General features: G+C 42.7%; 2 protein-coding genes across 7 annotated transcripts; both read left to right on the plus strand.

Moving 5' to 3' along the window:
* The first annotated feature begins 16,849 nt into the window (after positions 1-16,849).
* SRSF1 (serine and arginine rich splicing factor 1) lies at positions 16,850-20,888 on the plus strand. Of its 2 annotated transcripts, XR_013961191.1 has the most exons (6): positions 16,850-17,179; positions 17,598-17,782; positions 18,143-18,315; positions 18,515-18,701; positions 19,080-19,198; positions 20,115-20,888. XR_013961191.1 is itself a non-coding variant. In XM_080679928.1 (5 exons), exons 1-5 carry the CDS (start codon positions 16,986-16,988, stop codon positions 19,100-19,102), a joined length of 762 nt encoding a protein of 253 aa, XP_080536054.1. In that variant the 5' UTR covers positions 16,850-16,985; the 3' UTR covers positions 19,103-19,251. The 2 variants fall into 2 exon arrangements, 1 of the variants encoding a protein (XP_080536054.1); XM_080679928.1 differs by lacking the exon at positions 20,115-20,888 and having other exon boundaries at positions 19,080-19,251.
* A 15,424-nt stretch (positions 20,889-36,312) lies between these two features.
* VEZF1 (vascular endothelial zinc finger 1) lies at positions 36,313-53,067 on the plus strand. Of its 5 annotated transcripts, none has more exons than XM_080681045.1 (7): positions 36,881-37,064; positions 41,787-42,481; positions 43,235-43,298; positions 44,361-44,562; positions 46,070-46,210; positions 47,303-47,422; positions 49,698-50,832. In XM_080681045.1, exons 1-6 carry the CDS (start codon positions 37,032-37,034, stop codon positions 47,311-47,313), a joined length of 1,146 nt encoding a protein of 381 aa, XP_080537171.1. In that variant the 5' UTR covers positions 36,881-37,031; the 3' UTR covers positions 47,314-47,422; positions 49,698-50,832. The 5 variants fall into 5 exon arrangements, with proteins under 5 accessions (XP_080537173.1, XP_080537170.1, XP_080537171.1 ...); XM_080681046.1 differs by having other exon boundaries at positions 44,379-44,562; XM_080681047.1 differs by lacking the exons at positions 36,881-37,064; positions 47,303-47,422 and adding an exon at positions 36,313-36,507 and having other exon boundaries at positions 44,379-44,562; positions 49,698-53,067.
* The last annotated feature ends 18,184 nt before the right edge of the window (positions 53,068-71,251 follow it).

Here is a 71,251-nt window from a genome sequence, read left to right on the forward strand (position 1 = left end):
CATTATTGAACGGCAGAAAATGAATTTTCACAGTGCCCAAGAAAGGACCTCAGAGAGAAGCAGCCAAGGACACGAAGCTGTCCAAAACCTCACTCCTCTCCACAGGCTCAAAGAGGCCTGGCTTTTTTATTCTACTCAAGAGATTGCTGGGAGGACTAGGAGCTCACTGAAGGCAAGAATAAAGTTCTGCCTCCACACCCCTCTGCTGTATTGAACACAGTAGGAGCTAAGTAAGCAGTGACAGAACTGGGTGGACCAGGCTTGGAGGAGAAGGAGCAGGAAGGGGAGGGGGGAGCTGGAGCCCAGAGCTCCCCATGCCTTCAGGGGGGTAGGGAAGTTCTAATGAAAAGCCTGCCAGACCTCTAACCAGAGCTAAACCGCCAGTGCGGCTATGATTGCTCATTGTTTGGTTATAATTAGCAGCGTGTTCTGTGGCAAAGCCACAGCCTGCAGCAAGCAGGAGCGGGATTAGAGGAGGGCTGCCACCCTCGTAGCCACCAGCCCCCAGCCTGAGCTCCAAACCCTAGGCTTCCTGACCCTGCCTGTCCTGTGCTCCCAGGCAAGGTCCTTGGCTAGCCAACCTTTATCATTGATACTGAGCTAACACCAAACCCTGTTCTTAGGTTCTTAGGTCGAAGAAGAGCTGCTTACTGTGTTTGCATGAGAGCATGCACTGAAAAATAGGGCACACCTGGGTGTGAGACCAAATTCTGTCTGCAATGTACAAGCTGTGTGACCTCAGGCAAGTTATTTATCCTTCTGAGCCTCAGGTTCCTCATCTATAAAATAGAGACAGTAATAATAGTACTCATCTTCCTTATGGGCATGATGAGACTTGAAAGGGATAGTCCAGAGTGCCTGGTGAGCTGCTGGCCGAGTGCCTGGTGAGCTGCTGGCACTCAGTGCGGCCTGGCTGCTGCTGTGGAGATGATGGGAAGTAGGCTTCTACTCAAGCCCTTTCCTCTCTCCTTCTGCACTGTTAGTCCTCACCCTCACAGGTGCTCAGCTGCCTGCTGTTCTTTTCCCCTTCCCTGTGCAACCAGCTCCAGGGGAGGGTCTGCCTGAGCAGTTTCAGTCTCAGTGTGAACATGTGCAACTGTGTGGCCTCTCCTAAGACAGCAGTCTTGGACTTTTATTTATACTGTGACCTGCAGGCAAAAAATACATTTTACATAGTGACCCAAGGCACACATACATATAGGCAGATAAAACAAAAACAGGAGTTCCACAAATCAGTACTTATCCAGATCAAGTGTGATGTATTCTGATATGTTCTGTCCTCATCTCTCTTCTATATTTATATCCATATCTATCTACATACTTTTGAAAATTTTTAAAAATATATTGATTGATTGATCTTAGAGAGAAAGAGAAAGAGAAAGAGAGAGACATCGACTTGTTGTTCCACTTATTTATGCATTCATTGGTTGACTCCTGTATGTGCCCTGACCGGGGGACGAGCTTGCACCTTTGGCATATCAGGATGATGCGCCAACCAACTGAGCTGCTGGGCCAGGGCTATAGTTTTGGTTTTGCCAGAGGTCAGAACCCACTCAATTGATTTCATGACCCAACAGTAGGTTGAGACCTTCAGTGTGAAAAACAGTGCCCCAAGAGGAAGAGGCCAGTTAACTCTCCTCTCTCATTATAGAGGAAAAGGCTCTATTCCCTATTAAAGGGATTTTTATCAAAGAGCTGGTGGGAGAAAGACAGTTTAAAGGATGGAACCACATAGCCTTGTTTGAGGCTTAAAGACGAAAACAAGTCTGAATCTCTGTCCATCATGCGGGTGGATTTTTGTCTGTTTGTGGGGGCTTCAGAATCAAGCTTCAAAAAATAGGTCAGTCCTAGCTGGTTTGGCTCAGTGGATAGAGTGTCAGCCATGGACTGAAGGGTCCTGGGTTCGATTCTGGTCAAGGGCACATGCCCAGGTTGTGGGCTTGATCCCCAGTAGGGAGCCTGCAGGAGGCAGCCCAATCAATGATTCTCTCTCATCATTGTTTCTAACTCTCTCTCCCTCTCCCTTCCTCTCTGAAATTAATAAAAATATATTTAAAAAACAAAAAACAGCCGAAACCGGTTTGGCTCAGTGGATAGAGCGTCAGCCTGCGGACTGAAGGGTCCTGGGTTCGATTCCGGTCAAGGGCATGTACCTTGGTTGCGGGCACATCCCCAGTAGGAGGTGTGCAGGAGGCAGCTGATCGATGTTTCCCTCTCATCGATGTTTCTAGCTCTCTATCCCTCTCCCTTCCTCTCTGTAAAATATCAATAAAATGAATTAAAAAAAAATAAAATATAAAAAAATAAAAAACAAAAAACAAAACAGGTCACCTATCTTTTGCTCCTACAACAACCCACAAGCTAATTGTTCCTTAGCTGGGATTCCAGCAAATCTTCCAAATACCACTATGCCTAGGTGCCAGGGAAGGGCAAGATTTATGTAGACTCAGCTGGACAGGAAATACTCTAAGCTAGAATTGTACTTATTTCCACAATAAAATCAGGACATGTGGCCTCACAAGTACTTATGAGGACAATAGGGTAAGATTTGAAACTGGAATTGTCCTGGAAAGTCCCCAATTTGGGATCACAAGGTTACCATGAGAAGGGGAGAGTTTGATGCCAAGAGAGTCAGAAGGAGGGAGAAATCCTCTTTCCCATGCACCCAGGTCTTGCCTTCTGATTTGAGGAAAGAAGCCTTGGGTTTCCAGAATCTTCTGGAATACCAAAGAAACTTCTTCTAATATCCATTAGGGTGTTCAGTTATTAAATACACTAGAGGCCCAGTGCACAAATTTGTGCAAGGGTTGGGTCCGGCCAGCCCTCCCTGATCGGGGTTGGGGAGGGGGCTGATTTGGGGTGGGGCAGCTGGGGGGAGGGCCCACGGGCTATTGGCCAGCCGGCCTTGCCCCCTGGTTGAACTCCCAGTCAAGGGGACAATTTGCATATTAGCCTTTTATTATATAGGATTAGTGGACTGATAGGACTGGATCCTTATTGTTAAGAGCAGTAGAGAGAGTAAAGAGACATGGATGCTTCCAAAGTATTTCATAATTTTGCCTATAGTTGCTCAGGCTCCCAACTTCTTCCTCACCCTGCCTTGTTCCAGACGCCCCCACCCCCCACTCCCCACCACATCCCCACAGTACCCTCAGCCAACTCTGCTGTTAACAACTTTGACTTTGGCCAAAGGTGGCTGTTCTTGAAGAACTAGAGGCCCAATGCACAAAATTTGTGTACTCAAGGGGGTGTCCCTCAGCCCGGCCTGCACCCTCTCGCAGTCTGGGAGCTCTTGGGAGATATCTGACTGACGGCTTAGGCCCGCTCCGGGGCCTAAGTCATCAGTCAGACATCCGTAGCGCTGCTGTGGAGGCAGGAGAGGCTCCCACCATTGCTGCTATGCTGCACTCGCCAGCCGTGAGCCCGGCTTCTGGCTGAGCGGTGCGCCCCCTGTGGGAGCGCACTGACCACCAGTGGGCAGCTCCTGCATTGAACATCTGTTCCCTGGTTGTCAGTGTGCATCATAGCAACCGGTGGGTCTGCCATTCAGGCTATTTGCATATTACCATTTTATTATATAGGCTAAAGAAGGACTGGACTAGGCTGAATTTTCACACTTGGCTCTTTTTTTGTGTGGATCAATTCCATGCAGGTGTGGGATATATAATAGTTTCCTTGTCATTTGAGGGCTCAGGTGATGGGGTTCCTCTCTTCTACACTACAACCCAGGTTTCTGAAGCTTGAGTAGGACAACAGTCCTATGGAAGGGTCTAAGGACATCCTCCTCAAATGTCCTCTATCACACAATGTCTTCTTCTTCCAGCCCTAGTTATACACACTGCCTACATCTACATTTCTCAGTAGGACACATAGCCAATGGAAATGGTCATCTCCAGGCCTGAGTCTTCTGTGAGCCCTCAGAAAGGAGGCTGATTCCAACATACGTACAGTCATGGGCTTGCTTTGGACACTAAGGGAGAAAGCCAAGTGAGACAAAGAAAAACCTCCTCTGAGACCTTCCTCTTACAGATTCTGAGGAGAGAAGGTGAAGGGGACATGGGATCACTTCTCAAGACCTCCTTCAATCCCTATTGCTATTAAACAAGCCCAGCTCAGCTCAGCCCATGACGTTCAGCTGACCCCCAACCTCAATGCCAGAAAGGAAAACTCAAAGTACCTTTAATCACTTCCCCAGTTACCTCATTCTAAGCTCTTACCTCACCCTTCCTTGGCCGTATACCTTCTGAAAACAGTGCCTTTGATTAAAACTCCCAACTGCTGTTGCTTTGTGCCATCTGCTTCCTTTGCTTACTTGTTTCCTATGTCTATGTTTCTGGGAGTCTAATTGTGATTAAATTATAGAGTATACTAATAGGGGGGTAAGAACCCAGCTAATGGCTCACTGTTCCACTAGTCAACAATTGGAGTAATCACCAAGCTAAAGGCTCCCATGCGTTAGCTAGAGCTTGCTGGGTTTCCTGGCCTATGCTTCCTCCACACCCCTGTCTGAGCGAGTGAATATAATTCACGGGGCACATTAAAAAACCAGAAGCAAGAGAAGATGAAAACAACATTATCGAAAGAATAAGGGGCACAGCAAGAAAACTCAGGAATAAGAATCTGAGTCACAGTAAAAGTAGAAGCAAAGAGAGCTGGTTTCACTATTTCAAAAAATATATTGGAAAATAAAACTAAGTAATTACATAATGTATTGAAGGGACTTTTACTTGGGTTTTCTGGGATGTGATGAAGTTGGGGCAGTACTGGTCCTTCATTCACTGTCTCCAGATTGCCTGATAAAGAGCACATGTGAAATAAACAGGAGGCTCTGCAGACAGAGCAAGTCCACACCACAGACGTTCCAAACAGACACAGGCCTTCAGCACCACAATTCCATCCAATGAATTGCACTCCTGTTGGGATAGAAGAAAACCAACGTGATGTGGGCCTTGACCTCAAGGTCTACACAATTCAAGATGGGAGACTGAAATCAAGTCTATAAGTACCTATTCCTGACACTTGTGACCCACTTCTCTATTTAGAAAGCATTTCACAGGATCTTGGCTGTGAGGAACATAGGGATTATTATTCTACAGATATGGAAAGCAAGTCTCAGAGAAGTAACTTGCTCAAGGTCACGTACGGCCCACGTTTCTGAATTCCTTTGGCTCTTGTCTCTTCCTGCAGGAAGTCCCCACAATGTCTCAGTCTGCTCTTGAAAAAGTCTGCCCCCTGCCACTGCTCCACCACCTCACACTACATCCTGGAGATGCTAGAAAGCAGGGAGGAGCAGCAACTCCCCTCTGGAGTTAGAGTGCTACACAGGGTTGCCTCAAAGCCTTATAGAATTTGATTGAAACACTGTCTCCCTCTCTCCCCCCTCTTTAATTAGAGCCCCCCTCTCACTGGAATCCAGATTTGGATCTAGAAGATGTGGGGGCTGGGAAATAAATCCAGTATCTTATGCTTCAAAAATAGAAGTAAATGTCATATTAATGCTCAGGATTCAAATAGAAGCTGGAGGGAGATGTCTGGAACCAACATATTGGTTCACGAGGTGTCTTAAATAAAATGAAATCAAATATTGACATAGAAGTTCCAGCTGAATCACAATAAATACCAAATGTCAAAGTGAAGCGCTAGACCAGGATTTGCAAAGTAAGTGGCAAAGAATATTTAAGGTACAGAAGAGATGAAGGTAAGATTTTAGATGAGAAAACATTGGAGAATGCTGTGCTAGGAGTTCCATTCCACCCCTACCTCAGGTTGTCAAGCCTGAGAAATCACAATGGCAAGAGGCACGGCAGAATAGAGGTTTACACTTGGGAAGTAACTATACTCAGAGTTGTTGAGACAAAGTTGAGAGCCATGAGGTTTGGCCTGGAATAGCCAAGAAGGGCAAAAAGATATCTCAGCCAAGAGAAGCTGGAGGTGTGAGGTATGGAGGTATGGAGGAAGAAGTAGTTGATGAGCCAGAATAATGCAGGTGAAAGGTCCCCAGTAACAGAGGTGTTCTGGACCAAGCATGTGTTCCCCACCCCCAAGTTCGTATGTTGAAATCTTACCCCCCAATGTGATGGTATTAGCAGGTGGGACCTTTGGAAGGTGATTAGGTCATAAGGGTGGAGCCCTCATGAATAGGGTTAGTGTCCTCATAAGAGACCAGAGAGCTTGCTGGCTGTCTTTCTGCCCTGTGAAGATACAATGAGACTCGTCAGTAGTCTGCAACCCAGAAGAGAGTTCTCATCAAAATCCGTCCATGCTGGCACCCTGATCTCAGAACTGTGATAAATTCCTGCTGACTATCAACCACCCAGTCTGTGTTACTTTGTTATAACTGCCTGAACTGATTATGATGGGGGTGGTGTATAAAGTACCCATGAAAGGGTCAGCTTTAAAAACCTGCCCAGTTCTGAGAACATCAATGCCAAATCCCCACGTCAGGACCAATTAAGTGGGAATGTTCCTCCTTCTTCCCACTCCCAAATCAAAAGCAACAGAAACCACCATTAAAAAGATGGGAGAGGAGGGACAGAAATGTTGCCTACTAAGCGATCAGCCTGAGTGGAGGGAGGGGGAAAAGCATTAATTTTACATCACATTTGGAATGTAATGGAAACACATTGTAATTGTTGTGTTGTGTCTGATTCAGCATTAGGAGGTAAAATATAAAATCCTAGGACTTGTAGCACACATCTTCCCCAATAGTGTCCTCACTGGCCTCCCTGCCTTGCTCCTTCCCCAAGTATGAATCTCCTGGACTCCCAGTTGTTACCTTTGGGCTCTATCTAATCTTGGGCAGTGCCTTTCTTCCAACAACCTTTTTTTGTTCTCTAGCTATGCTGCTCTGTTTACTGGCATTCCTGAAGATGCTTTGCACTTTCCTCCTTACCTGTTCACACCCTCCCCCAGTCTTAGCCAGGTGGGGCAGAGCTGTGAGCAGTGGCCTGAAACTCTTCAGATCAGTGACCTTCAGGAAGCTGCCTCACTCTCTTGGCCTCTTTCCTTCTGTCATACAATTATTAGACTGGATGATTTTGAAATTTTTTTCCAGCTCAAAGTTCAGTGATTCTCACATTAACCCTGCTTTTAAGCAAACCTCTGTCTCTCAGGTAATTCCTAGGGCCAAGTGATGTAAATTTGATGACATATTACGACATCTCTTCTGTTACCCTTTACATACATTTTCTCTCCTTTGGCCCTAGTCAGAGATAGGATTGCTTGGCTTCTATGAGCATCTCTACCAGTAAAAGAAACTTTATCCTTTTTTTTTTCTTAGTATCTTCTGAGTCCCAGAATGTGTGTTTTTATGGCAACAACTTGACTTGAGGCCCTGCTTCAAATGATTCAAGTATTTTAAAGGTGCTGCTGTCCAAGCTTTAACTGGATACAAAAGGCTCTGGGTTCATCTGGGGCCACAGGAACAAATTTCTAAAGGAGAGTAAGGGCAAAGGGCTAGTTGCAATGATATTTTCAAAACCCAAACCAAACTGAAATTTCATCACTTAGGAGAGGCTGCAGACTCCTGCATTCCAAGAACTTGGCCAAGAGATGTTAGGATTACCCGCTTATCTGCTACTGGGTGACTGTTTTGGTCTCACTCTGGTATGGAGGGTCACAGTGTCTATCCTCCTTCCCAGTCATAAGCCTACCTGAGAACCCCATTCAGATGAACATAGGATCATCAGAGTGGACATCAATCCTCAGTTTGCATTAAAGACTGGGCATCTATGGGTACCAACCCTAAACAGCTGTTTTACTAACTGGTTGACCTTGAGCTAGACTCTTAATCTCTCTGTGCCTCTGTTTATTATTTCTAAAATGGGAGGTAACAATAGGGTTGTCATGAGGATTAAATAAAATTATGCACTGGAAGCTTTGAGCACTATACTTGGTTCTAGTGATTCACTTTATGAATAACCATACACAAAGGTTCATGGTCACCTAGCTTTAGCCTCTGGAGAGTGGGGTTGGGTACTGAGAGGATACAGAGAAAGAACATAGAGACACAGGTTCTAATCCTTGCTCTCATCTCCTTGCTTTCAACATGAGTTCCAAACATCTCCCTCCAGCACCATTGGAAGATTAGAATAATCAATCAAAACCAATGCATCAAAATTACTGTTTACAGAAAAAAAAAAAACAATACCATGAGAAAGATTTCATCATTACAGTTTTAATGATGTGGAAAGTAAAGTTCAAAAAGCTTACCACTAGGATACTACTGGTCTCTAAAGTTGGATGTATGCACTAGGTGGTATGTGATACTATCTATATATCTATACACCTATATCTATATCTATATATCTATATCTAATTTATATCTACATCTACACATTCCTCACCCGAGAATATGTTTTTAGAGAGGAAGAGAGAGAGAAACATCCATAGATAAGTGCCCTGACCAGGAACCAAACCCGAAACCTTGTGGTGTATGGGATGATGCTCCAATCAACTTAGCCACCCGACCAGGGTGCTATATATTTTTAAATCAAATATCTTATTATGTATACAATGTAACAGTCTAGAAGTCATGTACCTTTTAAAAATGTACATATGTGAGGGGTTTGTGCTCAAATGTTTTCTTAATAATATGAATGGTTGGGAAAGTTTGCCGGCTACTGTGATAGACCAAGGGCAAATTTTCCTGGGCAGGTGTCATGTTTCTTTAACTCTGTACCCTTGATGTCCAGCCTAGGGCCTGGCATAGTGCGAGTACTCAATAAATGTTCTGAATGAGAATGAGTACACAAACAGATGAATTGATGAGTAAAAGGACATTAATTTAGATGTCCACCATAATATAACTAATAAGTGGAACTGTCCGGATTCAAATTCAGATCTGTTTAACTCCAAAGTCTGTACTTTTCCAATAGGCTGCTGCTCGGCACACCAAACAGATTAGCAAGGGGAACCTGAGATGTTTTCCCAACTAGTTGATTATTAAAAACACACACACAGATAAGCCCCAAGCAACAGAGAAAAGCATTACATTAATTAGGAGGTTTATAGCATCCTGTCAGCTTTTCCACACGGGAAACATTCTTCAGAAACATAGAAAGACAAAAGGGCTAACCCATTTCCTCCAGCTATATGTTTGGGTAGCACTAAAGGCTGTGTGGCCAGGGACACTTTTGTTTCCCAACTCTTTTTCAGCATAGGCCATATCTTCCCCCTCAAAAGAACCCCAAAACAATTTAATTTAGGGAAGAACTTCAACATTCTTTTCCACTAAGTTATTTATCCATAATATTAAGTTAGTCACAAGACAGACTAACTTGAGTTTCACTTCTTATCCCTTCCTCCAAAGAAGAATATAACAGAACAACATTTGAACCTTAAATGTTGAAAATCCAAGGACATTAGGTGATCAGAGCCTGAATAGGAACCACTGTTAATTAAGAACCTCCATGTGCAGGCCTCTCTACTATCAGTTGATTTCCACATGTTACTTCATTTAATCTCCACAACTCCAAAAGTACTCTTATCCACATTTTAAGAATGAAGAAACAGAAGCTTACGCAGGTTAAGGAAGTTGTGTAAGATCATACAGCTAGTATAAGGGATTTAAACCAAAACCCATTTTGTTCAAAACCCATCTTTCCACTGCACCAGATTTCTGGATTCCGGAATAATATGTATAGTGCCTCTGCTGATGCATGGTCGCTAATATGTAATATAAACAAACCTTTGTTTCTTTATTAAGCCACTGAGATTTGGGAGGCTGTTTATTATTACAGCCTTGCCTAAGAAAAGTTGGTTAGTATAGGTATTTTTTAAAAAACATATTTTTATTGATTTTAGAGAGGGAGGGAGGAGAGATAGAAACATCAATGATGACAGAGAATCATTGATGGGCTGCCTCCTGCACGCCCCACACTGGGGATCAAGCCCACAACCCAGGCATGTTCTCTGACTGGGAATCAAACGGTGACCACCTACGTGGTTCATAGGTCAACGCTTAACCACTGAACCATGCCGGCCGGGCAGTATAGGTATTTTTAACTATTTGCTGTTTATAGTGGTGTAAACTTTGGAAACCACTTTAATAATTTGGTGTGGTGCAAAATATACTTAGAGCCTCTACTACTTTATGCCATCTCAAAACAAGTACTTACTTTTATTTAAGGCAAAGCCTCAAAAATTAATGAAACACTGTAGGGAAGATTGAATCTGTTAGGTCATGGCTTTGGCATTCAAATAGTTGAATACAAATTGTTGCATAAACATCTAGAAAAATGTATTTTTCTTAAGTGCAATTAGAGAATTTTAAGAGCACATTGTCAGATGGGAAATTAACTAAAGCCCCGATATTCTAATGCATATTTGTAAACTAAGAACTTATAAGAAACTCCAGAATTGTGACTTGATAAAACATTATTAACAGAAATGTCCATATTTTTAAAAAAACCTGGATTTAGCCGGCTGGTGTGGCTCAGTGGTTGAGCATGGATCTAGGAACGAGAAGGTCACAATTTGATTCCCTGTCAGGGTACATGCCTGGGTTGCAGGCTCCATCCCCAGTAGGGGGCATGCAGGAGGCAGCCAACCCATGATTCTCTCTCATCATGGATGTTTCTATCTCTCTCTCCCTCGCAGTTCCTCTCCAAAATCAATAAAAATCTATATAAAAAAATAAAAAACATGGATTTAGGTGAAGCTAGGAAAACACATTTTAAGTTGGTAAGCAGTTACTGCATCTATTAAGTTGGGAGATCTAAATAATCCTTTAGACTGTTATTAGGTTAGGGGCTCTCTAGTTGCACAAATTTAAAGCAACACTCATTGGGGACTCCTTCCCCCTCCCCACGTGGGAGTCTGTGCTGTGAGATTCTTTTCTCCTCCCCACATGGGAGTCTGTACTTGTTCTTCAATAAATTTCCACCTTTACTATACAAATAAATAAATAAATAAATAAATAAATAAATAAATAAATAAATAAAGCAACACTCATTTACTCATCTTGGGAAAAATTATTTTAAAAGCACTTTTTTTTTGTTTTGAAAAAGAGAGATAAGAGAGAAACATCCCATATTTGGGGACTGAACCCACAACCTGGGTATGTGCCCTGACCTGGAATCGAACCTGCAACCCTTCAATGTATAGGACGATGCTCCAACCAATTGAGCCACACCAGCCAGAAGACTTTTGAGGAATGAACCCCTTAGTGGGAATTTTAAGCCTGATGACAAACCCAGATGGGAGATTTGAGTGTCATTAGTGAGAACCAGAAAAATGTGTCCTTGGGTGAGAAAGGCAGGGATGAATATGAGGCATTTTTCTAAATGCAGAAATTTTAGACTGAGAAGCTGAATATACTACTTGGGCATATAAATTATTGTTTTTGGTGAAGACATGCTCTACCACCACAAAATTATGGGGCATTATGTATAGACAGAAATATTTCTTATCTCTGTACAGATGTAGATGCTTTGCAGGAATGTGTATGTTTTTATTTAAGCTGTGGCTTGCACTGTATCAGAAACAATGATCCAGAAGACCATATGAAGGATATTCAGACTTGGTTTTCATCACTTACTAGAGGAACTGAAATTAGAAAAGGAAAAATGTCCTGGACCATGTTTGACTGGCAAGATTCAACATTATGTATGTACTGAGAATGCCCTACATGTGGTGTTAATAGTGAACAATCCAAACTTTGGAAAATATATTGATGTTGGCCCATGTTGACCTGAGGCACAGGGAGAGGTTGTATTCCTGCATAAAAGAGAGGAAATTCCTATAAAGGCAAACATTCTCATTCTCAATCAACTTATATGAAGATAGATCCCAACGAGCCAAGGGAAATAGTTTTCTCTCCCCTGGAGTCTGGATTCTACAAAGAGTAGACACTCACTTAGAAAAACTGCAGTCAGACAAGGAAATATCCCATGGGCATGGGCCTAGATTGTTGACTATACTGCTCACCACATATAGTAGCCCTCGTGGGGCCTGCATGGTGGAACCAGCACCAGTCTGAAAACTGGTGGGATTCCAAAACTGTAGAACACAATCTGCAAATTTTGGAAATGTCATCTGCAAATTCCACAGTGAGTAGACATTAGTAGATATTTACTTAGAACAAAACCTGCATGGATTCTTTGCATGCAACATCATTTCAATGCCAGAATGATTACAGAAACTCCCACCCTTGCACTGAGCATTTTGAGGCAACTAAACTAAAAAAAAAAAAGCAACCAATCGCAGCAGAGCAACAGCTTCTGTTCTAGGCTTGTTAGACCAGCAAAGGAGTTTGTTTCCACCAGGTCTTTGTACCTTATCACTAAACTGTAGCAATGGCCGATGAAGCATGTAGAAGCAACATATCACTTGAAAATGTGTATTACTTATGTTTACAACTTCTTAACAATGTAAGATCTTACCCATGACAAAAACACATACGAGAGAGAGAACATGACAAAACTGAATTTTTTATTTAGGTTTAAGCAAAAATTACAAAAGCAGGCTATTTTCTTCTCAGACTGGCAAACTTTTTCTGTAAGGGCCAGATAAGTCAATACAGGGTGGGGCAAACAGGTTTAGTTGTGAGTACGCATAATACAAGGGTTTATTCTTGTACTGTTAATTATTGTATTACTTTCCATACAAACAACTGTACTAGTAAACCCACTTTTGCCCCACCCTGTATTTTAGGCTTGTGGGCATGTAGTCTGTGTTGCAAGCAAATTTAGAAAAGTAATTCTAAGAGTTTTCAGCTAATCTGGGGTATCTTCTAAAATAATAAAGAGAAAAAATAATCACACTCGCAAAATTTCAAATTAAAAATTTTATTGAAATTATTTCTAACACAATTGGCAGCAGTGTTAACATATAACTAGTAGTAATAATAAAATAGCTAACATTTATATAGGACTCAGACCTTAAGATTAAATTGCCAAAACAGGTAGCATTTTTAGCAAATAAAGCATATCTGCCATATTTTTAATATAATTCCTTAAAGAGCCATTACTCAATCAAATTAGGAAATGTACAATATGGAGCTTCAATTTCTAAGAGAAAGAACTGAGCAGCAAGAGGGAGAGAGGGAATAACAATTAGGAAGATGAAGACATGGTGAAAATATATCTCTTCCTAATAGATGATTTCAAGAGCTGTTTTCTGGCAAAATCATATCCTATTGTCATCAATAATGGAACAATAAAGATGGAAAGCATTAGCTAAAAACAAAACAAGGGGAATCAAAGAGTGAGGGAGGCCAGTCCTAAAATAAGATTACCAAAAATATTATTATTAAATGACATCTTTGAGTTTGAAAAATGGCCATCCTGATTATACTGTGAAATGAAAAACAATTCTTGTACCATTCTGTCTATCCACTGACAGCATGATGAAGTTTCCAAAGAAACAACATCCTGTTCATCTAACATCCCACCTTTTAAAAAAGCAGTCAGTAAATTATCAATAATATTTGTTTGAAGAGAGAATTTACTGGTAATAAAGGGAATAAAACAGAAATCTGTCCTCAACATAGTTTACTAGGGAAGATGAGACAAATATAGATTAAATGAAAAGATATATACTATTTCTTCCTTTTTCAGAGGATATCTACAAAACAAATGAAACAATGGAAGAGAGCAGTGATTTTCTTCCTTTTTTTTTTTAAAAAAATATTTTATTGATATTTTTGCAGAGAGGAAGGGAGAGGGATAGAAAGCTAGAAACATCGATGAGAGAGAAACGTCGATCAGCTGCCTCCTGCACACCCTCCACTGGGGATATGCCCGCAGCCAAGGTACATGCCCTTGACCGGAATCGAACCCGGGACCCTTCAGTCCACAGGCCGACGCTCTATCCATTGAGCCAAACCGGTTTTGGCAAGAGAGCAGTAATTTTCAACCTTTTCATATCATGGCACACAAAAACTAATTACTAAGTTTCTGTGTCACACCAAAAAATGTATTATATTTTTTGCCTGACAAAAAAATAGGTATAATTTTGATTCATTCACACTTGATGATATTGTTGTACTGGCTGCTGTGATTTCTTTATTTGACAATCAAAGGGAAAAGAGGTCAGTGCCCCTGACTAAGTAGTTAGGTACTGCATGTTTTAAAAATTGTTGCAGCACACCGGTTGAAAATCACTCGGATTGAAAATTTCTGGAATAGAGATATGCAAGTGAACTGTTCCTGGAGATAACTCCTATACACAGTACAATAAAATATTCCTAATCTTTGTAAGTGTCTCTTTACCTAGTAAATGTAAGTTATCTCCAGGGAAGACAGTGAAGACGCACGAATATTAAAAACAATATTTCCAGGTTAGGGGAGCTGTATTTCAGTGCAAATTACTTTAGAGCACCCCCAACCCCAATAATGCCTTTAGAGGAATGGTACTAGAGAGTGATTTTGCTGATTGTGGAGATATTTTTCCCCCACACATTTTAAAAAAGTTCTGAGTTATGATTTGCATACTATACAATTCACTCACTGTAAGTCTACACAATTCAATGATTTTTAGTATTATTTACAGAGTTGTATAGCTATCATCAGTTATAGATTTTTAAATGTTCTGCAAATCACTGAAAAACTGTCTTCTCATTTCAACCCTAACAGTAATTAAATTTTTGAATTTCTTTTCTTTTTCCCCCCAAGAAATTATTTCCAGGGGAAAATACAGTGCTGACAGGGTATATACTCACTGAATTGACTCAAAAGTATTTAAAAAGTTTCTTTTTGAAAAAGTAACTTTTCATAACCATTGACTGTTGAAAATAAAGCAGCTTCTGAGAACTAAACTGGTAAAATCCATATTTAATAAATCCGATCAATGATTCTCTCATCATTGATGTTTCTCTTTCCCTCTCCCTTCCTCTCTGAAATCAGTAACAAAAAATATATATAAATATATATGTACATATATATCATTATTATTTTAAAGAAAGGGAATTGCCAACCTTACCCAGCTCTGTCCAAGAACAGACACAAAATCCAGGGGGTAGGAATTTTCCTGTCATTGAGGAGGTCTATATACTCTGTTGTTTATCAGGTCTCACCATGATCTGAATGAAGTATCTCTCAAAATGGCTCACCTCATTTTGTTTTAATTTCTCATTTACCAAGCAAATGCCTGTTGTGCTTTCCAGACTTAACAAGAACATTTACCTTGGCATGTGCAATTTGAGCATCCTGGTTATTAAAAATGAATCTGCCCTACCACCAACAAATGAACAAATAGTTTGGTTTATTTGCTTTCTTATGGACTAAAATCTATTAATCAACTCTGGTACATGGATAGTATTAACTGTAATAATCACTAAGCTAATGCCATCCTGGGAGATCTTGATAAAGAGCCATCCAGGCTTTTCCTGCTAAATCCTGATCTGACCATGGGCCCCAGAACACAGGTTCTATTCAAATACAAAGGAAGCTGATAGAAAAACAAGAATGTCCTATTCACTCTGTATTAATGTCTGCCTTGTCTTCCTCTGAACTGAACAAAATCAGAAATTATTGCATTAATTCAAACAGACAAGAATAAATCAAAGCAAATTCAATTTTCTTATTTTTCTGGAATGAAAATGTCCTGAAATTAAAAGCACTTCTGTTTAAATCACTTCAGTTATCATTGACTTAACATTAATCAACAGATGAACTTGAATAAATCTAAACTGATGGATGAATGTTTGAACAGAAAGAAAATATGCTCAGTAAATAACTATTGAATAAAAATAATACCTGCAATGTAAAAATAAATTCTCATCTCTTCTGCTACTAACCGAAAAGGACAGCGCTAGATACTGAATAAATTTGTTAAAAATCGTGTCCTTTTTGGTCAGCTTCTCATTTTAAACATTATCAGGTTCTTGTCTTCTTAATTAAAAGCTCTGTTTCAAAAAGTACCATTGAAGGATAATCAATCTGTCCTTCCCTCTAAAATTTTCAGAGGTTATTTCCCCTTTTGGGATCTACAGGCCCTTTTAAGAATCTGATCAAAATTTCAAATCCTCTTTACAGAAGAAAGTACTCGCACATATACACATAATTTTGGAAACCATCAGAGTACATGGACTACCAAACATTTGTAAAATGCAATCAACTTTTAAAACTAAGAAATAACGCCCTTCTTCTAAACAATCTTTTTTTTTTAATCTCAAAGGCACTATGGATTTTGAATATACTTGTGTTCCCTGCTTTACTGTGACTTCTGGGATGACCAGAATCAAATTTGCAATCCATCTCTAGGAACTTTCCGGTCTATTACTGCGGATATTTTGTGTACTACCTTTATCCATGACTCTTATCTTAACGCTCCTTCCTTATTTTCTCATTCCCCTGGATTTCTTCAGTTTCAGTCATGTTTTATGGTATCTCTGCAAACTGCCTCATATCCCTGGGGCAGGAAGACAGTCACCCCCTGACTCTTGATTGAATCAAGTGTAGCGCAATTCCTGGACTAGGCGCACTCTCCGAGGATGCCCGCGTTTCCGGAACTGCCGACGCGTCCCTTTGACTCCGCCCCCAGGAGTCTTTCCCGCCAAAGGCCGTTACCGCCGCGGAGCATGGTGGGACAGGCTCTAGGGTAGGTTCTACCAAGTCTTTTCAAGGCGCCTAGTTGCTCTAAAAGGCTTTTTCCTGAGGAAACTACCTCTTAAGACTCGACCGGGGTTAATAATCCTTTAACGAGGGCTCTGTGTTTTTTTTTATCAAAAGCTAGTCACTCCCTTACCAAACTACTGGCAAATCGGGAATGCAGGGAACTTTTTTCCCTTCGCGCGGAGGGTGACGTCGCGCGTACGTGAGCGTACTTTCGCAGTCCCGTTACGCTCTTGCGCGTGCGCACTGGAATCAAATAGCAGCTTCCATCCGCTTCTCTACTTCCCTCCCCCATATCCGTGCGCCGAGTAGATAAAGCCGCCATTTTGCTGCGGCCGCGGGAGTCGTGGTGTCGCTGCAGGTTAGCTCTCCCGTTTGCTAGGCTTAGTGGGAAGGTCTGTTCTTGAGTCCGCGCTTTTCGTCGTCGCCATGTCCGGAGGTGGTGTGATTCGTGGCCCGGCAGGGAACAATGATTGTCGCATCTACGTGGGTAACTTACCTCCAGACATTCGAACCAAGGACATTGAGGACGTGTTCTACAAATACGGCGCTATCCGCGACATCGATCTTAAGAATCGCCGCGGAGGACCACCCTTCGCCTTCGTTGAGTTCGAGGACCCGCGGTGAGGCGACCTGGGGCTTGCGGCCTTGAGGAAATCGGTTGGAGTAGTTGGGGAAAGCTCCAAGGCCTTAATATTAGAGAATGGGAGACGGGATCTGAGGTAGGGGACAAGACGCTATCACCCATGCAGGAGTCGAGTAAGGAGCTGAGTCGGTTTGGCCTTTCTGGTGGCTGGGCCCCTGTGGAGGTTCCCAGAGCCGGCTCAGGCTCGGAGCGGGAAACTGAGGCGTTGAGGGCTGGTGTGTAGTGTCGGGAGCTCGGCGTGTTTCTGAGTGGGGGAGGGGCCATTCCTATTATGCAGCGCATGTGAGCTCTTCCACCCCCTGTGCGCATGTGCGGGGGGCCGCTAGGTCCCGGCTGAGTTAGCTACCCCTGCGGGTCCCTTTTTCTTAGCCTTCTTGCGCTCTATGATCACGCAGAGACGCGGAAGATGCGGTGTATGGTCGCGACGGCTATGATTACGATGGATACCGTCTGCGGGTCGAGTTTCCTCGAAGCGGCCGTGGTACTGGCCGAGGCGGCGGCGGGGGTGGAGGTGGCGGAGCACCCCGAGGCCGCTATGGCCCCCCATCCAGGCGATCTGAAAACAGAGTGGTTGTCTCTGGTGAGTTTACTGTTAATATGGACTGATGAGAAGGGACAGAAACTACTTTAAATTTTCCCCGCATGAGACTAGTTTAACAAATGCAAGTCCTTAGGCTAGGTCTTAAATTACTTTAGTTTCTTGTTTAGGAAATAAACAAGGATTATTGTAATGGAGATTTATCGGATTAGACTTCGGTACCTAGAATATGAAGATCCTTACTTCACAAATAATTTTGGACTCCGGTCTCCAGAATCTTAGCTCTTTACCCATGACCTTAAATGTAATCATTAATTATGAAGTAGTCTTTGTTCTCATGTGAATTTTAAATTTAATATGAAATTTAGGGTGATTGGTGTTGAAAAAAAGTCGCTTTTTCAGGACTGCCTCCAAGTGGAAGCTGGCAGGATTTGAAGGATCACATGCGTGAAGCAGGTGATGTATGTTATGCTGATGTTTACCGAGATGGCACTGGTGTCGTGGAGTTTGTACGGAAAGAAGATATGACCTATGCAGTTCGAAAACTGGATAACACTAAGTTTAGATCTCATGAGGTAGGTTATACACTTATTTTTTTCTTTGGCCAGAATTGGATACAGTGGTCTTAACAGTGGATTTTGCAGGTAAGATTCAGGCAAGGGTGCCCAAGTAAAGTGCCAGATTTCTGGTTTTAGCTACATTGTACTCATTCAGCATGCCTGAACACAGGTAAAAGCTTAGATCTTTCAATCGAAAGTTCTGTCTATTCAATAGGGAGAAACTGCCTACATCCGGGTTAAAGTTGATGGGCCCAGAAGTCCAAGTTATGGAAGATCTCGATCTCGAAGCCGTAGTCGTAGCAGAAGCCGTAGCAGAAGCAACAGCAGGAGTCGCAGTTACTCCCCAAGGAGAAGCAGAGGATCACCACGCTATTCTCCCCGTCATAGCAGATCTCGCTCTCGTACATAAGATAATTGGTGACACTTTTTGTAGAACCCATGTTGTATACAGTTTTCCTTCACTCAGTACAATCTTTTCTTTTTTTTTAAATTCAAACTGTTTTGTTCAGAATGGGCTAAAGTGTTGAATTGCATTCTTGTGTAATATCCCCTTGCTCCTAACATCTACATTCCCCTCATGTCTGGTAAATTGTATTTTAAGTGATGTCGTAGACAGGATTGTTTAAATTTAGTTAATTCTCCATTCTCTTCAGACTGTGATATTGTGCAAATGTCTATTCTGCTCTGGTTTGTGTGAACGGGGATGTTGGGGATGTTTGTGGTTATCTTACCTGGGGAAGTTCTTATGTTTATCTTGCTTTTCATGTGTCTTTCTGTAGACATATCTGAAGAGATGGATTAAGAATGCTTTGGATTAAGGATTGTGGAGCACATTTCAATCATTTTAGGATTGTCAAAAGGAGGATTGAGGAGGATCAGATCAATAATGGAGGCAATGGTATGACTCCAAGTGCTATTGTCACAGATGAAATTGGCAGTATTGACCTTATACTGAAAGGCAAGCGTTAAAAATGATATATGTATCTACCTTAAAACACTTGCAAACATCTTATGCAGTTACCTTTACCTACAATTGCTCTGCTCTTTAAACCTTGGCAATTGTGGAAAAATTATATTGCCCATTTGTAACAGTTTATTTTGCTCCCTTCCCCCCTTTTTTGTTTTAATAGGGACTAATGTGGGAAGAACTGGCTAATTTGTCACAGTGCTTAGTTACAACTGTTAATGTGTGACCTGCTGTTGGTGTACATGTGGGTACAGGGTGTCTTTAATTCCAACCAGATAGAGTATAATATCAATACTGCTAAATCTGCATGTCCTCTGTGTGACTGATATAGCGTTGCTATTTCATTTTTTTTTAAGACAAAATGAAAGCAAATTATAGAATTCCAACATATTGGTGTAGATAATCTAGTTGGGAATATACTTTTTAAGTATCATCTTCCCCTTTAATATTCATAATTGACTCATGTTTAAAACACTTTAATTTACAAATTAAATGGCAGATGGGAGCATTAGATTTAGTTTAGACTTAGGTGGGTAACAATACCAGTAAACTTCAAATACATAACTTCTTGCAACCACAAAACCTGTAATACGCTGTACAGTAACAAGTGTTGGCATTATCAGTTGAACTGTAAATATAAAATGCTTCTTCCAATTAGTCTCTATGATGATTAAGTTTCTAAAGTTTATCTGAACACCATTCAGAAACTTGTTTTGGGGAATTTGATAGTTATTGATGTACATCTGTTAAACTGATGACAGACATAACTCATCATTCCCCAGAAACCTTTTTTGATTACAGTATCTAACATTTTGCCTCCTCTTTTTTGGTTTTGCTGGTTATAAAGGTTTGGATTGGAGAGGGCTCACTGGATCCCAATCCTTGGAGCTGGATCATTGGATTCAAATCATAATGTGGATAGGATAGGGAGGATGAATTACAAGGATTCATGGAGCGGGATCAGATTACCAGGAACATAGGAGTGGATTCCTGCCCCAACCAAACCGCATTCGTGTGGATTTTTTTTTTTTTTTTTCAACTTAATTGGCTATTCCAAAGATTTTTTTTTTCCTATTTTTGACGATTGGAGCCCTTAAGATGCACGATGGAATTGTGTTTTGCATTTTTTGGTAAAAGGAGCAAAGCGAGGACCTGGAGATATACGCTGGAGCAATCTCCTTGGAAGGATTCAGCACGAGTAGATGGTAAACATTTAAAGGGGGAAAGGGGGGGGGTTTGTTTAAAATAGTAAATCAGTAAGTCATTTCTAAATTTAAAGAAAACAAAATTGGAGTTGAAGAATAAGTAGGTTTCCAATTGGCTGTTGCCGTTTTTCTTTGAAAAATAAACGTTTTTTAAAAAACTATGCATGGTTGTCCTTTTTCCTCTTCTAAGATTTTAACTGGGAGACTATCAGTTAATACTTTAAATGATAAGATTCTGACTTGCATTTATGTGTTAGTAAATTAAAGGTTCTTGAAAGGTAATTTAATGGTATTATGCAATTCTTGTTAATTGTAAAAATATTCAGGGGAAGAGAAGAAAGGGTGAGAAAGGCAATTGTGTATGTAACATGAATGGCGGGTGATCTAGTCTCTGGAAGATAAATTTCCCATACTTTGATAATAAAAAAGTTATTAAAATTTATAGATGCTGCTTATTTTTGGTGATCATCTAGATAAGATAGGCTTTTATACAAAATTTGAGTGATGACTGCTAAATGTTAACTTGGCAGTAGCCTTTGAGATTCTCAATGAAACTCACCTCAAAAATTGGTAAGTATTGTTTAAATTCAGCACAGATTAGAATTCTCAACACAATTTACTTCCTTTTTGAAATGTGAATAGTACACCAGAAGAATAACTGCTTATTTGAGTAAATTGTTGCTGATGAAAAGCTGATCATTCTTTAGAATTTTGCCTTATAAACCCCTCTCAACCATAAGGTTATTATACTATATCCAAAAACATATCAAAGCAGTGATTATATCTTGTAGTCTGCCAGTTTTTGTGTCTTTTTACTTGATAGTCCCTTGGTTTTAAATTTTCAATTTGCTTGAATTAGGATTTTAGCCTAAAATTCCTAGTCTGATTTCCTGATAGCAATCACAGCGATCAAACCATCCTTTTTCTGCATCCATTATTAACATTTCCCTTGGGTGCTGGTGATATTTGGAAGCTGAACTTAAAACAGCTATTCAGGTAACATGATTTAAAACTGAAAAACTAAAAGTCTTGGTAAGAGGAGGAAATGGGCCCCAAGATTTGCATAAGGTCACCTAACATAAATGAACCCTGTGGAATGTTAGAAGAAGAGGGATATTAAAATCAAAAATAGAATTCCACTTAAAATATTTAAGTAAAGCAGTTGGTATAGATTTATTAGTTTTATGTAAATTCAAAATAGGTTCAAGAAGCAGAAAGATGTTTTGTTTCTCATTCAGGTATTAACCAGGCCTGACTGTTTATGAGATCAGGCGTTTTTAGGGTGACATTTAATTTTGGAATGGTAAATGTGGGGTAAATTTAAGTAAGCCTGATGTCGTTTGTGTTTGCTGAACATTTTGATAACAGGATCAAAATGAAAATTGCCTTCATTCAAGGTTGAGTACATTTAAGCTAAGTTGAAAGATGTGCTCTACTAAAACTTTTAGTAGTTTGAATCCCAAGGTGAAAACAAGATAGGCTGTTTGAAGATTAGGAAGGACAATGTGTATTAGCGAATGATAGAGGGGCACAGGTTTTGCAATTAAAAGCAAGACAGCTAAAAGCTGTGAGGGGAGATGCCTATTTTTTTCAGTCATAGGAGAATGGCCCTTAAACCTCTACCCGTATGGCAGCTATTAGCAGAAAGCCACCCTTTTGGAAACTAAAAAAGTTGGCTTGAATTTTCCACCTTTTCTCCCTATTTGTCTCCTCTTAGAATATTACAGGGAGCCTATAATTAGTTTGTTATTTTCTAACCAAGGAAAAACTTAAGTCTAAGAAGCACCTATTTTTCATAACATCAGATTGAGTAACCCATCTTGCTGTTCAGCCCACATACTGGAAACAAAAGGTAAGAAACCCATTTTCTGATTCCTATTTGGGATCTGAATTGTATTTTAAGAATTAAGTTATGCTTAATTTCTTAATGTTTGAAATATGAACAGATTTCCCTTGTTTAAAATGTTTTCCTAATTTTTACACTTTAGTACATTTCTAGTGCATATATCCACTTGTGCTTAAGTGCAATATGATTCCAGAAGTACAACTTTTAGTTTTGTCTTTGAAACATTATGCTCATTAGGGCTGGTGTTTTTAAGTTTCTGTGAAGATGAATTTACATGTGCCTTTTTGCTTTGTATATGAAGTAATAAATACACTGTATTTATCAAAAATAGTTATTAAAAGGAGAGAAATTAGATTGAGGTTCTATTGTAATATAACCATCCTTTGGTTTAACTTAATTCTATTACTGTATGGAGAATGCAAAGGCAGAAAATGGGTTCACAGTTTCTTATCCAAAAAACATTGAAAACTGATTTTGTTGGACCAATTGAATGTAAAACCTGACGAAAATTAGTATTTTCATTTTGTACTTAACTGTGACTAACTTGTCTTCCTGCAGAAATACTGATGTGTGTCATTATACAGTTACCATGGGGTTTGCTGAGAGTCTTATGTTTTATATAGGATTGTATGCCATGTCTTTGTACACAGGCTCTGAATTTCAGATACATTTGTCCTCAAGAGTTTGGGAAGGGGATTGTAGAACTATAATAGAATACATAAGGCTAAGATTGTGTAACATTGGATGTGAGTAAAAACAAACCTGTTTCTGTGGATATTTTATTGAGATATAAGTTCCCCAACTTAGGCTTAAGTGGCCACAAGAAAAGAAAAGGTATGACTCAAAATTTTGTATTCTGTAGCTATAGTGGGTTCAAAACATTTGTATTCCACTGAAGGAAATAGTTTGCCATCCTAGTGTATACAGTGGAATACTGCATTCTTTTAGGGCAGTTTTTTTTCCCCTAGTACTTTATTTTCAGGAACACTGATCATTCTGGTCCTATAGGAATAGCTGGAATTGGCATGAAAAAAAATTATAAGGAAACATCTGTTCATATTGTCTATAGAACAAAGTCACCCTGGCAAAGACTTACTTTACCATTTTTCTTTTACAAAGACATTTTAGATAGAGGCGCAATAAGTCAGTATACTTAAATCAGCACTGTTCTTGTGAATGAGGACTTGAGGGGTGCTTCTTCCAGCTTTGAAAGCTATTCTTAACAACCCTGGTTGTGGTTTTTTAGTGATCAAGAAAAGGAATTCTTTTTTTTTATTATTACAAAAATCACTTGGTGCTTCTATAGTAGTAGTAAATTAGTCTTTGACTTCCTGCAGAAGTTAATTTAGGCAGAAGTAACCTCATAATGGGTTATCAGGAAGAGAGGTTTCATGCTTTGCTTAGGAGGTTACTATTTAGGTATGAAACACAGATAGTCAAAACAACACTTGTAAGTTCATCAGGTCCTGAGTGTTGTTTTTTTTTTTTTTCATCTCTTGAAAAGTACAAAGGAGTTAACCTCAACAACCAGGTTATAAAGTGTACTCCTGTTACCATACAGCTTACAAGTGTCATCTATCAACTGTTGATAGAACTATCAATGCGAAGATAGTGGAAACTGAGAGCCTGTGAGCAAAATGTCAAATTGTAGGGATGCTAAATGTCTTAAGGTGATTTAAAAAAAAACCCCACAATATTTCACTTTGCTATTTGATTAAATGCTGGGGGAAATCACTTAACCACTAGAGGGAGCTATGATGCAAAATCAACAGGAAATTATCCCTATTGTAAAGGATCCATACAGCAAGGTGGAAACCAACTAAATAATCAGCTCCAAAGTTAGAGATTGGTTCTTTTTCGGGTAAGTTTTCTTCCTGTAACTTTACCTCTGTCTTCCTATCTGTTGGGCAAAATCATTTCCCTTTTCAGCTTTTGGATTCATTTAGGTTTTGAATAGAGCTTAATTTCATGAGTACCAAGCTTATGTAAACCAGGAAAGTATTTCTAGATCTTAGAAAATGCTGAAGACATGAATCTACTTGTTTTCTGCCACCCCGTACATCTTCAGGTATGGAATAGTAAGGCATAGAATGTAAGAATTGGGTGGAGTAGGTATGCTAGGGGGAAAAAACTCTTGGCATAAAATTGGTCATATACTACCAAAAAAATGAATATGCTTTCAGAAGCTTTTAGTTTTTATGGCATGAAACAGTTTCTGGAGTGATCTTATTTCTTGGCATTACTGTGTCTTTTAAGAACCTGCAAGTCAGGTTGGCTGTTTATGTTTTCTGGGCCTTATTTAAGTAGGCACAGAAGTAGTATCTTGTGATCAAAAAGTATATATTACTCTTGATGTGTTTACTTAGTGCCATTTTATTTTAAAGTTGAAAATTATTGGGAAGTAGTACTTTAGCATTTGTCATTCATATCTCCCTCAATTTTACATTGCAAAAATCAAAGGAAAAAAACAACTTGTTGGTCTCCTATTGAAATTGTCACTAAGAATATTGTATTAAAGGTTCTTAGTCCCACTTGGTGTAATTTAGTCAAGAAAATGAGTATATACCTCAAGTAGTACTTGAAGAAATTACCTCTGAAAATTTTGGCACACCCATTAAACAGAATCACTCCCTTGTATGTTAGCACAGACTTTATGTATATGCTCTAGTATAGCACATGTCACCTGGCTGGCTTTCTCTGTCCATCCATCTACCTCAACTTTATTGGTTCATGAATTTTTATTTTCTAAGGAACAAAAGCAGTGTGTGGAACATGATAAATACTTAATTGAAAAAGTACTATGAGTCCTTAGTGTTACCATATACCTGTCTTCTAACAGGTTATAACCTCTGATCCTTTCCTCCTAGGTATGTAGCACAATGCTATTACACTGAATAGACACTCAAAAGATGAATTATTCAATTGCTTTGGAAGAGAAACCTGGAAAATTGAATTCCTTTTCTGAGTATCTTAAATTGGGTGGGGAACTTTTTTTTCTGCCAGGGGCCATTTAAAACATTATTCCCGGGCCATACAAATTACCAACTTAAACATTAACCTATATTTGGTCAAACATTTAATTAACTTACCCTTAAGGCCTTAGCAGGGCCAGACCAAATGATTTTTTAGGCCAAACTTGTTCCCCACCTGTCTTAAATAAGCCAGTAAATGTAGGTCTCAATTTTAAGTTGGGACTAAATCCCTATACAAGTTATACTTACTGTGCAGTAGAACTAAATATTTAGAACATTTTCCATATTGTGACCTAGAGTGTTTCTAATTCTTTTTGAAGACATTAAAAAAATTCGTATCACTAGTTCTTGGCCACAGTACCATTGTATCTAACTTAAGCTAGACTATAGAGATGTGTTTTCTTGTCAAATGGAGTTCTTTAAAATCCTGTTTGGATTTGTCCTCTATCTTCATTTGCTATATCAGCATCCTTGTCTGTGCACCCAAATTTATTACTAAAATGTACTACCTTATTTCACTGACTAGTCTCTATCCTGGCCATTAAGTCTGATCTTCCTAAAACATGTCACTTCACCTAATATGAATTATTGAATTATAGTCTACCTTTTTAAAATTTATCACTATTCTCAATCACATCTTCCCCTGCTCTGATTGATCTGGTAAATACTGACCATGCTTGTTTTTGCTTCTGTGTACTTGCTTGTTTTCAGACTTCTTCCTTCCCTCTCCACCCGTCCCCCCCCCCCCCCCCCCCAATTAGCAGTCACCTGCAGCTTTAAATCCTGATCATCCTCAAAGTTCATTTCTGCAACTATGAAAAATAAGCTGCTAAACCCAAATAATAGCTGTTTTCTCTGATGCATTTAGTCTCCTCACAATTTATTACTGTGGAATGTTTTGTTAATTTTTCATGCCCTATGGAATTTTTGTAATATTTGTATTTCCCAATGAGCCAAATGCAATGCTAACAGTTTAATAAATGTTGATTGAACAAGATGGAAAGGACTTAGTACTTCTTAAAGCAAAGCACTGTATAGAAGCCTATTTCTCAAACTATTGGTTAACTGGATGGATTATTAGAGAAAAATTTTAATTCTAACATTGCTTTAGATAATTTCTCCTTAGTGAGGAAATACAAATTAATTTAAATGCTAACCTAAGCCAAGTATAATTGGAAAAGTGCTTCCCCAAAAATCAGTCTTGCAAAGTCAAAAATAAAGTTGTGCTGCACGTTGTGCACACTTTGAGTATAGATCAAGAATTGATGCCATTGTTTTATAAAAGAGTAGAGTAGTTCCTTTTTTTAAAAAATGTTATTTTTATTGGTTTCATAGAAGAAAGAGGGGAGAGAGAGAAATATCAGTGATGAGAGATTCACAGATCAGCTACCTCCTGCATGTCCCACACTGGGCATCGAGCCCACAACCTGGACATGTGCCCTGACCGGGAATTGAACCGACAGTGTCCTCCTGGTTCATGAGTCAGCACTCAACCACTGAACCACACCAGCTGGGCAATAGTTCCTTTTCTTGCTGTTTCCTCCTGGGTCTCCTTTTTCCATCATTCTTAAGCTTAATTATTACAGAAAAAAGTCTTAAATCACTTCAGAATTTAGTGGTCCTGACACTGAGGGTTCCTGCAGATTTCTCAGTGTGATTGTATCATTTTGGTTTTTTTTTTTTTTTAAATATATTTCATTAATTTTTTACAGAAAGGAAAGGGATAGAGAGCTAGAAACATCGATGAGAGAGAAACATCGATCAGCTGCCTCCTGCACACCCCCCACTGGGGATGTGCCCGCAACCAAGGTACGTGCCCTTGACCGGAATCGAACCTGGGACCTTTCAGTCCGCAGGCCGATACTCTATCCACTGAGCCAAACCGGTTTCGGCTTGGTTCTTTTTTAATGAGTTATTCCATAAAGGGATTCAGATATAAAGATTTACATAGACTGAAGAAACCAGATATATTATTCTAGGCCAGGGACCTTGGTTTTTAGGTTTATAGAGGAACTAGCTTAAGCAGTTCTCAAAGCCAAGAGACTTCAGCAAACATTCAACACAACACACCAAAATCCTACAAGCACCCCCATTTCTCTGGCCCTTAAAAGTTGTTCTACCCTTTCCTGATCAGTTAAAGTGCAATTCTTAGACTAATTGCACAGTTTGTTTTGCTTGCTTTGGCATGTTTACATCATGACATGTAGTTCATACACTTAATGAACTCAACTGTTTTAGTATATGTGTTGCAGTTCCCTCAACTATATGGTAAACCTTTGGAGTAAGGACAGTTAATAACTTTCTAACACTTCTTTCAAGATGTCTAGTATACTAGAACACACCTTAATAAACGTGAATAAGTAAATAGATTCATGAAATCCTAAGCAGGTATACCCCATAGCTTAGATCTGATATGTAGTGTGATCCTCTGATCAGATTGGGTTTATTCCCAAAGTAGTGACTTCGCTGCCTTTTTTTTTTTAATGGAAAACTTCAAGGAGAAAATGCAAAGACTTGGGATAAAGATACCTTTTTTTGTTTAATCCTCATCTAAGGAATTTTTTTCCTTCCCCCCCCCACCTGGGAGTCTGTACTTGTTCTTCAATAAATCTCCACCTTTGCAGCCCTAACCGGTTTGGCTCAGTGGATAGAGCGTCGGCCTGTGGACTGAAGGGTCCCAGGTTCTATTCCAGTCAAGGGCATATACCTGGGTTGCGGGCACATCCCCAGTAGGGGGCGTGCAGGAGGCAGCTGATCGATGTCTCTCTCTCATCGATGTTTCTAACTCTCTATCCCTCTCTCTTCCTCTCTGTAAAAAAATCAATAAAATATATTTAAAAAAAAATAAATCTCCACCTTTGCTATACAAAAAAAAAAATTTTTTTTTCCCCATTGCTTTTTAAAAAGGGGAGGGGCTTGGAGCGGGAGGGAGGGTTGGGAGAGAAACAGATTGGTTGCCCCCCACATTCATCCCTACCAGGGCTGGGGAATGTTTGAGACCCTTCAATGAGTGTCTGATGCTCTAACCCACTGAGCCACAATGGTCAGGGCAAAAACAAAACACCTTACTGAAAGTACTTTAATTTTTTTAAAATATTTTTATTGACTTCAGAGTGGAAGGGAGAGAGAAACATCAATGATGAGAGAATCATTGATTGGCTGCCTCCTGCACGCCCCACACTGGGGATCAAGCCAGCAACCCAGGCCCTTGACTGGAATCGAACCCGGGACCCTTAAGTCCAAAGGCCACCGCTCTATCCACAGAGCCAAACCAGCTAGGGCATAATTTTAATCCTCAAATAGTATTAGCCTCATTTTGCAGTTTGAGGAAATAGGCTCAGAGATGGTAAAGTGACTGGCCTAGAACTTGAATCCAGGTCTCATGGTGACAAGTTTTTGTTTTACCTACTGCATTGCTTTTTTAAAGCCAGCCAGTCATTTCTAGTGGGGAGGTTAGGATTAGTTTTGGAACATAGCTTGTAATACCCACCTGATGCCACCAGGGTGTCCCATGGTGCTGTCTTTGATTCATTTTTTTAACCCTGGTTTCTGGGAGCAGTTCCAAAGCAGGAGTTAATCTAGTCACAGTGGCCATGACCCAGAGCCCAGCAGCCAGAAAGTGATGTGTTTAGCTCCCTGGCTTTCCAGTGTGCAGTGCACCGCCAGCATCAGAGAAGCCCTTACCCTCTTTTGACCCCTACTTATCAGGGTGGCACCATAAAAGGACAGCAGGTCATGCAGTGACCAGGGTCTGGCTAGCACTCTAGGCAGCAGCCCTACAAAGAAATGTAGCATAGAAACAACTCTGGGTAAATGTCTGTAAACCTGCATTTGTTTTGGTGACTATGCATTTACACAAATTTGTATTAGTAAAATAGATCCATGGCATAAAACCAGATTGAATTGCTTTACCACTGTAGGTTAGATAGGTTTTAAGTCGATGTGGGGTAACTTCCCAGTTTGCAGTAAAAGTCTGCATTACATTTAGCCCTAAGTATTCAGCCTTGGAGGTATCAGGCTTGTGTTTTTTTAAATTATATATATATATACATACATATATATTTATTTATTTATTTTTTACTGATTTCAGAGGGGGAGAGAGAAATATCAATGATGAGAATCATTGATTGGCTGCCTCCTGCACACCCCACAATGGGATCAAGCCCACAACCCCGGGCATGTGCCCTTGATCGGAATCAAAACTGGGACCCTTAAGTCCACAGGCCAGCACTATCCACTGAGCAAAACTGGCTAGGGTGGCATCAGTTTCTATAGTCTACAACCCTAGGTGACAATTCTGTGTCGTTGCTAACACTAAGTGAGAATCAATAAAGTGAAGTCTTGATTTAATATTAAGATGACAAAGAGCCCCTTTTAAAAAGTTGCTTCCTTCCTAGTGCTCTTTAAGCACTTGTGCAAATTTCTAACTGGTCTATATTTTTGTTACTGGAGGAGATTCTTCAAAGTTTTTCCAGTGACTACAGTTTCTGGCATTCAATAGGTGCTCAATAAATATGTGTTTACTGAAATAGCAAAACCATAATAGTTACAGAATAGTTCTACACATGAGCTATTATTTATTTATTTATTTATTTTTGGTATAGCAAAGATGGAGATTTATTGAAGAACAAGTACAGACTCCCACATGGGTAGAGGGAAGAGTCCCACAGAACTGACTCCCACCTGGGGAGGGGGAAAAGAGTCCCCTGAGCTATTTTTTAAGGAGAGAGTCCACATTAAGGGGGTCTTTGTTTTGTCTTCAAACTAATTAGAATATATTATGAACTAGGGAGTTAGTCTCTCGGGGGTCCTGACTGGTCTTTCAAAATCTTGTCAATCTTAGTTGTAATTAGTGCAGCCTGAACTGGGGGCTTTATCTGAGCTGATTCTCTGTATATCACCCATGCTATATCTCTAGGACCAGGTGTTTACCAGGTGGCACTTGGATCCACCAGGAGAGACTGACTAAACATTAATTGGAATGTTGGACTTGTGCCTTCCCCCTCCTCCTCCCTCCCTCCCTGTTTTCCCAGGAGAATTTCCATCCCAAAATTCTGGTTTTAAGATCACTATGGAATAAATCCCAAACCAACCTCTAGTAGTCAAGCTTCCCTTTCAATTTTCTTAGCTCTGGTGAAGAGAGCTAATCAGATTATTAGTGCCAACTTTGATCCTTCCATATGCTTTACCTAGGGCAGTGGTCGGCAAACTCAGTCAACAGAGCCAAATATCAACAGTACAACGATTGAAATTTCTTTTGAGAGCCAAATTTTTTAAACTTCTAATGCCACATCTTCCAAATAGGCTCGCCCAGGCCATGGTATTTTGTGGAAGAGCCACACTCAAGGGGCCAAAAAGCCGCATGTGGCTCAAGAGCCACAATTTGCCGACCACGGGTAGGTGATCAGAGTAACTGCCTCGGCATAATAACTGTATGGGACATTTGTGAGGACTTCCTCAGGCAAAAGGCAGAAATAATACGTATCCCAACTCCCAGAATATCTGTTTCTGGGATTGGTTTATACCTTTATGCTCAAAAAGCGTTTTCACTGGCTTGGATTCACTACTTGCCATCTGCTTTCTAAGCATTCACTGCTGAATGAAAGGGGAAAGTAAAAGGGGAGGGGGAGGAGAAGGAGGGAGCTAGAAAAACAAGAGGAAACAGCTGGGGAGCTGGGTTGGGGCTGTGCTTATGTAAGATCAGTGAAACAAAGTTAGCAGAGGGACAGGGTCAGGCCTTGGGGGTAGAGAGTTAATTCTGTCAACTAGTTGAGTAGGGCCTTGCTTTGTTAAAGAGACTGAAGTTACTTCAAAGGAAAAATCCAGATGTTCTGAATCTGACCGTTTTCCCTGTGTACCATCCTAAATTGTTTATCGAGTCAAAATCTATCCTGCCCTCTAAGAATTCTGGTCCTCTTTCTTCAGGTCCAGCAAAGAGCTTGATGCCACTGCTCAGGCAACCAAAGGTGAAATGCTTCTAGTAGTGGCGCTTTATTGACAGCCTGAGGAGGAAATGCTAAGTTCAGTTGTCCCCCATAGAGCTTACCTGCTTTTATGGCAGGATCCAAGGACCAGAACTTGAGGCAGCTTCTCAGAGACTTCTCAGGGTCAAGAAACATCTTTACAGGAGTTAATTCCCTCTCTTGGAGCCTTAGCCAGCATTTATGCTGTCTTGGCCTGTGTCCCATCTCTTGGCATTGCTTTCCAGAATGGAGCAGACTTCCTAAAGCTTAGTCTAGGTCAGTGGTTCTCAACCTTTCTAATGCCGCGACCCTTGAATACAGTTCCTCATGTTGTGGTGACCCCCCCCCCCCACCATAAAATTATGTTCGTTGCTACTTCATAACTAATTTTGCTACTGTTATGAATCATAATATAAATATCTGTGTTTTCCGATGGTCTTAGGCGACCCTGCTAGCAGTTCTCAACCTGTGGGTTGCGACCCACAGGTTGAGAACTGCTGCTGTAGAGCCTAAGACCATCGGAAAACACATATTTACATTACGATTCATTAACAGTAGCAAAATTACAGTTATGAAGTAGCAACGAAAGTAATTTTATGGTTGGGGGTCACCACAACATTAGGAACTATATTCAAGGGTCGAGGCATTAGAAAGGTTGAGAACCACTGGTAGGTAGTCTGGTGATACCACCCCAGTGTCTTAGGTCACCACGCTCCCTTCCCTCACTCAGATTCCTCAACACAGGTTTCAGTAGTTATTGTTCCCTTCAACTGAGGAATGGAGGGATCCTCAGTTGAAAATCAGATTTACCCAATGAAGCTTTAAAAAAATCTAAGCCAATGAAAGGGAGAGGAAGGAGTATCAGAAAAACAGAGCCATAAAAGCTGTATATATTAATATGCTAACTCTTTGGAGCCTTATGAGAAACAAAATCCTTTTCGAACTCTGAACTATCCCCAAATTTGATATGAAGACATTGAATAGCTGTTTCTATTGGAGTTTGGGTAAAGAGTATTCACTTGATATATCTATGGTTTTGCTCTGCCCCTACACTTCACAAGAGCATTTACAAGTAGCAATTTAAAAAAATTTTTTTTGCAAATGAATAGCATTTCTCTGGTAATGTAGATGGATAGCACAATACTGGTTAGTGTCATTATATCCCTCTTAACTAGTGGAATATATTTGAGTTGGAGGCTATAGCTACTGTAAAACGCTTTACTTCTATACCAGAATAACTTTATACAAGGATTTAAGTTATTTTTGGCAATTAGCATGAGTTTTGTTTTTGTTTTTTATTTCAGAGGAGGGAGAGAGAGATAGAAACATCAGTGATGAGAATCATTGATCAGCTGCCTCCTACACCCCTGCAACATGGGCATGTGCTGTTGGGGATTGAACCTGGCTGGGATCCTTCAGTCTGTAGGCCAACGCTCTATCCACTGAGCCAAACCAGCTAGGGCAAACTGAGCTAAGCTTTGTAGTTGGGTTCAGACCCACCAAGTTTGAGTGACGTTTTAAGTATCAACTTTTTTTTTTTCCAAGTTCAGCCTTTACCCTGGTCTTGGGGCATCTGAGGGCAGGGAGGAACAGGTGTCCAAAGGAGAAATGTTGGTGCCTGAGAGTATGTTTTCCAGTTGTATTGAATTTCTTACTTGGTGTATTTTTGACCTTAGTTTCTTTCCTGCTTGTGTCCTCTATACTATTTTGCTTACTATTTAGGAGCTGTAAAATGTCAGTATTTCTAAACAAATGCTTTGTGGATGAAACTGATAGGCTTAGCATTGATTTTTGGCAGCTTCTTTCAAGAAGTGTTAAGGTGATAAATATGTTTCCATGGCATTGGACTTGTTTTTGGTATATTGGGTGTGCGCCCTTCTTAGAAACAGTAGAGTATCGAAGAACCCTCAACTACCAATTTAGCTAGGAAAATGGGTAGATTAGTTCCCTGTTTTTTTCTCTGTGACTATTTTCCAGCTCTCAAGGAACTTAATAGTTATTGGGGGAAGGGGGAGATCTTTATTGTTTCCCCTTCCTCACCTTCACAGTTAAAACAAAAATAACTGGTGATGCCACTTTAGGTGGTATAATTGAAACAAAAAACAACTTCTGACCACATGGGCCACAGACATTTGGATTAAGCCCTTAAGTGTGTTTATGGAGCTTGGGGTAGAGTGGAGGGGGTGGGAAGAGTACTTCTGCATTCCTCTCAGGGATATTTGGTTGTTTTTGTTTGGAGGAGAGGACTTTCCCTTTGGTCTGGTGTAGAGTGTGCTTCCTTTTCTCAATTGCATTGAGGCTGGAAATGGAGGATAACAGTCTTCTCTGGTCACTTTTTTGGTATTTCTAAATATTGCAGTCTTGGTTTTTACTAGATTTGTGAATTGTCAGTCATCGCTTTTTTCACGAGTTAGTCCATTAACTTGCTAGTTTGAAGCTTCTTCTAACTAGATCTTCTCTACTGAAAGTTTGGATTTGATTTGTTTTTGGTTTGTTGAGCGGTCTAATGTGGGGACAGGTAATGAAGCAGAGATGCTTTCTATTCCTAGGATTATAAATCTAATCCTAACCCTTAATGTACTCATAGGATTTAAAAGTCCTCTCAAATATAGGAAGGAAATATCCTGTTGCTTCTTAATGTTTGTTAAAAATTGTCTTTAGAAAAGCTAATCTTAATAGGCATCTTCCTTTGTCATGTGTCATTAGCCTTTTAGCCACTTACCTTAGGGCTCTTTGAAGGAGAAAGGGATAGAGCATGAGGAAAAACTTGTCACTTTCAAAGGAAGAGGAATAGCCCTGGCCAGCATGCTAAGTGGTTAGAGCACAGGCCTGCACATGAGGGTCTGAGGTTCGATTCCCAGGCAACGGTGTCAAGGACACATACCTGGGTTGCAGGTCTGATCCCTGCTCCCCATTTTGGTGGAAGGCAACCAATTCATGTGTCTGTCACATAAAAGTTCTTCTTCCCCCTCTCCCACTTTCTAAAATCAATGGAAAAAATATCCTCGATCCTTGGGTGAGGATTTTTAAAAGAAAGGAATAATTAATTGGCTCTTATGCAGCTGTTAATGGGGAACCACTCAATAACACCAATAAAAACATTTACTGAGCTTCTGTTACATTCTAGGAAAAACTCTTAAGCATTTTACATGTTCTTATTTAATCCACAAATCACCCGTATAAGATAAGTATTTACTTTGTCCTCATTTTCCAGATGATGAAACTGAGGCCTTGAAAGGTTGACAGGTTATACAAGCTGGGGTAGGGGGATAAGGATGGGAAAGAGGAGAGGGAAGGGAATCCTGAGATTTGGGTGAATAGGCACAGTGTATTTTTTGCTTAGGCACCAAACATTTTAGCTACTTGTCATATCTGAGGGTAATATTTATTCACTCACTGAACATTGTTTACAATAATCAAGGTAAATTTACTGTCTTGAGACATCCCTAGTCTCTTTCCCCCCATCCCTAGTCTTTTTACTGGACCCCAGTATGGTCTGTGGAGGGGCTCATTTTGTTTGTGATGAAGGATATTGTCTGTCCTAAGGATAAGCAGAAATGCCCCTTCTAAAATACAGTCTTTAATCTTACTGGTTTCATTATATTCCTCAAAACAGTTGGAGCTGATTGTTTTTGCAAAATTGTTCTTAGGTTTAAAACTTCATCTTAATTTAATAGGTGGTTAGATTTCCTTTTTAAGGAAGGATTTGAGGAGCAAGCAGGAATTCTGGTTTCACCTATGGATACAGATAAAATTAGCCATTTTCCTTAAGAAAAGTGTGTTACTTCTGAATCCCAGTCTTCTATAATGAGAACTGGACTATTTTCACTTGACCTCTACTTCCTGTTAGTGGGAAACCCCTCTCCAGCCATGCTGTGAGAAACGTTGATGGAGAAAGCTTTCTAGATCCCAGGATAAGGTATTCAAGAGAGTCCAGCAATACTGTCATTAGAATAATGGTCTTCATTAAATACTAATTTTCACAATCTTGAAGCTAACTTTCACCAGTTTGAAAGGCAGCCAAGTAAGAGAGGCTATAGAGGGGAGGAGGAAACGAGATGAATTCCAGAGGCCAGAAAGAAGCCCATCTTCTTTACTGAATGAAAATGAAAGAACATGTAATGTCCAAGATCAGAGCAAAAAGGTCTTTAATTAATTCCTTAGGTATCTCAATTCCCTCCCTATCTTGCATGCATACATAAACTTTAGGCTTCCTGATTTCTTTTTCTTTCCAAAGGAGACTAATGGACATTTATAGGAGACAAGGGACATGGGAGCAGTTTAGCTGAGGGTATGTATCAGAAACTTCATTTTCTGTCCACTCCTGTCTTAGGCTGACTGGTTCCTGGATCTGTTTACCTGCTTCTGCTACTAATCCAAACTGCAGAACTCATTCCTCCCTGAGGCCTTCAAGCAGTTAACCAATTGTGTATTTATGGGAAAAGTTGGAGATGGTGACCTTGATTAGAATGTGTCTGGAGAGGATGATAGGAGACAGTTGGTTATGAAAGATGTTGAAGTCTTGAATAGTGAGAAATTTTTTGTAAACCAGAGTTTATAGAAATATCACTGATACAGCCTGCCCCCTCAATTCCTGCCACAGGAGACTTTTTGGACTGGAGACACTTGTTTAATAGCTTGCCTATTCTCAATAGCTACCTCTATGTGAGGAAAGGATAGAAAATGTTCAGACATCATCATACAATACCAGTAGCAGTGACGCCTACACGGAAGACTTGGAACTGCAAACAGATGCTGGGGTCACCTCAGTGACATCTGACGCTGTCCAACCAGAAGTTCGATTTTTGTTTTGAGGGGCGAGGAAGCTGACTGCACTAAAGGATTAAAATAATTTCTTGACTGTAGTTTCTCACTTGTTTTTATTTTTGGCGGGAGAGGTGGTGGTGGGGTAGAATTTCACATCCTATCTGGAGTTAAGGGAAGGTGGGGAAGCTCAGCCCTTCACCCAAGAATAACCCAGTTATGACATCTCGCGTGGGAAGTGTTTCCTTCAGCACTGGGAGGATTTGAGGCTGCACCCCAGTGGGATTCCCTGCTTGAGTTGGGAGGCCACTCAGAGCTAGATGCATATCACAGCGCGAGTGCGGAGGATTTAGCTCGCTGAGAATGGAACACCGGAGGGGAGCCTCAGTGGAAGGGGCTTCCCCGAATTTGGAGGCGGAGAGTGTGCTATGCATAAGGGACTGGAGAGCCGGGTGGCCCCGGTGGCTGAGCCTTCCGTTGAGGGTCTGAGGTACGCAACACTGCTGGACACCGTGTCTGAGTCACGGGCGGCGGCCCAGCGGTGCCCAGACAGCCAGCGCCAGACCCTGGTGTCCTCCATCTTCTCTCCTGAGCTCCCCCTGCTCCAGCTGCCGGAGCCACGGACCGCAGCACCACACACCCCCGCGGGGGGGGACGCCGCGCCCCATCCCCGCCCCCGGCCCCACCCCAGCCCCCCCGCGGGGGCTCTGACCCCACCGCCCGCAGGCACTGGTTGAGCTCCCAGGCGGCGAGCCGGCAGCGGGGACGCCCGGGAGGGGTCGGGGCAGCTGGGGGCGGCGGCCGCCGGGTCGGGGCTCCCCCCCCGCCCGCGCTCGCCGCGGCGGTGGTGCGTCCCGGAGGTTACCGGAAGTGGCCGCGCTCGGCGCTGCCATGTTGAGGAGCCGCCGCTGCCGCTGCCGCCGCCGCCGCCGCCGCTTTGTTGTCGCCTCCTCCGGCTGAGGAGGCTCCCCGAGCGGGGGGGAGTGGGGAGGAGGGGGGTCGGCTGCCACAGCCATGGAGGCCAACTGGACCACGTTCCTGTTCCAGGTAGTGGGGGCCCTCCCGGGGGGTACGGGGGGGACAGGGGGGCCGGGCCCCAGGCTGGCGGGCGGGCGCTCCTCCCCTCCCTCCCGGCTCCGCGCTCCGGCCCGGCCTTAATCCCCCTTTGTTTTTTTGCCCGCCCGCCCGGCGGAGCGGGGCTGCTGAGGTGAAAGGAGGCGGCCTCAGGGGTGCGGGGGAGAGAGCAGGCCTCGGGGTGAACCCCGGCCCCCCCCCCCCCCAGCACACTCACGCACACGCACACACCCTACCCTCCCGCCCCGAAGGGGAAGGGAGGAGGCCGGTCGCTGTCACCACCCGCGGCCCAGAGAAAGGAGGGCGCCGGGCCGCTGCATAGCGCGGGCCGCTTGGCCACTGCGCGCCGGGCCGGGCCGCACCGTGGGGTGAAGGCGGTCCCCAGGTTCTACTCTAAGTCATGTTTCCACACACACACACACACACACACACACACACACACACATACACACATATACACACCCCCACACTTCATCTTTCGCTCGCTCTCCTTTTTTCTTTTTCAGCTCCCTGTTCTCTTTTTGTGTATGGTGACTTTCTGACCCCCCCAATCCCCACGAATAGCGGGTATCCCGGGGTTCCCCGCCACTCCCCTTTCCCGCCGCCCCACCTCGTGTTTATCCAGTTGGGGGGTGTTGTGTGTATGCCTTCCTCAAACTTTTTCACTGGATTTACATGTTTTCTTTACCAAGCCTCGGCCGAGTTTGGCAGTTGACACCCTCTCCCTCTGTCCAGCTCTGCCGCCGTCCCGTTCTACCAGGGGAATCCCCGGCCGGGCCGGGCGGGGACGGTGAGGGCCGGGACTCTGGAGTCCAGACCTCCTCCCGGAGCGCTTTTCTCTCTTCGTTCCATCTCGGACGTTTCCTCCAATCAAGTGGGGGAGACAGAAAGTGGAGAGAGCAAACAAAGTCCGCTTACAAAGCCCCCGATGAGTCATTCTTTGGGGTGTTGATCGTCATTTTTTGCAAGAAACTTCCAAGTGACTGTAGCCCATACGTTGGCAAGCCTCTTGCCAGCCCACTTTAGGTGGGGGACCCCTGTTTGGAAGATTTGGGCTGGAACTTATATTTTTCTTGCTTCGTTTCTATTTGCAAACGAAACACTTAGTGGGCAGTAGTGCTGAGCTCACGGAGAAACTTGGGAACCGGAGGAGGTTAGGAAGCTCGTCACTTTAAGTGCGTTCTTCCCGCCTCTCAGAGTTATTTTCCTACTTTGAATAACTTAGTGAAATCCCAAATGCTCTTGAGACCTTTTGGAACTAACCAGGAACGGATGCAAAAATTTTAGAAACTTCTCCCAGCCACTGGACCCGTCTCAGTAGAGCTAATATAGAACATTTGAGAACTCAAACATTACCTATTGTGTAGTGCTGCTTGATTATTTTAAGACATGTAGTCTTTCAAATGTGAGTAGTTTGATTTTTAAGTAGTTGTTGAAATAAATTCAGGCTTCTTAAAATTGAAGATACTCAAAATTAAGGGACTCACAAAATTCCCCCACTTTCTTATTCTTATCTAGTATTGTTTTATCCGAGCTTGATAATTGTGTTAAATGAACTTAAAAATGCATTGGAAAATAATTGACATATAACTAGCTGCCTTCCAGGTTGGTGTAAAGGTGGCAAATGCCTTCTGTAGGAAAAGCTTCCAAATGATCACTTTAAAATGTGGGATTAATAGGCTATTGAAGTGATTTTAATGTGAGGAATGAATTAAATTTACCATATTAAACATTCTGTCTATAAACTTAATGGAGATTGAAACATAACAGGAGTTCTGTATGTAAAGGAAAAACCCATAACTATCTGTTGGAAAACTAGTTGAAAAATTGTTTGGAATATTTTCATTATTCTTTTCCTGGATAAAGCAAATGCCAAGCATTTATTATTTATAAACTGTTTAATTCGATTTTATATTATTTAATTTTTTTCAGCTATTAAAATCATTTTTTCCACCTGATGGAGAAGTGTGAAAGCTCATATTTGATCCTGGGCTTGGCAATGTGTGCAGTGAAAATTGTTGGAAAACTTATAATTTAGAGCTGAGGACAGTTGGATGGGTAAAGAAAATATTTCAGTCTTTTCTATGGAAAGGTATGAATATTATGGAAAGGTATGAACAGACTAAGTTCCAGTTTTAAGTAATTTTCACTGGGAAAATGGAGACTTAAACTCTCTTGTTTTGTTTCCTGGAGCAGACTATTGAAATTTATAGTTTAAAACAATTGAATACATGCTTGCTTTCCAGATAACCTGGTGGAAAGTGAAAGCCATACTTATTAAAATGTTTGATGGATGATTCTTCTAACAGGACATTCAAGATATGACTCACTGATGCTAATTTGTTTCAGTACAAAATCTTTTACCCTCTGGCACTGGAGATTTCATGGTGCCATATCCTACCACCTGGGTGATGAAATAACATTTCTGTTTTGTTTTTTTGCCAGTCCCAGAAAAAGGAAGGCTTGGGAGGGTTTAAAAAGCCTTGCAACTTTGATATGATGATATTAGCAAAATAAAAGTCTACCCAGAAGTTATGCATATATTTTAAATCACTTAACTAAAGTCAGTGGTGGTTATTTCACTATCTCCCCCCGCCAGAGAACAAGTTGGGGGAAATCCACTTCCCCTCTTAGAAGGCTTCATGTAGAAGTATGGGGATCCTAGGAATCCTCAGAGAGAGAGATTCCCATAGTTGTTGAGGCATTCTACAGCATTTCACCCAAGAAGCAGGGACCTGGTGTGACCCTCTTGTGAGAGTGAGCTACAGCAATGCTGTAAAAATACTTTATGTTGCCACAGACGTCTGAATTGGTGAAATGGCAGTAAGTGCTTTTAGTACTCCATCAAACTAATGGTTGTTTAGAATTGAAAAATGCCTCTAAACACTGTAAGTCTGAACTTTGCCCAGAAGATTTGCATTCCCTATTATCTGATCTGTTGCCTTTGAAATTGTATATCTTGAGCTATCTTCAGCTATTAACTGTTTGTATACTGTATGGAAAGTTGGGTATCCTACAGCCAGGTTGGAAAAGGGTAAGTTTAGTGTTCAGATTCTTTAGTTTCTACTAATGTCATCAGGGTAAACACTGACATTTACACGAGCTCCATAGGTTAAAAGTGGACTATAATTCAGTATGATTGCTAAGTCCAAAAAGATACTCATAAGTAAATACACAATTTCTATGAACAATTCTAGGACTCAAAAGGGAGATTCAAGCAAAATTATTAAATTGAAATTGGTACCTTTGGATACCATACCTCCCAATGATTGGGGGGAGCCTGGAGCTTAGCTGTTGTGCTGCCATCAAGTAATTAAATATGGAGCAATGATAGATGTTCTTACCCGTCAGGGGAGGAGCTCTGTGTGAGTGTGTGTGTCTTTCTCTTTTCTTCCCCTCCTTAATCAAGTTAACTGTTGGACTAGTGGTTATACAATGAGAAGGGTAAATAAGTGTTTAGAGTATCTAAGATGATGGGATGGGCTCCTCCTAGGATGTTGTATGCTTAAAGTATTTGGAACTATTAACCTCTGAGTGCATGTATCCGTTTAGGATTACCAAACTCCAGCATAGGGGCTTGGGCTCACTGTAAGAGTTTCAAAAATAATGTTGGTAAAGTACAACATATTAGGAAGAACTATTTCAGGAATTTTTTTCCATCATTTCCTAAATGTTTATCAGGATGGAGGTATGGAGAATTTTGAAAGAATCAAAACCAAGAGAATAATTAGTCATAAATACCAAGAACCTGATCTGTGATGAAATTTTGGTTTCAGTGCAGCTAAAGTAAATTTCCAGACAATGGCGGGTCCCCAGTTTTGGAGTGCAGAAGCACATTTTAACAGAGAATGTCTAATACTTGAACAAAACCTACAACTTTTGGAAGAAGATCAAAATGAAAGCAATTCTAATTATTTATAGTTTGTTTTCTCTTAGTCTGTCTTTGAGAGCTTAGGGTTTGAAAAACTAGTGTTGCTAAAGGATGCAGACTTCTATGAACTGAGAAATAACTGACAGGTGTTTTGCTGTGGGCTATCTTCACAGATGCCTTCCAGGTTGATTAATAGCAGGTTTCATTTCAACCAAATCTTTTAGTAGAATTAGGTGAAAATTTAAAAAGTAAACTTAAATAGTATATGTATTCAGAGAATTAGATTCCTTTTATCACCTAGCAACAGCCTCCTTTCTCAATCACTAAGAGTTTTCTGATTGAAAGGGAGAGACATAATGCCTTTCTTTTTCTAGGTAACAGACAAGTAGATGATTAAGAGAGAGGGAGAGAGAAACTATGTGTGTGTTTTGTGCATTACTATGGTAAGGTACTGTTAAATATGTCTGGAGTGTAATTTTTTTGACAAGTTGTTTAAACTTGGTTCCAGCACTGACAGACTAATGCAAACTAATTTCATCAGCTGGTGTGTCCCTTATGAACCAGGGTGGTGTGTAGTTTAGTCAGCTGTTTGAAAGCAAGATCACTGTCAGCAACTTAGTGGCCAAAGTTTTGGGTCTGCACAGTGATTTTAATGTTTTCTATTGGGAGCTCTTCAGAGTAACTAGGTGGTTGCTGGATCTCTGCTGTAGAAAGTTGCTTACAGGCTCTTTGATTGTTTCTTCTGGTCTATTGTTTGGAGCATGTTGAATTTTGAAGGTCATTGTGAGAGGCTGAGTTTCTGAAGTGTAAATGTTTGGTTTTAGACCCATGAAGGCTCTCATCACCAACAGCAGGCAGCACAAAACAGCTTGCTGCCCCTCCTGAGCTCTGCTGTGGAGCCCCCTGATCAGAAACCATTACTTCCAATACCAATAACTCAGAAACCTCAGGCTGCACCAGAAACATTAAAGGATGCCATTGGAATTAAAAAAGAAAAACCCAAAACTTCATTTGTGTGCACTTACTGCAGTAAAGCTTTCAGGGACAGCTATCACCTGAGGCGCCACGAGTCCTGCCACACAGGGATCAAGTTGGTGTCCCGGGCAAAGAAAACCCCCACTACAGTGGTTCCTCTTATCTCCACCATCGCTGGGGACAGCAGCCGAACTTCGCTGGTCTCAACCATTGCAGGCATCTTGTCAACAGTCACTACATCTTCCTCGGGCACCAACCCCAGCAGCAGTGCCAGCACCACAGCTATGCCTGTGACCCAGTCTGTCAAGAAACCAAGTAAGCCTGTCAAGAAAAACCATGCTTGTGAGATGTGTGGGAAGGCCTTCCGCGATGTGTACCACCTCAATCGGCACAAGCTCTCCCACTCAGATGAAAAGCCCTTCGAGTGTCCTATTTGTAATCAGCGCTTCAAGAGGAAGGACCGGATGACTTACCATGTGAGGTCTCATGAAGGAGGCATCACCAAACCCTATACTTGCAGTGTTTGTGGGAAAGGCTTCTCGAGGTACTGCATTTTGCTTTGCTTTTTTTCATTATGGTATTCAGTGAACTTCAGTTTCTGTGTGCTCTAGATGTTTATGTGAGAATAGATGTGGGTAGGCCTGTGCTATTAGAGGAGATTGGTGATAGATAAAGTATTACACCTCCAGGTCTAATTTCAGTTTGGTGTGGTTGACAAGTGGTGACATAGTGATTAACTTATTTCATTTAAGAAGTACCTGAATGGACGCAGGCCTTCATTTGGCACATTGATACTTCTTATCACTGAAAAACCACCAGATTCCAATTCAGTTGGGTGACTAGACATGAGGTTCACTGTCTGCGTAAATCAAAGAAACTTAATTTCTGGAAGTTGGGATGACCTTGGATACGCTCAATAAAACTTTCAGGAGAATGTTTTTCTATTTTTCTGTGCTTACTAACATTTCACTAATTTTCATTTTTAAAGGCTTTAAAAATAAAAAATGTACTTAGTAGTAGCTGCTTCTGGCAAGTATTAGGACTAAAACTTTGGGTATTTTGTAATTGTAAAGAATCAAGATCTAATATGATTTGATGTTGACTAGGAGAGAAAACAGGTAAAACTTTTGTTTCTGGTAAGAGAGGTAAGGAGGCTTGCATCGGGGAGTTGTTAATTCTGCTAGCTTTCTTTAAAATGTCTCCCACCCAAATCTGCCAAGTATGTAAACATCACAGTAAGTAGTATTTTTCTATGTGTGTTCCATTATATCTTCTGTTGAAACTCTCTCTTTCACAGGCCTGACCATTTAAGCTGTCACGTAAAACATGTCCATTCAACAGAAAGACCCTTCAAATGCCAAGTAAGAGTTAAAATGACTTATCCTTAGTGTAGCACTTAATGCACATTATCCAGAAGGTCTGAGCCAATCAAATCTCACCGTTCTTGAATAGTCTTAAAAATCACTGACTTGAGTAAATGTGATCCATTTGAATTCTAGTTTTATAAAATATAAATGACAGCTTCTATTTCTGTGGGGCAAGATCACTTGAAAATGTAAATGTGTTGTTTTTGTTAAGCTACATTTCTCTTTCCTTGGGCAACAGCATTTATTGTTACAAGAAAAAAATTATAGTCTTGCAGAGGTTGTGTATTGAAATGAATAAATGAATGAAGTGCTTTAAACTAATTTCTGGGTTGATGGTTGAGGTCGTTTTAACTGTAGTAGAAGAAAGTATGATTTTTCCTCAAAGTTATCACTTATTGGATTTGTGTCAGCTATTGCCAAATTGGAGCATTTTCTAGTTGTTTGAAAATCTATTCGTGTTAATGATTGTATTCAGCATGAATTGTGATAATGAAAAGATTAAGAATCTTGCTAAATTAAATTACTGTTTTAGGTATCAGTAATTCTAATTGGTTGTTGGAAGTTTTTTTGTGTTCCTTTCCATTAAATTTGTTAATGACTGATTTTATTAAACAAATTATTTGAATTCTAAGAAATGTCCAGTTGGAGAAAGGAAGCTAGTATAATTTTGAGTGAGTGTCTTCTATGTGCAAGACCTTGGGTCAGGCTCTTAATCCACCAGTAATTTTGTGAGGTAGGTATTATTATCATTTTACAGATAAAGAAATTCAGATAGGTTCACTGACGTGCTCCATGTTACACTGTTTAGTGAATTGGGGAGCTGGATTTAAATCCAGGTTTAACTGATTCTCATGCTCACATCTTCTCACTACTCTATGTTGATATTTTTTCTTCCCTTAAAATGTAAGGGTCTAAAATTCACCAAGTGTTTATGAGTCTGGGTAACACATACAATTAAAATTCAACTAACTCAGCTTGCTGATATGGGTAGGGTAATGCCTAGAATATAACGTACTTTTAAATGAGTAGAACAGGATAGTCTATATTTAAAAAAAGTTTTCCTCCCTCATGCAGACGTGCACTGCTGCCTTTGCCACCAAAGACAGACTGCGGACACACATGGTACGCCACGAAGGCAAGGTATCCTGTAACATCTGTGGGAAGCTCCTGAGCGCAGCATACATCACCAGCCACTTAAAGACGCATGGGCAGAGCCAAAGTATCAACTGTAATACATGTAAACAAGGCATCACTAAAAGTAAGTGATGCTTCAAATTGTATTTCTTTTAGATTGATGAAATCTAGATGTTATGATGTATCGAAGGTATTTTTGCTGTATTCTCAAGACTGTATTATTGTTCACCTTACATGTTTCCTGCTATTATTAAAGTGTGCAAACATGCAATAATGAAGAGTGTATATTAGTATTGGAAATATACATCATACGCATGTGTACAAGCAGCACTGATTTTGCTTTCAATCCTGTGCTTATCTAATAACACCCACGTTAGAAGAGCATAATTTCTCTCAGCTATTTTTCAATGTGTCCCTTCTTCTTTGGTGTTTGAATAAAAAGCTCTAGTATATTAAAATTGTGGCAGCAAAAGCCACACTAGGAAGTTGTGTCATATTGAGGCAATTTTAATTGTTTTTATTTACCGTTAGGAAGATTCTCAAGCATCAGTGGCTCCTAACTCCTGATTGTATTAATAACATGTCCTTAATAACCTTAAAGATGAAAACAGTGTTAATTAGTTTGCTTTTCAAACCCAAATCTGTAGAGAAATGGGATAGCAAATCCATTTTAAGGGTTAAGTGCTTTGCTTACCTTAAATTCAGAGTTGAAGATAGAATATTCCAGAGACTTGTGGATAAAATTTAATATTTTCATTTATCCAGGCTTTTTCTTTAAGATCTCCTGAACTATCAGAAAAAAGTATTTGCCTAATTCTATTCTGTTATATATTCTACTACTTTATGTATTCTGTTATATATGTACTCTATGCAGCAGAAAACATCAAATTCTCAAAATAGGTGGACAGAAGTGAATAGGAAAGAACACTTAATGTGTTTTATTCTCATCCATTTTTGCTTCTTTGTAAGTACATTTGCTTATTTGTAAGTACATGTAAGTATCTAGCATGTCATTCTTTTTTAACTTTATAAAAAATTTACTTTTTGCCCTAACCGGTTTGGCTCAGTGGATAGAGCGTCAGCCTGCGGACTGAAAGGTCCCGGGTTCGATTCCGGTCAAGGGCATGTACCTTGGTTGCGGGCACATCCCCAGTGGGAGGTGTGCAGGAAGCAGCTGATCGATGTTTCTCTCTCTTCGATGTTTCTAGCTCTCTATCCCTCTCCCTTCCTCTCTGTGAAATATCAATAAAATATATTTAAAAAAAAAATTTACTTTTAGTGTACCTCACTGTGGTCAAGTAACCAAGTATTTTAAGGTATTTTAATGAGCATTAATTAGTCCATGATAATATTACCCAAGTTCCATTCTAAAACTTGCTTTTTAATATAGCAAAACATTTTTTTCTCTTTTATATTGGTTTTCTCGAGCTCTCCAGTGTTTTTATTCATTATCTATTTTGACCAATATAGTTATAAGCAGCAAAAAAGATGCACTGTAGTAAAAAACTATCAAGTCAAATGACAAACATCATAGAGGCATAAAGAGTCAAAGTATCTAAGTTTTAGATTTTGAAAAAATAGCCACACTTTTTCAAGGTAAATGTAGTGTTTCTGGTTTGTCTTTGGAGTAGCATGTATGAATGAAGAGACCAGCAACCAGAAGCAGCAGCAGCAGCAGCAACAGCAACAGCAACAACACGTGACAAGCTGGCCGGGGAAACAGGTAGAGACACTGAGACTGTGGGAAGAAGCTGTCAAAGCAAGAAAGAAAGGTAAGAAAGATGAGGCGTCTAGTGCTCAAAGTATGTCTAGAGAAGTATTTTCATCCAGTATGCCAAGTGATCAAAGTAAAGAAGTCATAGCTTAGAGAGTCCAGCTTTATGAAAATATTAGATGCTGGGACGTATAAGTTATTGGCAACAAAGCTTTCAAGCTTTCAGATAAGTTTTTTACTAGGAAATAAAAATTCCCACTATTTCTTAAGTTCTTTCTTTTTGTTTACTTTTTGTTACAAATCTAGAATCAAGTTTGGTCCTTGGCTGTGTATGCTCAGAGTCTATTTAAAAAATACGTATTTTTATTGATTTCAGAGAGGGAGAGAGTTAGAAACATCAGTGGTGAAAGAGAATCATTGATTGGCTACCTCCTGCATGTCCCCTACTGGGGGATTGAGCCTGCATGTGCCCTGACTGGGAATTGAACCAAGATCTTCTGGTTCATAGGTCAACGCTCAACCACTGAGCCACACTGGCTGGGCTGGTCACAGTCCATTTTTATGTCAACCTCCATGCATTAGGGAGCTCCCTTTTTTTCTAAAATATCCCCACTTACAGAAGTAGATGAAATATCCTTATGTGTATATAAATTCATTTTCTTACAGCAATGCTATTTTCTGCTGGTTAGTGTTCTTTCTGTATTGTTTTATTTATTATATGTTTCAGACTCTATAATGCTGATGTCTTTTCTCTTGGTCTCACCCTTAGTGTCATTCAGTCTGTTGGGGCTGGCATTGGCTTAACATGTATGTACTTCAGTTGTTAGAGACATTGCTGTAATTGAGAATGGTCTGCTTTTCTCTTAGATATGTCTAAGAATCATTTGAAATATCCATTTTTAACACAGCTTTTTAACGTACCAGTTGTTGGTTTGACTTCTGGACTATTGTGCAGCCATTTCAAGTAAATCATTTTGTCAGCGTACCATCAGCCACAGGACAGATTCCTAAATTCCCACCCTTACCATGTCTTACCGTTTTATTTTAAATTCATGAGGAATCTTCTGCATGTGGGCTCCTCTGTAATTCCTTTGCTGTGTAGTTTCTTCCATCCTTTGCTTTCATGTGGTGTGGCTGTTCCCTTCCTCAGATCCCCTCTAAACACTCTGTACTTGGATAAAGATAAAAGGAATAGCATCGTTTTCATACATCTACTGGCATTGGAGGAAAAGAATGCAGCAGTCCAGATAGGCTTTCCACCCTTCCTCAGGTGCTGCTTGTTCTTGTCTCCCAATTGAAGATTTGTCATTACTTTGATAAAATGTTTTGTGGGGGGAGTTTGGGGGGAGAAGGGACAGAAAAATGTATATGTGTGTATATGCTATGATAATAGCATAGTAGGTTGAAAGCATATTATGAAGACTGTTTTACTTAGAGAAGGATGAAAGTGTTTTAAGTCATAGAAAAGGACACTATTAGATAAAAAGAAAACATGGGGAGGAGGTGGGGAGATGGCAGATGGGAGAGTAAAAACTCCTTCTTTGGTGAAAACAGGACAATATCCTTAGCAATGGTACCATCACCTCAAAAGTGAGTTTGTTTTCTCTTTCTCTTTCTTTCTTTCTGCACTCTTCTATTTGGTATTGTATTTCAGTTTGCTTGCATAATAAGACTCAATTGTTTAGCTCATCTTCTGACCTCCATGAAACAGAATGTGATTGTATTCCCATTTGTATCATGAATCTCTCTGGAAATGACCACCAATGTTAGAAACTTCTGTATTCATGTTAGTAAAGTCACATTTTGGGGGAGAGACTCCTGACATGAAAACTTAAACTTGAATCAGCATATCCTTTTTCAATATTGGGCTTAAATAATGTTCCCAAACTTGGAAGACAGGTCATCATCTTTGCGGATTTCTCAGGTTCCATCTAAATCTATTAGATTTCCTGGGAAATCATTTTTTAAAAAGCTCCCTAAATTATTGTGATCATGGCCCAGATTTAGGAATTCCTGATACGGTGTACAGAAGTATGCCAGAGTTACATCATACTGATCAAGGAAGGGCTGCTCATTGACTCAAGGGTCTACCTGAGGTTATTTGACCCACTTGAGAAATGTGTGCAGACCTCCATCTTTAGTCTCATATACATTTTTTTTCTCCATTTTGACAGCCAAATCACAGCCAGCCCACTGCTCTGTCTTCTTACTACTCTTTTGTGACACACCAGCAGGTGGTGCTGAATTTTGTTGAGGGGTGGGGGTGTCATCTTTGAAGGAAGTTTTTTTTTGTTTTGTTAATATATTTTATTGATTTTTTACAGAGAGGAAGGGAGAGGGATAGAGAGTTAGAAACATCAATGAGAGAGAAACATCGATCAGCTGCCTCCTGCACACCTCCCACTGGGGATGTGCCCGCAACCAAGGTACATGCCCTTGACCGGAATCGAACCTGGGACCTTTCAGTCCGCAGGCTGACGCTCTATCCACTGAGCCAAACCGGTTTCGGCAAGGAAGTTTTTTTTAAGCTTTTGCTGGATAACAAGGACCAGGTCCCCCTAATTCACTGCAGGGTCTTCTTGCCTGGCTAAGTCCTCCCTGGTATGGTTGTTGGTGTGTATAATATGTATAGTTAAATGACTCTAGGCCAGCGTTGGGCAAACTATGGCCCGCGGGCCGGATCCGGCTGTTCTATCCGGTTCTCTTGCTCTCCCCTCCGCTCCTTTACTTTGAATTTATATTAGTTCACACAAACACTCCATCCATGCTTTTGTTCCGGCCCTCCGGTCCAGTTTAAGAACCCATTGTGGCCCTCGAGTCAAAAAAGTTTGCCCACCCCTGTTCTAGGCGTAAAGTAGGTGATTATGTCATTTAACTAAAATGATTTTTCTAAGACTGTTTATCAATCTCTACTTCTGGATTTTTAAAACCTTAACAGAATGTCGCTTCACCTCTGAGAAGGCTTAAGAGTAAATATAGCATTGAGGACACACACTTCCCTCTGCTAGGTACAATGTGCCTTATGAGAAGATTTTTCTGATTAACAGTTACTGTGTAACCACTGGCCCAGCACTGTATAAACAGCTCTTGTTGCCTGGCCTGCTGGTGGTTGGCTCTTCCCAAGAAAGTCTTTAGAACTCAGAGGAAGGGCATGAAGTGATAATGAGAATACTTTAGCCATCCTTGATCTCTCTGAACCACCTCCCCCCAGTGCCTTACAGAAATTAACTCATCTTCCCAGTATCACTGTGAGGTAGGTAAGTAAATCTAAACTTTAAATCACAACTGCCAGGGTTAAACAAGTTGCCTAAGTCAGTTCTTGAGGGAGGTATAGCATCAGAAAAGAGATTTGCACATGCTGGGATTCCTGGTCCCCAGTCTGGTGCTCAGAAGGATCCTTCCTTCCTATTGACTACTTGATAGAAATACAATTTAATTTATTAAATGTTTGTTCTTTTTAATTAAAAGAAGTTGATTCAAATGCTGTTAGTGAATTTTGTTCACTGTTTTGAGAATCTAAAGGCCCTTTTGTCTTCTTATTTTAGAAGCTGCTAACCTGTGCCAAACCTCTACGGCTGCTACGACACCTGTGACTCTCACTACTCCATTCAATATAACGTCCTCTGTGTCGTCTGGGACTATGTCAAACCCAGTCACAGTGGCAGCTGCAATGAGCATGAGAAGTCCAGTAAATGTTTCAAGTGCAGTTAACATAACCAGCCCAATGAACATAGGGCACCCTGTAACTATAACCAGTCCATTATCCATGACCTCTCCTTTAACACTCACTACCCCAGTCAACCTCCCCACTCCTGTCACTGCTCCAGTGAATATAGCACACCCTGTCACAATCACATCTCCAATGAACCTGCCCACGCCTATGACGTTAGCCGCCCCTCTCAATATAGCAATGAGGCCTGTAGAGAGCATGCCTTTCTTACCCCAAGCTTTGCCTACGTCACCACCTTGGTAAACAGTATTATAAAATCAAAATATGGTTTAAAGTAAATATTTACCAGCAACTTTTAGTAAAGTAAAAAGTAAACCATGAAATTGGGAGATTTTATTACATTAGTTAGTAATAGTGTAGTGGCATTTTTCTCCAATTTGGCTGGGATTGTTCAAAGTAGGGTGTATGTATAACTTATCACTGGACCACTTTAGTTTAATCAGAAATTCCTTTTAGCTGACAGCATTGCTTAAACAGGATAGTAGTTGACAAGATGAAATGCCAGAATTAAAAAACCAATCATAAAAAAGCAAAACTCATTTCAAAATTTAAAAACAGCATTAGTCTCTAATTCCAATAAATCATTTTATTCTAAACACTAGGAGAATTCTTCTCTCACTATAACGTGGATGGCTTATTTTAACCTGAAGTTCTAAATCCACGGATTGAGAGCTAGTGTAGAATTGTCTGTGTTTATTGTTTTTATGAGTAAAACATGCATTGTCATAATAAAATGCATTTCAGAGAATATGCATTTTACCTTTGGGAATATGTTAATTTCAGGCAGCATTCCCTATGGGAAAGGTGATACCAGCTCTGATATGCAAAGCATATGATAATTTATCATTCTAACTTCAACATTTAATAGGGATTGTGACCTGATATTTGGAGATGTAAATATTGCTAAGCGTATTAATCCTGATGGAATATAGCACTGTAGTTGACTTTTTAAAAAAATTAAAAAACAAAAAACAAAAAAAAACAACCAAAATATACAAATTGTGTTTTGGTAAGAAAAGGCCGCAACCGACAGAGGAGAAGTCAAGCGTGCGGACAGGCAGACTCCTAACAAATGGAGGCCAATGGGACTCCTATTCAGGAGCCAAGGAATACTTTGGGACATTTAAAATTATTGCTTTAAATTGGAAGACGCTGGAGGCACTGGGATGTGATATGCCCCTCTCTCCCAATCAGAGCCTGTTGATGTTACAACAGGGAAAGATATGTTAGTTGCTCACTAGAGTTTATGTCTTATATTAAATTGTATACAGTTTTTATTCTAACCACTAACTAGGTAGTATGCCCCTTCAGAACAAGCAGAGTGTATTTTTTTTCAGTTCTCCTTTCATTTCTTAATCAAGTTATTGTGCAGATTTATTCAACTTTGTAAATATGGACATCACTTTTTTTTTTTTTTTCCTTTGAGAAAACACTTGTATCAGCTTTGTGGTGTTTTCAGGGAGACAGCTAGCTGTCTGCATTCCCTGTAGAAACCAGCGATGATTGTGCACATTGAGACATGTGCTTTCTATTAGCAGAATATTTTATCTCTGTACATAAAGTAGAAACCAAAAGCGAGGGAAACAGATACACCATCATGCCACACGTTAATGTTTTTAAAGCATTGTGTTTTAAAAAGAGTTATTAAAACCAAGACGCTGTGATTTTTATTTTAAGTTGCAATATGTTTGGGTTTCTTTTCCTTTTCTTAATCTTGCAGTTAAGAGAAATGGAAATTAGTGTGGTAATCTTGCAGAATGTTTTCAGGACTATCAAACTGGATGACTTCCGTTTATACCCCGCTGTGTCAGTTCAAGCATCAAAATAACTTGTATCTAAGGCCGACTTCCTACATCAGGGATAGGTATCTGTGTGTCATTCATTATACAAACAGTTCGAGGGGGTTGAACTACATAGTAAAAAGTAAAATAAATAGTACTTAGTGTAAAATAATTTTATAAATGATCTTTTGTACTTTAGGACATTAAATTGTACAACTTTTGTATATATAAAAGCTTAGGAACTTTCTGTTTAGCAGGAAGGCAACACATTCCTACACTTTTAATGTATATGTTTGTTATAATGTCCATGTAAACATGCCCTATGTTTGTGCCTTTTAATTAGTTTGTCTCAATAAACAAAATGTAGAGAAAATATGTAGCTATGACTTTGTTATAACTGTTCCTATCCACAGTACAAAAATGGTTTGTTTTTAATATGTAGAGCATTATGTGTGGACTACTGGAAGGACTCGTAGGGAAGGTCCAGGCATGGCCCTACTGAGGCTTGGACTGGGCAGGTGGTGGCCACATTTGGAGGAAGCCCACATTTCCTGGCATGCAGCCCCAGGACCAGGTTCTGGGTCTGCCTGCTGGGAGGGACCTGTCATCTGATGAGGCTGGTAATCACGATCCTCCATGACTCAAAACAGCCCAGGCTTCCTCCACAGTGGCCCGAGGAGCAGTACTCAGTGGGGGCAGGTGTGGACCCTACCCCCAGGCTAGAGTGTGGTTGTCAGAACCCTGAAAATATTAATTCTTTTTAAAAATTTTTTAAAAAGATATATACTAGAAATGATTGTTTTATCAATTCATTGTATAATAAACAGGAATGAGACTTCATTGTATGACTTCAGTTAAAATGCTATTTTGTATGCATTCTTTATTCACTTAAGAAGCTTGTCCGCAATAATAAAACCAAGTTGTGTCTTCTTTTGGGAGGGAGAGAGTTAGCAGGATGGGGTTGGCGTGGGCCACTGAAAGGGGATCTAGTAGGTTGTATGGTGAAATTCTCCTGTGTCTTGGAACTGGAATTGAGTTTTGATGCTGATGAACTGATTTAACCAAGTGTTGAAGGCACAACGGCCACCGCTCTACGAAAAAGAGATTTTGTTTTTTCCTTCTGGTTGTAACCTGGTTGAGAGCTTCCCCTTTATCAGATTAGCAGCTAAACAGTTGTATTAGATAATCCTCAAATCTGACAGCCTGTTATGCTCTAGGGCTCGCTGCTTGGCCTGCATTTGCCTTTTATTGTGTATTCATTTCCCTCCTAAGGTGTGCTCCTAAATGAAGGTTTCTTTGTAAGCAGATGATGATTTTTCCTGTCAATACCAGCACTGTATTACTAACATGCAAAATACTGCAGATTTATTTTGACAAATTAAAGTTAACCAGTCACAAATGTTATGATGGATTGCTTAATACCTCAGAAGCTTCACCAATTCACTGATGATAGAGAAAATTTTCAAGCACTGCTTCTCCATGTGTACACATGACTGAGTTGGTCTAGAGAGAGAGGGAGGTACTGTCAGGCTGGTTGGTATTGGATACCATGGGAGGGTGGAAATGCACCAGGCTGACTGCAGGAGAAGTACCCCTGCCAATCAGCTTGAGTAAAATCCCAGGAAGCCAGGCCTTGAGGCGTCCCCTGACCTACCCAAAAGAGAAGATGGGCTTAAAACATTTAAGCTCCAGAACCCAGTTTTGTTTTTTTTTAAATATATTTTATTGATTTTTTACAGAGAGGAAGGGAGAGGGGATAGAGAGTTAGAAACATCGATCAGCTGCCTCCTGCACACCCCCTTCTGGGGATGTGCCCACAACCAAGGTACGTGCCCTTGGCCGGTATCGAACCTGGGACCTTTCAGTCCGTAGGCTGACACTCTATCCACTGAACCAAACCAGTTAGGGCCAGAACCCAGTTTCTTAAAGGGGCTTTAGGCTGGGTCCTCAATCCATTTGTGTTTAACTAAATCCATAATTTTCTACTGAGTACCAATAATATGTCAGGAACTATTAAGTACTAACGGGCATGTAAAGGTGATGAAGACAGGGAGGCTGTTGAGAGAGATGACAAGTACCCAAGTGAGAGTATCACCAGACAGCAAATCGAGATGGATTGATCTGTCACATCATTTAATGAAAAAGTTTTGGATACCTACATCTGTTTTATACAGAATTGAAGCTTCCCAAACTTGCTCTGATAATTGCTTTCCTCTCTTTATTGAGTTAGTGAAAACAGCTGGAGGAAGTGTTCCTGCTGTTGCTTTTGTCTGGGAACAGGAAGTGTTATTTCACCGAGTTGCTAGTTAATCTTCCCAGTCCTGGCTGTCCAGGTGTCCTTGCTCTTCCCTAGGGGCCCTGTAGTTTGGTCCTCTCTGGAGAGACCTGGGTTTGGGAAACAGATGGGATAGTGGAAGTTTTTTTCTGTAGTATCCTTAAGGTTTGTTGGACTAAAAGGCAGTCCAGGGCGTTCATGGGATGGTAATCACTTTCCCCTCCCTGCCCTAATAAATCTGGCCCTCAGTCCTGCACTCTTTCCGTTTCCTTCTTAAAGAGTGTTGTAGCCTGAAAGAATACCATTTGACCCCATTTGGGCCTATAAATCTCCCCCACAGCTGGTCTGACCCTAGCAGATTACTGGCTAATCTCCCCGTCCTATAAAAGCAGGCAGGCAGGTTCAAGGCTGAACACTCACTAAGGTCTGGACTCCAGTTTTTCTTGACTGCCCACTTTTTGGCAATCTAAGGCCCATTTAAGTTTCCAAGAAAGGAATGGAGGGAGGGTAAAGGGCTTTGCTTTGGACTGTGTAATCTAGCCCTCTCCTTGGATCAACCCACCAGGGGTGGGCTAGTTAGCTTTCCTCTTCCTGAGACAGGCACTTGACCCAGATGTTGGCCCTGGACCATGAGGGTCAAGTATACTTCACATTACAAAATCTGCCCTATCATGGTAAGGGGACAGATTTTCACTTCAGATTCTGTATCACCACTGACTTGCATCATAATTTCAGAAATTTCTTCATCCCTGATTATCTTGACATCTCACTTTCAACACCTCAATATTGCTTTGAAGAGTGCATAAAATAAGAACTTAAAAATCGCTATCCTTATAGAAGTAAATTCTTTCTGATGTATGTAGCTGCCAACTATGCAGGAAGAATTCTCTGGCATATTTAGGTAAATTCACATTTTTTATGGAGTTTTCTCAAAGTGAAGTCACCTGCATTTGGCTGCCTCAGCTGTTACCTGAATGCCACTTTTTCCTAAAGACACCTATAAAGAGCCTGGAATAAGAACTACTAGGCTAAAGATGGGCATTTGAGGACTATATTCTGTTCTGCAGGTGAGCTATTCCTTTGTCGTGGCAGCTGAAAAGGGCGAGGAGACCAAGTCCAGCAGCTCTGTCTGGCAGTGAGTGCTCAGGTCCAATGCTGGGAGCAGATGTGCCAATTCAAGAGGCTGCTCATAGAGAGGGGAGGCAGCCTTGGAGACTGGGATGGGAAGCTAGGTCGTTTGTCAGTCTTAGGGGGACTAGGAACCACCAAAGCCACAAACTACAGCGTCAGCCTAAATCCACTCAGAGATCTGGCTTGAAGAAATTCCTAGTTTTGTAAATGGTGAGTAAAGAGCCAGAGAGGAATCACCTTTGTTTATGGGGGGAGGGGGAGCAGGGAAAGAGGGAAATTGGGAAGAGACCCAGGAAAGGAAGAGATTTTGGAGAAAACATCCTTGTGTTTCCTGTGGTATAACCCCCATGCTGACACCCTTCCCTCCTCTCCATGCAACCACCCTGGGCTGGACATGATTACGCAGAGGACTCCAGGCTGCTAGTACAAGCCAGCGGTAGGAATTTCAGCTTCAGTCAATGGGCAGGAGAAAAGATGTGTTCTTCTTAGCCAGAAGAAGGACAATATCAGTAGCTGAAGAAACAGGTAAGATTCATGTGATTAGTAGGGAATCACCCCTTTGGTGGGGACCCACGAACCCCTTCCAGCTGAAGAGGTAGGGGCTCCCCTTCCTGGAATCTCAGTGCTTCATCCCAAGAGAGTGGGCCTTGATTCCCGGGTGGCCTGTCTAACCAAGGGAAGTTCTGCAACTTTGTCAACCCCAGAAGCTCTGTGGCTGTCAAGGATCTCTGAGGGAGAAGAAAGGGACAAGTTGGGGAAAGAGAAAGAGAAAGGAGACAACAGGGTCTTTGTATATGTTGTTCCCTAAGCCTAGAACGGCCTCTGCGCAGGCAAACTTCCAACACATTTTCTCCATAGTGAACCCCTAGAAGTCCTTCCTGCAAAGTCACATTTAAATGTTGACCCCTCTGAAACTTTCCCCATAACTTTAGGCAGTTGGTTGATTCCTCCTTGAGGAGTTAGTAGATATCCAAATAAAATGGCAGTCCAGCACCCCCAGAAGGGAGGCTAGTTTGTAAGTTCGACTATACTAGTTCCAAATGTTTAGCCACATCCCGTAAATCTCTGGTTCCAAATTAATGGGGCCATAGCAGCCTGTGGTTTTTACTGACTTTCCTTCAGGAAGCCTGAAACACAACAAGGATCTAAGCACCAAGGCCAGATATAGGAGCAACAGGTCAGGGAGGCCCCCAGAGAACCTAGGGTGGGACCGGGCATAAGGGCCAGCCAACTGGGAGGTGCTGTGATACATGGTTGGAATCAAGAGCAGAGGCTTGGCCCTAGCCTGTTTGGCTCAGTGGATGGAGCGTCGGCTTGCGGACTGAAAGGTCCCAGGTTCGATTCCGGTCAAGGGCATGTACTTGGGTTGCGGGCACATCCCCAGTGGGAGGTGTGCAGGAGGCGGCTGATCAGTGTTTCTCTCTCATTGATGTTTCTGACTCTCTATCCCTCTCCCTTCCTCTCTGTGAAAAAGCAATAAAAAATATTAAAAAAAAAAAAAAAAAAGAGCAGAGGCTTGGAATCAGACAGGCCTGGGTGTAAATCCAGGCTATATCACTTGGTGCTGTGTGACTTGGCAAGATACATAACCTCTCTGGCCTCCGTTTCCTTGCCTATAAAATAAGAATGATAATGGTTCCAACCTAGTAAAGTTTTTGAGAATCTAGGTCCTATAAAGTGCTTAGGACAGAGCCTAGTGTGGAGAAAGGAGCTGCAGATTCAATATACCCTACCTCCATCTGGTCCTCCTATTTCCTGTCTCAGTAAGAGCAACCATCGGTTGGCTCAGAGGCACCAACTACATTCTCTGAAAGACCTGCAAAGGAACCGAATGCCTTCCTGCATGCTTCCCCACCGCACACTGAGATTTTGAGGATGGGTGTCCAACATGGGTACCAGATCCTCATCTCAGGAATGAGAAAGTTAGATGGAAGACACATCTCAGCCCTGGCTGGTGTGGCTCAGTTGGTAGGAGTGTCCTCCCCTACACCAAAAGGTTGATTCCAGGGCACACACCTAGGTTGACCCCTGTTGAGTTCCCGGGTCCAGGCACGTGTGTGAGGCAACCAATATTCTCCCTCCCCTCCCCTTCATTTCCTCCTCTAAAAAACAATGAAAATGTCCTTGGGTGAGAATTTAAATAAACAACAACAACGACACATATCTCAAAAGCAGCTGGCCAGAGATGTGGCAGCAAGGGTTCAGATTAGACGCAGGGAAGAGTGGCCAAGCTGGGAGACCTGGAAAAGGTGCCTATCTGGGGATGGTGCATCCTGCTTCAGACAAATTGTTCCTTCCAGTTTCATTCCCCCACATGCGCTGTATCTAGAGAAGGCACCTGTACTGCTTCCCTCTGCAATCTCACCATCCTCTCAGGAAGTTAGTTCTTAGGGCTTGCTGCAAGCCTGACACAGCCTTGACCTCCTGCCTTGCCAAGAGGACAGGGAGCGCCACCACCTACCTAGGCGGCATGGGAACCTCCAACCTTTATCCTAATCTACGTTGCCGCCTGCGCTTCGCGATTTTCCCCCAAGGTAGGCTCGAGTTAGAGCTGGACCGGTAGGGAGCCTAAGCATACGAAAAATTCCGGGCGTGATGGCCCCGCCCCGACTAGAGCATTGCCGAGCTGTGATTGGTCGATATCTCCTGTGTTCTAATTGGTCGGGTGAGCATCGCTATCCTCCTGCTGAAGTTTCCATCTCTAATGCGGCTTTACTTTCTAAACTTTGCACAATATTTTTACGTATTCTATGTAGATAGATAAAATTCAGTTCTGTGGTATCCACAGATGACGTGCCGCCGAGTACAGTGTTGACTCTCTGAAGTATAGCCGAATCTGTCAGCTTATTGTATCCTATATCAAAATCACATATGTGTGGGTGAATGGGGAGAGGTTTGTGGGAAGCTGTTGGGGGCTGCGTTTTACATCCCGGGGAGAGGCCACACTTGCCTTTCAGAAGACCCACTTTTGCTAGGATCTGTCCTTTCTATCATCTACACTTATATTTCACAGTCCCTTGCTGTTCCATATGCTGGGAATGCTTTTTCTTTTCATTCACCTCTTTTTTTTTTTTTTTTTTTTTTAAATTGTGGTTAGTATAAATGCTCCTGCTCCATAGGATCCTCTGGAGGAAAAGCTAATTGCAGGGTTTGGGGCAGGAAAAACACAAAGTGAAAAACTTTTTATTTGGAAATAATTGCAAAGTTACAAAAAGTTGCAAAGATGAAAAGTGTACTAGAAACACCTCTATACTCTTTAGCCAGATCCAGTTATTGTTAACATTTTATCCCTTCCTTAATCACATATGAGCTCTCCCTCTCTATCTTTCTATATTTTCCCCCTGAACCATTTCAGGGTTTTATACATAACCCTTACCACTAAGTACTTTTGTGTGTATTTTCTAAAAATAGAGATATGTTCTTACACCACAGCCCAGTTATGAACTTTATACATTTACATTTGTATGATACTTTTTATTTATTCTAGCATCCATATTCTAATTTTGTGAGCCGATCTAATTTTCTCCTCTCCAGTACATGGTCTAGCATTGCATTTGCTTTAGTCTCCTGGAACATTCACATAGCTGGCTTTTTAAAAATTAAAATTACAGACCCTTTTCTTTTAAAAAAAATAGAATATTTTTCATTTTGTGTTTGATGTTTCCCCATGATTAAAGTGAGATCATGCATTCTCAGCTGGAAAACTGCTGAGGCAATGTGTCTGCAGGATATCATATCTGGAGGCACAGATGTTTCCCTATCACTTGCAAATGATGCTAATTTAGATCACCCAGTCTAGGTGTTGCCCAGTTTCTCTATTGTATAGTTACCCCCCCAGGGGCAACTAATAAGTCTTAAAATAATTTTAAGACCATTCAAATATCCTACTCCTCATCAAAATGTCCCCCTTGATTTAGTATCCATTGGTGGTCTGATGCAATCTTCACCATGAGGGTGAAAAGGTCTCATTGCTCAAGAAAGTAAGGGTGGGAATGTATTAGAGGAACACGGGAGCCAGCAAGGGAGCAAGTGGCCAGATCTGGAACAATCTAAGCATCAAAAGAAATCATGATGATAATAAATTATAAGCTATTGAAGGAAAGTAATAATCCACAAATACATAAATAAATTACTATTATATTCCTGCTCCTTTCACTCTCAGTTCAGCCTTCTGGTGAACCAGCCCTGCAGTGGTAGCTGTGTCCCTCTATGCCAGGGGTCCTCAAATTTTTTAAACAGGGGGCCAGTTCACTGTCCCTCAGACCGTTGGAGGGCCGGACTATAGTTTAAAAAAAAAACTATGAACAAATTCCTATGCGCACTGCGGGCCCGGGACGAGTCGGCTGCTAAGCAGGACAGGCAGCAGCACCCGGCGGGCCGGATAAATGTCCTCGGCGGGCCGCATGTGGCCCGCGGGCCGTAGTTTGAGGACCCCTGCTCTATGCTATTATACCAGCTGCGTCTCAACTCTGACCAGCCACCATCATGTGACACTTCCCTGACTAGGGAATGGAGCTTAACTGAGCCCTGAATCTACCTTCACCAGCCCCAAATGGAGCAGGCCCTACAGGCTCAAGTGTGAGACCTGGGGCTGAGGGGCTGGACTCTGAGGACCCAGTTCTGTCATAGCCTCAGGGACCTCTTGCCCCACCAGACACAGTCCTCCTCAGAGAAAGGTTTCTGTTTTCTCTATTAGAGACACATCCCGTATGGGAAAGTTCCCTTAAAGACATCACTCAGTCCTCTAGTCCTCTATCTACCACCCTCACCCTAGAGCTGGCTGTGATGCAGTCCCAGGATGCTCTTCTGCCAAAGAATAAGCTATTTGGCCATTTCCAATAGTGCCCTGAGCCCCACTCAGAGACCAGTCCAATGAGGTCTTATTAGCTGCCTCTCCTTCCTTCCCTAGTCATTTACTGACACGCAAAGGGCTCCTCCCTCTAAGCAGGAAGGAGCCCTCCCAGTACACCCAAGCTCAGAGGCTTCTCCACCGGTGGCCTTGCTCCCCAAGCGCCCCTCAGGAATATTCATCCTGCCCCACCCCCAACCTCTTCCACAGATCTTCATTCCTGAAAAGAACCAGATCTGAACATCTGGACCAAATTAATTCCAGACAATCCTCCCTGGAATGATAAAAATGACAATAAGTTAAACAGGGCATCATTCATTAGGTGTATTAGAGTGAGGAGGAGTGGACACTGCAGCTAAACCGCCCAAGTTCCTGTCCTGGCTCTTCGAAGAAACTTGGGCCTCAGTTTCCTAATCTGTAGACAAGGCCTTTTGGTAGTACCTACCACAGGGTCAGTGAGGAATAAATGAGTTAACAATGTAAATATTAACTAGCATATTGTGAGCATTGTGTGTTGGAATCATGGGTTGGGTGTTTGTTTGTTGTTGTTTTTTTTTAATGTATTTCTATTGATTTCAGAGAGGGAGAGAGAGATAGAAACATCAATGACGAGAGAGAATCATTGATTAGCTGCCTCTTGCACACCCCACATTGGGGATGGAGCCTGAAACCTGGCATGTGCCCTGACCCAGAACCGAATTGTGACCTCCTGGTTCATAGGTCAATGCTCAACCACTGAGCCATGCCAGGCAGGCATGGGCTGGGTTTGTAGCTTGTTCTGTCACTTATTGTTGGATCTTGAGCAAGATTTTTGAGCTCTCCACATCTCAGTTTCCACCTCTGTAAAACAGAAATGGTAATAATACTTGCCTCTTATGGCTTTTCTGAAGAGCACATGAGATAAAATGTGCAAAAGTGCTTAAAACAGGGATAGCCATATTGTAAATGTTCAAGAAATTTTATCATTTTTTAAAATATATATATATATATATATATATATATATATATATATATATATATATATTTTATTGATTTCAGAGAGGAAGGGAGAGAGAGAGAAACAGAGAGAGAATCATGGATCAGCTGCCTCCCGCACTCCCCCCACTGAGGACTGAGCCCACAACCTGGGCATGTGCCCTTGACCAGAATTGAACCCAGAACCCTTCAGTCCGCAGGCTGACGCTCTATCCACTGAGCCAAACTGGCCAGGGCTATCATTTTCTATTATTACTTTTTATCTAGTGAGGAGAAAGGTAATATTCTTATCATCATTTTAGAGAGGAGGAGACAGAAACTCAGGTTCAGCGATTCATGAAAAGTCACCCAGCTTGTAAGCGGGTGTAGCAGGGATTTATTCATCCGCTGGCCCGACTGGCATTTAGACACTACACTATACTTACTGGGCTGAGGGGGTTTAGGAGGAGCTAACTCTGCTGCTCCAAGCTGGGATAGAACCTTGAAGCCTCTGTGGATTATTTGTAGCAAATGCTTAACTCCAGGCTGGCTTCTCCCAGGAGCTGGTCAGGTGCAGCAGTAAGAGAGCTTACTGCCTCAACTCTTGGTGTTGTCAGGAAAGTCAAAGTTAATGTTAATATTCTATGAAATTCAGGTTGGAGCCTGCAAATACTCCTTCTTTGCAGACTCCTTAGTTTGGTGTTCCAGGCCACTCATGGTCACAGTCCCCTCGCCTTTCCAGCCTCGTCTTGCTGTCTGAGCCCCCTACTCCCACTGCTGCCATCCACCCTGCACTCTGGCCACAGTGGATATTCACCCACATCCAAATATGCCGTAGCTTTTGCTGTGCCCCAGATGGGAATGCCCTTCACCCCAGTTAAAGGGTTCATCTCTCAAGGCACAACTCAAAAGCCAGCTGCTCAAAGGTGCCCTCTCTGACCTCTCCCCCATGAGAATTAACCACTTCCTCCCTGGAGCCCTCTGTGTACACCTTGATTTCAGTAACTCACACTCTGCCTTGTATTACCTGCTAGCTGTTCCACATCTCCTTTCCCCTTAGACTTGGGGGACGAAGAGTACATATTGTTCATCTTTGGGGATGGTCATGGAACTTGTCTGAAATAGCCTAAGTTAAGCATAATCATGGAGGAAAGTTAGTTATGTTTAACTTCCTTCTAATCATATAGATCTTGAAGGCTAAATATAGCACATACATATACACACCATTTAAAGCAAGTATGTCACACTCGCAGCCCGTGGGCTGCATGCCTCGTTTATTTGGCCCGTGTCAGCCTTTGAGTTTGACATGCTTGATTTAAAGGAATGTATGTCCAATGGAGGAAATTTGAAAAAAAAATCTGGAAAAATACTAGTAACAAGATAAAAGTTATCTATAAAAACCCTCATCTAACCATTGTTAACATGTTGGCATATTTTCTTCTATGTTTATAACTAAATAAAAATAAATTGGCTCATATTGCCTATGTACTGGTTTGTAGCCTCCCTTCCTCATAACATCGTAACATTTTTATAGGCATTAAATATACTTTAAAAACAAGTTTAATGGTTACATGGAATTCCATTTATCTATGCCTACTCTCCACCTCACCACTTTGTTCAGGAACAGTGGGTGGCCTCTGTACAGAGGGCAGGACCCCTGGAGCCTCACAAATGATCACCAGGGCAGGGAAGACACGTGGTTTCTGAGGACAAGCCAGGCATATCTCGCCCACCTGTCAGAAGTCAGCCCTTTGGCAAATATTGACTCACTCGTGGGCCTGCCAGGCCGTGGGCTGGGAGGTTCAGGTGCTAAGGCAGAAGACAGCCCCTACCTCCCTGGAACACACAGAGACCAGCCACCATACCACGTGCTGTATAGATAGGCTGGCAGGATGGACAAAGGGACTGCAAGAAGGCAGAAAGGCCCATAGAAAGTGCCACAGGCATGACATTGGCGCTGGCGCTCTGGGAAAGGGTGAGGGTTCCAGAGAGCCTTCTCTAAAATGGGATTGAGATTGGCAATCCTACTGGCATCCATCTAGTTATTGTCCCAAAAGGGGATCATTTACTCATTTCTTTTTTTTGGGGGGGGGGGTCACTGCTTCCACCTTCACCCATGTTTTCTTTCAAAACCCACAAGTAGTAGCACCAATGTTTTCCAAAGTTTCCTCTGAGTTTCTCGGTCAATTCGGTGAGATTGGAGAAAGGAATAGGGTTACCCTAACTGTCTGGATGTCTACACCACTTTCTTTTCCACCCTGGGCCTTGTTAAACTGCCTTTTCTGGTTGGAGGAGGAGAGGAGATCACCTGGGGGCTGGGACAATGTGGTTGATTCTTAAGCTTCAGGCACATGCTCTTGTGCACCATTTGTTAACAATTGTTAGATGAGTGAAGGGGGAATACATAGAACTTGGTAACCAATAGCATTAAGGGAAAGGGACATGAGGACTAAGGTTTCCAGCTGCTAAGCCAGAGGCCGAGGAGCAGACTTGGGAGGGAAAGGGCTGTGAGTTGGAGTTCCCTTGTAGTCTCTTTGCAGTGAGGGGTCTGAGGACCTGCAGGTGGAGAGCCTCTGTAGGCAGCTGTGCCTGAGGGGCTGGCACGCAGCAGGGAGGTCCGGCCTGGGACCCTGGAGAACTTTCAGCTCTGAGGCCGAGGCCGTGGTGGGAGTTAGGGAGGTTACCCAGGGGTCTAAAACGCAGGAAAAGGGTCTGAAGAATATTTCTAGGAAGACAGCTCTGAAAGGAAGAGTTCTTCAAGGAGGAGCGTCCATTACAGTGACTGGTTGCATTTGGCAACTATATTAATAATACACTAAATGCTTTTATGAGCACTCAGAGTGGAGTACAGACAGGGACATCTCCATGTTTGCAGATGCCTTTTGCTGGCCCTGGAAATGCCAAGGTGACCGGGAAGATCATGCACGTAAGCGGGAAAGTGGCAGATGAACTGCACTGTGGGCAAGTGTAAGGTAACACACGTGATAACATAATCTAGACGACCAGCAGGCAGGACAAATCCTGGGCTCTCAGTCACAATTTCAGGACAGCAGCCAGGAGTCAGCATGGAGGCATGGGCCAGTTCCTCTAGATTAAAAATCTTTAACCTGGGGTTGGTGGGATCACCTCCTGGGGTTTCAAGTGAAGGAGCCTGGGGAGAAGGGATGGGAGAGAGGAGATGCCCGGAGGGGTCTGGGACCCAGTCCTGGGACTCCACTCAACATACTAACCTCTTGTGGGGTCTCCCTAAGGAGGGTAGATTCTGAGGTTCCTCCCCCTCTCAGGTTCCCAATTTGCTTAAGAAAGTTTCCCTTGACATGCAAATGATGGAAACACATTGGTGTCAGGGCGCTTTGGTCTGTGGTTTTCACCATCAGATGTCTCTGATGAACGTTGATTTCTCTCAGCTCAGCGGAGCTCGGGGACTGTAAGGCCTCAGAGGTGGAGGGGACAGGGGGTCCTCCTTGGGGTCTGGGCCAGATTGGTAAGTGGATCTCTAAGGCAGGCTTGTCCAGGAGGGCACAGACCGTTTGCAAATGGTCGGAGGGCAGAGCTGGAACTGCATTCTGGCCTTCACCCTCCTCAGATCCCCTAGGTCCGTGGTCGGCAAACTGCGGCTCACGAGCCACATGCGGCTCTTTGGCCCCTTGAGTGTGGCTCTTCCACAAAATACCACGGCCTGGGCGAGTCTATTTTAAAGAAGTGGCGTTAGAAGAAGTTTAAGTTTAAAAAATTTGGCTCTCAAAAGAAATTTCAATTGTTGTACTGTTGATATTTGGCTCTGTTGACTAATGAGTTTGCCGAGCACTGCCCTAGGTAGCTCCTCTTCCCACCAGGTGCTTGGTGATCACCACCTGCCCCCACCCTACCAACCTCCAAAGTGGAGTTTGAAACCAAACCACATGGAAAAATATTAGCCAAAGTTGATTTCCCATTTATCGAACAAGTTCTGTGGAAAATCTTTGCAGGTCTCAGAAACCCCTGAAATGGCCAGGGATGTTGAGGAGGAGATGGGGAGATGGCAGGTGGTAGCTGATAGTGTGAGTGGGTAATAATTGATTTCTGACCTCCTTCCACCATCTCCTCTGACCTCGGCATTTTATTTTGTTTCCTTTCCTGAGCCCTAACTCCCAGGGGGCCGTCCGGCCCCCACACCTCAGCTGTCCCAGGCCCCAGACGTGGGTCCACATTCCGAACCTTCTGGGGGGCAACCCTGCTCTTCGGTTCCCCTCGGAGCAGTCTCGGGTCTCCCCGCCCCATCCTCTCCCGGATGCGCCTTTCCGGCACCGATCCCCGAGCCTGGGGAGGCAGGACGCCCCGCACCAGTTTCGCCTGGATCCCGAGGCTCCTTGCTCATGCCATCCTGCCCGACAGACGGGGAGTCGCCGCGGCTGGTGCGAGGGCAGAGGGCAAGGCGAGGATTTTCTGATCTTCACCCGGCGACCCCCCGCCCCCGCCCCCGTGTTGCTCCCCTCTGCACGCCCATTCCTGCGGCCCTGCTCTCTAGAAAGGGATCGGGCGCCGGAGAGGGTCTGGGGGCTCCGCCACCGGGCCCCCGCCCCACCCGCAGCCCCGCTCCTCCCCGTGCGGCCCCACTTGTGGCCCCGCCGGCAGGCGCGCAAGGACAGCTGCATTTCTCGCCGCCCGCCGCTAGGAAGCTGGCCTCGCCTCGCTTTCTCCGCCTCCCGCGCCCCAGCCGCGCCGCCGCGCCGGGCCCGCCGCCGCCGCCGCCGCCGCGGGATCGCCGCCCCTCCCCCAGCCCGCCGGCCCCACCGGCCCGCGGGGCGCGGACGCGCGTGGCGGCTGCTCGGTAAGACCTCCCTTTCGTCCCCGGGCGCGGCCGTCGCTGGCCGTCCCTTGCGCCATCCCGGTCTCGGCCCCGGCCCGGCGGCCCCACCTTCTCGGGCACCGATCGCGATCGCCGAGGCACCGCCGGGAGGGCCGGGCCGGCGCGAGTTTGATTCCCCGTGTTGCCGCCGCGGCTTCCCCGGAGCCCTCGCCGCTCCGCCGCGTGCGGCAGGTCTCGGCCTCGCTTCCCTCCCGAGCCCCCACCTCATTCGCGGCCGTGGGCGCGCGGGGCGTGCGGGCATCTGGGGACTGGGAGCGGGGCGCGCGATGAAGGGGTGGGCGCGGGCGGGCGGCTCCGGGAGGGCAGCGAGGCCTCCCCCAGCAGGCGCCGCCCGGAGTCCCTTACACGGCCGCTCCCCCTTTTGTGTGTGCGCCCCTCCCCGCGTTGCCCCGGGCGGGGGGCGCTGGCAGGTTGGAGACGGCTGGCTGGGGCGCCTGCTGGGGGCAGAGCTCCTTTTAGGAGGATGGGAGCTTCACTTCCTGCCCCCGCCGATGTCACAGGTCGCCTCAGCCTGGTCTGGTCCCACCCGGTCCCCTGGGAGCTGCATCTCCCGGCGTCCTGGCTAGGCAAAGTTCAGAAAGCACTGTCCCCGCCCCTGCGCCCCCGCCCCTGGGCTCTGTGTCTCAGGCTCTGAGCCCTGGGGGTTGGTGTTTGCCTCAATTCATTCTTTCCTCTTCATGTTCTCCTGGCATTGTTGCCTTACACCTAGGAATGGCTTGCCCATTTCTTTTCCCCTTAAAAGAAGTTTTAGCTCCAAGAAATGGATACTGAAATTAAATTCCAGGAGAGGAGTTTGTTTTAGGGGGAGAGAGGTTTTAGATTTTTCTTTCCTCCTTTTTTTGGGGGGTGGGGGTGAGAGTGGAATGTGAGGGTAATGACAGGACAGGGCGTTTAGAAATAAGGTGTAGTAGAGGGGATACAGGATACAGGAAGGCCATCCATCCCATCCCCCACCTGACCCCCAGGCAAGAACATCACCAAAGATGCTGGGTGATGGGGTGCATGGAACAGGCCTTCCTGTTGGTTATCCTGCCACACCCTGGACCACCTGGCCCAAGAGAAAGGACTCAGGAAGATTTTCTGGTCATTCATTTCTTTTCTTTGCCAAGCATACTCCACTTTATAGCCTGGGCAGAGTTAGCTAGGTGTGCGGAAAGAAGGGGAGGGGCCCCAGGAACTCCCTCATGGAGGAAGTCATCTCAGGGGATTTGGCTCCTGTGGGATTAAATTGGGCTCTCTATGCTGTTGGGACCTCAATTTGAATGGAGAGTGGCATCTCTGGGATGGAGAGAGAAACCTGGGGTGGGTCACCAGGAAGCTGAAGGCTGTGCGCAGGAGGGTTGTGTTTGAAACCCCCTGTCCACTTTTTGCAGCTGGAAGGAGCAGGAGACAAGAGAACAGGAGTGGTGCCACAGGCCTGGGCACCTCCTTGAATAGGAGAGAGACTTTGGATAGCTAGCTAGGATGGCCTAGGGATGATGGATAGGGAGGAACTTGGGGCCAGAGCTTGGGATCATGGGCCCCTTTGAGAATCAGATAAAACTTCTAACTCCTTCCCGCCCTTCCACCCACAACAACATGCACATGTGCAGGGACACATCCTGTATGCCATATCAGAGGGCTGCTATGCCCGTTAGAACTAGGACCCTATGAAGATCCCTGATCTAGAGTCTGTGGTCTAGCCTAGGCCATCGGAACAGTTCCCTCCTTTGTGGCTGGTCAGTGAATAATCCCGGGTTGTGAAGAGTAGACCTGGCAGGTGGTCTTTTCTCATGACCTTCTGATGCCACTTGGGGCTTGGGGCCATGGAAACCTGTAAACTCTGGACCAGATTCTAGCTCCCTTACAGCTAGCCAGAGGATGGGACAGATGGGGGCCCTTCTCCAGGGGCTGGTTTTGCTGTCCGTGTGGTGGGAAGGCTCTGGGGACTGGGCCGGGGCCACAGGGCTATTAGATTAGAGGTGAATACGGGATGTTAAGGGATGGGGATGCTGGTGTTTCAGCTGTGTATAGGAGTCAGGTGCTTGAGGAGCCCCAGCTCATTCTCAGGAAAATGGGGTTTAGGTGGGAGAAGGTGCTTCGGTGGAAAGTTTCAATGTGAAAGATGCTCCTCCTCTTGAGGAGGCCCGGGGTAGAGTTGTCCAAGGCCAGGGCCTACGTATGGTAGGTTCCTGAGATCCCTCTGGACTGTAAACGGCACGTGGGAGTTGGAGAAGATGGCTGTCCCATCCCCAGTGCATCCCCGAGGAGGCCTGGCCTGGCTTTTGTTTCTCAGCCAAAGCTCACGGTGCCCTGATGCTGCTCAGGTGTTAGTGGCTTCTACACTTGCTGGGGATCTGGAAGAGCCTTTGGGAGAGTCTGTCATCTACAACTTCTTGGCCTTGGTATTGAGAAGCCCTTCTTCGGCTCCAGTGCCCTCAGGCAGTGGTAGCTCATAGGGACTTTTCTTTGTTGAAAGAGCAAGCACAGTGATTGGCATAGCAGCACTCACACTTGTTTCTTTCTTCAGAGCTCCCTACATTTACTCTCCCTGGTGGATTATTCCCATCCTGACAATAAGCAACACAGGCAGGAGTATTCTAGAGCCTTGGAGGCAGGAAGCTGGGACTCAGACAGGGATCACCTCTGACTATGAGGTGCTCTGGAGGAGGCACTGCCTCTGTTTTGTTGGCTCTTACACTTATGGGAAGTAAGAGCCATAGAGGGCCTTGGAGATGCTGTGATCCAGCAGTCCCTACCCTGTGACTTGGAAGTTGTCTTGGTGGGACGTAAGGGTGCTGTGGCAGTGACTAAAGATTCACATTCCTCAGTGGCCAGGACTTTTCTGTCTGCTGCTGCCCTGGCTGCCACAGGTTGGTGAGTGTGTGTTGGCTGACTCAGCACTTCCCTGATCCCCTCTGCTTCCAGCCTCCCAGTAAGTACCTCTGATGTGTCAGAGCAATATATGGACTCCTCACAATACAGCCATTGCTGTTTTCTTTAAAACAGGGCATAATCGCAAATACGATAACAATGCCTGTAAACATAAACTCCCTTTTCATAAAATCTGACCATTTCACTTGCGTTATGGTGGCACCAAGTGTCATTTACGGTGGGATAAAAAGGTCCAGCCCCAGGAGGCGATCCGGCCACTCTGTGCCTATTTCCACATAGCTTAGTGGTTTGGAGTATAGGATCTGAAGTTACACATCCCCAGTCAGAAGCCCAGCTCTCCATCTTCTCTATGACGCTGTAAGTGCCTCAGTTTCTCAGCTCTAAAAAGAGTTAAAGGAGATCTAACATGTATACAGATAAAGAGTAAGTATTCTTTTCAAAAAATTGTATCTGTTTTTCAATTACAGTTGAGATATAATATTATATTAATTTTAGGCACAACATAGTGATTAGACATCTGTATAACTTATAAAGTGATCCCCCCAATAAGTCTTGCACCCACCTGACACCATATATAGTTCTCAAAAATAATATTGACTGTATTTCCTATGCTGTACTAGTTTATAACTGCCAATTTATACTCCTTAATCCTTTCACCTTTTTCACCCAGACCCTCAAATCCCCTCCCATTTGGCAACCAAGAGTAAACATTTTTGGAGTAGACACTATTATTATTATTTCTGCACGTGGTGCTAATGTTCTGAGGTTTTTTATTGTTAAGGCAAATCTTTGATAAAAACTATAGAGGCAGAGGCTGGCTTTTAGAGGGGTGGGATGGGTGGGGTGAGGCCTTTAAATTATGAGCAGAAGGGACCAAACAGTGGGGAGCTGGGGAGCCTGAAATGTCAAGGGTGAGGGATAGAGAAGTGTAGTTGGGGACAGAATGTCTCAGCATTTGTAGTCCTGCTGTGGAACCAACTTTTCTTTGGAGAATTTGCCTTATAAGCTGGTGGAGGTGGGGTGGGGGAGGATCATAATCAATGAGGAAGGGCAAATGACTTTTTATGTTAATACTAACCTTTGTCCTGGAGGAAGAGAGTCATGTGTGTGTGTGTGTGTGTGTGTGTGTGTGTGTGTGTGTGTGTGTGGCAATATATAGAGAAGACTGGAAGCTGTAGGGTTAGGGGGGTTCTGTGAAGTAAGAAGCTTGGGAAATGACCATTCCAACACTCACTGAGCACTTGCTATGGGTCAGACCCTGTTCCAAATGCTTCTCCTGGATCAGCTCATTTAATCCTCACACGATCCTATGAGATATTATCTCCCTCTTTTTTTAACTGATTTCAGAGAGGAAGGGAGAGGGAGAGATAGAAACATTAATGATGAGAGAGTATCATTAATTGGCTGCCTCCTGCAGGCCCCCTCCTGCCACTGGGGATCAAGCCTGCAACCCAGGCATGTGCCCTGGTGGGGAATCGAATCGTGACCTCCTGGTTCATAGGTCGATGCTCGACCACTGAGCCACTCCAGCTGGGCTATCTCTATTCTTCAGCGAAGACATGGAGACATAAAGAGGTTAAATAACTTGCCCAAGATCGCATGATTAGAAAGTAAGAGAGCCAGGATTTGAACCTAAGAGGCCCATGCTATAGAGTTTAGATCCTTAGAGAAATTCTTAGAGAGACCCCTACTAACCTGGGTGGTGAAGGGGTGGGGGGAAATTGGAGGGGTTTTGTGCTCTGATTGAAGGTCTGCCAATGTTCAAGTGTCATTGGAACCATCATTGGAACGTGTCTGGAGGGTTCAGGCGAGCACAGTCTGCTGAGAATTCCTGGGCAAGTGTCAGACACTCTACTAGAGCCTGTCCCTGAGAACAGAGGTTCACTAAGACATGGTCCCTGCCTGCAAGATGCTTACAGTCTAGTAGGGGAGACAAACACATTAGCCTAGAACCCCAGCTGCCATTGCAAATGCTGCGATGAGGCAAAGCACTGAAGAAGGGTGATTCACCATCTACAAGAGGAGTGGGGACAGGGAAGGCTTCCTGGAAGAGGGGCCCTCGAGCTGACTGAGGGTCAAGGTGGCTGCTATTTCTGGGGCTTTTGATCTGGCCATGGAGCAGTGACATTCTTCTTCTTCTACTCTGTGAACTGGGAGTGGAACTGAAGGTCACATTTTCTGGATCCTGCAACACCTTTGCCAGGCTCAGGCAGGGACTGGGGAGTGTGGTTGGCTTCCTTGATGTCTTTGTGGTTTTTAATAGTCACCGCCTGCAATGCCTGCAGTGAACTCACTGAAGAAGAAATAAAAGTCTCGTAAGAGTTACTGCTCAGAACACAGTGGTTCACTCTTGTTTGCGTACTTAGAAGCAGAACCAGAGGCAAATGAATCCAAGCTGCGGAGGAAGGATTCAAGTAAGGTATGAGGACAACGGTCCAGATAGGATGTGAGAACAAGTGACTCATAGGAGCAGAGGGGAATGGCCTCCCCTGAAGGTCTTTAGAAATGGGAACAGTTCCATTTGTCTTTGTGGTTTAAGAGGTTTCAACTGGAGACAGGAAGATGAAATAGAGGCCCTGAGAGGTCTGTGTCAGCTTAGGAATAGGAGGGTCAAAGAAGCTGGAATTTTTGAGCTAGAAGGTTGCTGATATCTGGC

Source organism: Plecotus auritus, assembly GCF_963455305.1.
Source record: "Plecotus auritus genome assembly, chromosome: 7".
NCBI classification, from domain to species: Eukaryota; Metazoa; Chordata; class Mammalia; order Chiroptera; family Vespertilionidae; genus Plecotus; species Plecotus auritus.

What these genes read in the sequence shown, in the direction of transcription:
- SRSF1 (XM_080679928.1), top strand. Translation starts at nt 16,986, where the DNA reads ATGTCCGGAGGTGGTGTGATTCGTGGCCCGGCAGGGAACAATGATTGT. An exon ending in GTTGAGTTCGAGGACCCGCG is followed by an intron (nt 17,180 to 17,597) that starts GTGAGGCGACCT and finishes ATGATCACGCAG; the next exon opens with AGACGCGGAAGATGCGGTGT. An exon ending in TCATAGCAGATCTCGCTCTC is followed by an intron (nt 18,702 to 19,079) that starts GTACATAAGATA and finishes GTCTTTCTGTAG; the next exon opens with ACATATCTGAAGAGATGGAT.
- VEZF1 (XM_080681043.1), top strand. Translation starts at nt 37,032, where the DNA reads ATGGAGGCCAACTGGACCACGTTCCTGTTCCAG. An exon ending in TAAACAAGGCATCACTAAAA is followed by an intron (nt 44,563 to 46,069) that starts GTAAGTGATGCT and finishes TCTTTGGAGTAG; the next exon opens with CATGTATGAATGAAGAGACC. An exon ending in TGTCAAAGCAAGAAAGAAAG is followed by an intron (nt 46,211 to 49,697) that starts GTAAGAAAGATG and finishes TTCTTATTTTAG; the next exon opens with AAGCTGCTAACCTGTGCCAA.